The following is a 62,186-nucleotide window of genomic DNA, read 5'->3' as shown; positions in this document are numbered from 1 at the left end:
AAAAGAAAGGTTATAATACATAGTGATCTTTGAACACATTCCTGCGCGCTTTATATGGTACTCTATGCAGTCTGTGATCTCTGCATTAAGGAATTGCATTGATTCTCAACTTTGTTTGATGTTCTACATGTATGATTTACGATTTTTATTGCAAAATGTGCTGTGTGCAATAGCCCCAGCGCATGCGCATATGCTATAAGGTCGGACGGGCGATGTACTCTTTGATCTAATAAATATGTACAATGGGGTAGTAATGCATAACTCAGAGTTGAAGTGTATACGAGGATTTCCATGGAGAACCTTATATGCATATCTTAATACTGTATAAACAGGGGTTATATGGGTAATGCACGGTTGTACATTGCACAGCTACATGACCCTCCCTCCCACCCTCTGCAGTGACTGAGTGGTATAAGAAGATTATATCATTTAATCGTTTAAATAAAGAGGTTGTTAACATGTAACTCACGTGTTAACAGCTGTGTTATGCTTCGATCTAATGCAGCATATGCAGCTCCTTATATATGTGGTGCACTGTGATAGTGATATCCTGATTTATTTCTTACTGTATTATTGATTTATAACAGCAATTGCTGTCTAAAATTTGTGCTAAGGATGCTTGAACAAGCTTTAAATATGTGTATATATAAATATATTTTTGTCTTAGTCAAAATTATGAGAGTTTAAACTATATATATACTAGATGAATTTGTAGGTTATGTGTGCCTTACTCTATATTGAGACTATCATTCTTTAACAATATATACAATAATTTTATATATATCTCCATATAAAAGTAAGCCTAGGGCAGCCTAGTGACCTTCGGTATGGTCACCATAGTGACCAATCTAGATTATTTCTATGGTGCCTATAGAGGCATATGAGATACGAGTCTTGGGTCTCGTGACAATGCCGTAGATATGACATTTATTATTGTTGGTGATTCTGATTTAACTGAATAAGTGTTAGAGTGTGGTTATAATAATACAAACGGTGGTAATACGGATGAATTAATTAATTATCTGACGGATTAGATATTTCAATTATGAGGATCATAATATGCTTATTGCAGTTATAGATATATATAGGGCTATGAATTGTTAATATGTTAGAACTGAATGACAGTCTAAGGATGATTATGTTAATTAATTATCGTGATTTACCCAGATAACAATTGGTGAGGGTTCATATTGCCCTCACGCATGATTATCACGCCGTACGTGCAAAGACACCATCATATCGCCCGCACGATGTGATGGGGGCACATGTGCAAGCGTAAAAGATGGCACTATACAATCACATGTGACGGGGGTATATGTGTGAGTATAAAAGACCATAATGTACTGTCATATATGATTATAATAAATAAATATGTAATTTGCGGGAGGGTTTACATTGCCCTCACGCGTGATCGTTATGTTGTGTGTGTAAGATCGCCATCACATTGATCTCACGACGTGATGGGAGCACGCGTGATAGAGGGCATGATATACTTTCCAAGTTATTTTATATTTTAATCTGACATATTTTGTTATAAAATCTAAAATATCTCTTAAAATATTAAGTTTTCGATAATCTTAACGAAATACTTTTATATACAGAGAAACGAAACAAACAGTACGTATATAAAAGAGATAAAATTCTACGTTTGAATTTTTCTTTCTTACACCATTGCTTGCTTGCTCGCTTGCTCTCTCTCTCTCCCCCCCCTCCTATCGCGCTTGCCAGTCGCTTCCCCCGCCTGCGCTATGCGACGCGACAAAGGCACAATTCGCACAGATAAAGGTTGCGTTCCGTTTCGCACATTATGCGCACGAATTACATAAAAAACGTTCCGTTTCACTCAATGCGCGCATGAACAGCGCTTAGAATTCCCTAGATCCCCACCACCTGCAGCGCATAATACACGCATCAGCTACCTCAAGTTTGAGTTGCAGCAGCTTATGCGTTCCATGCGATTGCATAATTGCATATGGCGATTGATAGCGATATTGTAAAAAGTGTCAAAATAGGAAAAGTCATAATGGAAGAGTCATTAATGATTCACTACTATTACTGTCACTCATTTCATCAATTAAAAACATTGTCACATTGATAGCGCAATTTATTGTGGAATCCATTTTGATTTTCCGCTTCTAATGCGTTCAATATCGTTCCGTTTCAAAGAATGTATCATGCGTATAATGAAACGAAACGCAGCCAATGTGCTAAGCATTAGCGATGCGAACGATACGTGCTATGCGCAAAACGGAACGCAACCAAAGTTCGACGTGCTACGCATTTCACCGTTCATTTTCCTTCGGGTGGTTCATAAGAGGTTAATATTGTGACTAATGTGATCAAGTATTTTTTTTGAAATTTATATACACGCATTTGTGAAAACAATTATAACCGGAGGTGAGTACACAGTCCTTATTATATGTATGAAAAATAACACGGTTACGGTTTAATTGTAACAGTGATTTCTTGATCGAAAAAGCTGATAATGACTAACCTTAAAAAGTTGTCATGGCGAATTAAAAGCACGTGATCATTTTTCCGTAGAAAACTTTCATCTCAAATTATTTTGTTAATTCCACCGTCGTACGCTATTTAATTTTTATTAAAAATTGAAAGAAAGTTAATGCAGAAAAATATATATGTAAACATAACATTTATTGTACTGCGTGTTGCATGAATAACAATCGTTATGCCATACAGCCATGATAATGTTATTATTAAAAAACTTCATAGTCAAGTATTTATTTCATAGGAAATTTATCAATAGACATAAAACGATATAATAGTTATTATTTCTTAATTTTACAGGCAAAATTGATTGCATTTTCTCCTGAATTTTGTTCAAAAGATTCGCGAAAACTTAAGAGATTCTGACGAACCGGATAACAATTGGAGGTAAATAATTCTTAATGGTTGAATCAAATCTTAATGAGAATTTGTGATATTTTAACAATTTATACAAGATAACAAATCTTCGTAAATTTTTCAATAGTTATATAAATATTTCAATTACTGTCATTTTATTTTACAATTTATTTTACGATAAATAATTTATTGTAATACATTTCATGTATTATAGCTAATGATTTAAATATTGCATCAGTTAATAAATGTTAAAAATTATTATTATTATTATTTATATAAATTAATATAGAAAAAATTCTCATTATTAATCATAATGTTGATAATGCAATAATTTTTTAAAATCAAATTTATAGATTCATAGATCTGCTCTAATCCCAGATAAAAATATTGTAATTAATCTACTAATAATTAAATGACTTAAGAAAACTGAATTTTTTAATGAAAAATTAAATCTAATTAATAAAAGCATGCATTGTTTATTTTATCATTTTTATTTATAAATTTTTTGAAGTTTGTCCATTTCAATGGACATTGGATCTAAAAGGGTTAAAAAATTGCTATACAGATGTTTACTCGAATTAATACATTTACATGCGACAATGAAAAGGTCGTGTGCCAGTTGCTGTGAATTTAAATTTGTTTTTTTTTGTAATACTGCGAGTTTGTACTTTGTACCTTATATTTAGTTATCTTATATTTAGAATGATTAAATAAATGTATTATGGCAGTTAAAGAAAAAATTTTCTGAGATCTATAAAATGTAAAACCTAATTTAAATGTCTAGCATAGTAATACTAAAATCTACAAGTGTCTTGCAATAGTACCTAAATATAATTGTCTTGCACATGCATGCTTCTGAGTGAAAAGAGTTGTACACCGCAAAAACTGACTTTTTGACTTCGAGTGACTGCATGCCTCTCGCTTGCCTATGCGCTTGATTGATTCATTTGTTAAAGATCTTATAATAAACTACATACCACTACTAAATCTCAATATTACTTTCATGACCATACTTGTCAACAATAGACGAAACAGACGAGAATGTCTACAAAATTTAAGACCTTTCTCACCCTGAGTGTAAGGCACAAGAGAAGGCGATTATTAGAAATGACAAGTCGCCCAACAAATTCCGAAGCGCGGAATTCGCGTGGTTCGAGCTCAACGTCTTTCGATGATTCAGAGAATGAATCTGTAGAAATTCCGACACTACATCCTACGCCTGTCTCTGATGATTTTCTAAATAATGAGGAACAAAACCACCGAAACACCGAAGCACAAGTGGACAATGAAAACATTGAAGAAGAAGATGACGAAGAGGAAGAAGAAGGTATCAGTGAGAATAGTGAAGTAGACAACGATCATATGGATGAAGACAATAATGCATCGAACTCCTCGGAAGATGACAATGACAATGTTTCAGAAGACATTGACGAATTGAAAAAGAGGGCATTAAAACATGCATTCTTAAGTGCAAATCTAAAACATAATCAGGGAAATATACTGCTGAAAACATTATGTACGTTCCCGTTTAACCTTGCATATCTACCCAAGGACACGAGAACATTGTTACAAACTCCAACCATTGTTGCTACTAGGCACGTTCAACAACTAGCAGGAGAATACCTTTATTTGGGGTTAAAATATACGCTTATAAGAAAATTGGAAAGTTTTCTTGTCCATAGATTGCCAAAAACGGTTGAAATCGATTTCAGCACTGACGGTGCTCAAATCCATAACAGCGGAACAACACAATTTTGGCCTATTCAATATCGTATTTTTAATTCAATCGACAAAAAGCCTGTGATAGCGGGTGTATTCAAGGGAAAAGAAAAACCTTCCAATGCATTTGCTTTCTTTGAGCACTTTGTACAAGAGATTCTGGATATAAGGAAAGAAGGTGGAATCCTAGTCCGTAATCGACGGCTTGCATTGAATATTCGGTGTTTCATTGCTGATGCACCCGCAAGGGCGTTTGCATTACAGCATTATGGACATACATCATCAAATGCATGCTCAAAATGCAAAATTGAAAGCCATCGTAGCAAAGAAACGTCAGTCTTTGGAGGAACAATGGTTTTCTCAGGAATTCGTCATCCGCCAAGAACGGATGAAGAGTACCACAACATGATTGATGAAGATCACCATAAGGGCCCAAGTCCACTAGATCCAATATTAGAACTCGTCAAGCAAGTTCCATTCGATCCCATGCATCTTGTGTACATAGGAAATGTTAAAAAGGTGTTACACACACACATTCATGGAAAGTACGGACGTCTGAAATTAAATAAAAGGAAACTGGATATTCTTGATTCCAGAATGATAACACTTCAATTGCACTGTCCTACAGAATTTAATCGCCGTCCAAATAAACTATCCATGTTGCATCATTTTAAAGCGACTGAATATAGGCAATTTTTGCTTTATACTGCTCCGGCTGTGCTGCAAGGTGTTTTCGATGAAGAATTTTATGAACATTTCATTTTGTTACATTGTGTAATGCGCCTCCTTAGCTCCGAAAATATCAATGACGATACTTACGTGTATTGCCAAGAAGCTGTGGAAACGTACGTTAAGATGTGCGAACCTTTGTACGGAGAACACTATCTTTCGTATAACGTGCACGGCCTTCTGCACATAGTAGAAGACGTGAAACAATTGGGCAGTCTGGAATCTTTTAGTGCCTTCAGTTACGAAAATAATATGCGTCAGTTTCGTAAATATATTCGCAAACCGCATCTTGCATTGCAACAATTCTATAAAAGAATATGTGAACTCAACGACCACATTCTTGAACCGGTCGATGACGCTGTTCGAATTCGTGGTTTGAAAAGTCACACAGAGGGTCCTCTCGTGCAACATATTCCTGCCCGACTTTGCCGGCAATTTCATAAACTTCAAGTCGGAAAAATTACATTTTCCTCTGCCGAGCGGGACAACTGCTGCCTGCTAGAAAACGCAGAGATCTGCATAATAGAGAATATTGTACAGACTGAAGAAAATACTATTCTGATTGTAAAAAAATTTCGCACAAAGGTTATAGCCTATGATGTTGGTATGACATCAAATTTTGCAGGTGTATATCACTGCTCGAATTTATCAACTGCAATCGAAGCAATTAATATAATAGATGTTAAAGGCAAAATGTATAAAATGCCAAAGTGGAGCACTCAAGAAGGCCAGGAAGAGCACGTCCTTCAAAACGAATGGATATGCGTATCCCTTATTACACCATTCGTATTACCGCAACAGTGACGTACCATAACATACATGTAATAAATTAATATTTACTTCTTCTAATGATTTAAAAGTAAAGCAACTATAATTCAAATAAAATTTGTGTTTTATTATCATTTAATTAATATATAACATACAAATTTTTTATATTAAATGTTTTAATAAAAAAATAAACGATTTTTAATATGCAAATAAGAATTAAATGTAATCTCTGTTTTTTAATAAAAGTTACAAATATTTATTTTGTAGATAAAAATGGAAAGTATGAATAAGGAAGAAAATAAAAAAGATAAGAACAAATATGCAAAAATGTCAAGCAGCGGCAGGTTGGTGAAGCCACCAAAACGAATACTGACATCATCGTCGGACGAAGCTCCAAAACGCAAGAAAAAATGTCTGGGTAGCAAATCTACCATGCAAACAGAAATAGATCGACTTCGACGACTGGTGAAAGAAATGAACGACGTGGAAGGAAAAGAAAAATCGACTGATACATCCTCGAACAAAAATAGTATTTTCATCCCGTCGGAAAATACTAATATTCGAAAGACATCGGAAAAAACGAATATGCAAAACACATCGGAAGAAACTAATACTCTGGGCACGACGGAGGAAATTAATATTTGGAACACGATGGAAGAAACTAATACTTGGAACACGACGGAGGAAAGTAATACTTGGAACACGACGGAGGAAAGTAATACTTAAAACACGACGGAGGAAACTAATACTCGGAACACGACAGAGGAAGCTAATACTCGGAACACGACAGAGGAAGGTAATACTCAGGACATATCGGAAAAAAACAATATTTTGAACACCTTGAAGAATACCCAGCACGATAATATTACAAATATTCCTAGTCTGTCGGAAAAAACGATAACTAATTCAGCATCTATTAGCGATCGTGTGTAAGTATAGATGTATATGGTAATTAATTTTTCCCTAATTAAATAACAAATTTAATAGCATTCTATTTAATAACATGTAATGTATACATAATTTAGAAGAAATAAATATAACGAATATATAGAATACGTACATATGTAATACGTATTGTTATTTATGATTTTTATATTTTTTTCTTCAGGAAGGAATTTTCAAGTTATCCTGCTAAGCCTGTTAGGACAAAATCCATATATTGTCCTCCAACAAAAAATGTGACAGCTTCATCTGTTTCTTGGACAGGTTGGCAACAACATGCTGGGAATGAAAATAACGAGAGTTGCACGTCCAAGTGCACACAAATTCTTGACCTATTACAGTGAGTATTATTTTAAAATATTTGGTTTAATGTCAGCCTTTCGAGTGGAAAGCAATTAAAAAAACTTGTTTCCAACTATCAGTCGTTCGGTTTACTTTGTGACAAATCTCAAGTTTTGCGAAACAAAATATTTGCTAAAAAATATAAAATTTTATAACGATTTATATATGTTCATTTTATTTTATATCTACTTGTATCTCATTGTAAAAATCCCATATTAGAAAAACAAAAGCATACGTGCCAAATATCTAAAAGAAAACGTTAATAAAAAAAAGTAATAGTTCAAAATCACCTAAACTGTGGAAGCTGATAATTTTTTGAGAAATTATATTTTAATATACTTGTGTATATTTCGCAGGATATTAGAAGCCAAAAATAATTTATTAATCGAAGGTCAGGAAAAAATGATGAAGAAAATGGAAGAAATACTCGAAAAGTGTTCCAGTATAGATGACGTACATGTCAATAACACTGTACGAACCGCTTCAAGAATTTCCACTGAAGACTGTGGAAGAATTTAAAGAAATGGAAAGCGATGCCAACAGAAGCGAGCGCAAGAAGCTGGTCAGTATTTTTTGAATCCGTTACATGTACAATGCAACAGTTGTGAATATGTATAATTTAAATGTATAAATAACTTTACAATAACTAACAATCTTAACATGGATTGGCAACACAATTTTTTCCGCAATGAGAGTTATTCTACGATTTCTCGAAATATGTTTAATTCTTTGTGAATGGACTAAATTAATAATTTGTAAATTATCAACATATTTTCAAAATCTGTTTTAATTATATATGTATTTATCAAATACGGAAATAAGTGAGGACTATAAAAGAAATATTTATTTGTAACGAATATATTTATAAAAGCTTATTAGATTTTTTTATCAGTTAATTTAATATTACGTATATAGTTCCGAAAAATAATATAATATGTTTGGATTTCATTTTAGTATCATCACTTGCGGGGAATAGGCGGCACAAAACTGCGGGAGTTCCTATACACTTGTATGACAGAAATCATGCAGGATGAATTGATAAACAAGTTTACATGGCCGGGTGGTGCGGGCGCAGAAAAGTTTGGCGACACAAAAATCGTCAATATCATACATGGTAAGAGCTTTATATATATATATATATATATATATATATATATATATATATATATATATATATGAAATATCCTGTATTTATATTTCAACAGGCTGAATTTAGGAGCTAAGCATAAGTGTAGCTATACATTATTTTCTTTTTTTAGCTGCAGCTAAAAAATGTCCGCTGTTCCCAGGACCGGTGAACAAAGCAGAACTTAAAACAGAACTGCAAGAAGTTTTAAGATCCGTAAAACAAAGATATCGGAATAAAATTAAAAAAAATGCAGTTCAAAATGTTCAAGAATCTGATGAAGATATAGGTGAATCCGTTAATTCATCCGAAGCTGACGTAGATTCTGAATATGAGACTGACGGTCAAAAAACATTTTAAATTTAACAAAGTTCTATAATAATACAATAAACAGAAAATTGAAATAAACATATTGTTTCCTTTTATTTGATATTTTTCATAGTCTGGGTGAAAGAAATATCTACAAGAAAATTCATATAAAATTTAATGAGACTTGGAATACCATTTTCTACATATATATCTGTATATGATATTTTAAGGCTATTATCTCACTATATTAAATAGCAATACTACATTATAAGGCTTAAGCGCTCGAAATTATTTAGAATTAAACATGATTATAAATCATCATTATATATGTATAATGGATTTACTTATCTGAAATTATGTATAATTACATATAATTCTAAATAATTTGAGGCTTTTTAGGCTTTTTAATATACATATTTGTACACATATTTGTACAGTTTTATTACAATTACAATTTTTTACGTATAAATAAACACTCAAAAAACTGGAATTACACACAGTACAAACTTAATATTACTACAAAATGTTTCAAATCTCGCTTATTTATGAATATTTTTTGGTAGGACATGTCTCATTAATATTAAAATAAAAAATTACATTATATATATTGTGGCGGCTCACCGCCACACCGCTGCACTGACGCGGTATAATACACCGCGGCGCCGCTACGCGCCGCAGGCCTTCTACCAGTTACAAGCTTGCGGACCCACCGCCAGGTTGCGCAGGCGGTGAAGAGCCTTCTCGCGATCAAGCTTCGATCGACGAGATATAAAAGAGCTGCTCCGCAGATCTTTCCTCACTCACTCGCTTCAAGGCGAGCTCTCTCCAGGGCCCTTGAACTGAGTCGTACTCTGCCTCGGCAGAAGCTAACCAGAGACACATAGTCTCGCCGTTTTCCTCACGCTGCCTCGCAAGGCGCGTAAAAAGAAAACAGAGTCCCAGCATCGGCCGCACATTTCAACCAAGCGGCCCGCGGATACTCCACTTTCGCCGTCACCTCCTCAGTCTCTAGTGTGGAAATTAATTCCACTAGAGTTCTGCGTCCGGTTGACTCGACCACCAAGGGACACGCTCACTCAAGGCGACATCCGAATTCGGAGACCTCTCTCTCCTCGGTACACGGAGCAATCCGCAATTCCGAGAGCCGAGACGGTTGCTACCACCAGCACATCAGAGACTCGATCCATCGCAGTACAGACTTCACCGCTCAGAGCCTGCTCAGAGAGCAGTTGTCAGACGGAAGACCACTTCCCGAACGGAGTTCCACCGACGCCGGGAAAGGAGCTGCAACGAGCTAACTCAATTGAACCGTCCTTTTTAGGACCCGTTCAACACACTAAGACGCGGCCGGTAATTTCTTACCGCGCCCGTCAATTTTTCTTTTGATTCTCGGCCTTACACTCTTGCCGAGAAAGCGCCTCTGGCGCACTTAATCAAATCAAACAAAAACTTGTACTTTTACTCTACTTCTCTGACGAGGAAAAATAAATTATATTTTTCTAAGAAATTGGTCTCAATATTTCAACCAAGTCGAACACAATCCTTTAGGCAATACGCCTATATATATATATATAATGTAAAAAATATAATGTGTGTGTTCACTCATTCATCACTTTATAGCGTTTTCGATTTGTTAACTCGACCCAAACCCTGACTCTAAAAGTTCTACACTTTACAGTCAGGGTTTGGGTCGAGTCAACAAATCGAAAACATTATTAATTGAAACTCATATTGGTCGCACGCATGCCACCTTCATGCGTACAGGCGATATAAGTCTCAAATGCGCATTATAGATGTCTCGCATTTGAGACTCATATCGTCCATACGCGTGAGGGTGTGCGAACGATATGAGTCTCAAATGAGGACGCATCTGTCTAGTGCCATGAACTCACGTCCGTGAGGATAATCCGCACACGTGCGCGCATCGTGAGATCATTATGCCTGCATTTTGTTATCTGGGTAGTGTGATTTGTTTAACGGATATACTGACTTTGTTGACTGTGACTTATTATATATATGTTTGCAGAATTCTTCAAAAGTTATGGATGTTGCGGATCATAGAGAGTAATCTCTATGCAACGTTTATAGAAGGCACCCTTTAATCATAGGTGAAGGGATATTGGTTATGTTACTCCTTGCAGCCAGGATTAAATGGGAAAACTGAAATTTGGCTATGTAATCATAAGGAGTTCTTCCTATGCAACGTACGGAGGTTTTCAGGTTTACGTAAATGGATATATAAATCCTGGATGGTATATAGAACATGTAAAGTAAGTGTTTGTGTTATGTGATTGCTGTGAAGGGAAACCTAAACTTAAAATCCGAAATAACTAAGTATTAGAACCTAATGATAGTAATAATATATTGACAGGACTTAAACCTTAATCTTAGAATCTTTGAGTTATATGTAAACGATAGAATAGTAACTAAGTGAATCGAAACACTGATACTAATAAAAATTTAAAATAGATCTAAAATAAAGTAGTAGTTAAATTTACAATAAGTTATTAAATAAGTAAGTGATTAAGTAGTGAATATTTTGTTTATTTAAGCAAGTAAATGAGTACTTAATTATTATTAAGGTTACTATTAGTTACTGATAGAATAAAATTACAATAAGGGCTTATTATATTCGAATGACTATTCTGATCTGGATATTGGTTATTTGGGATTGTAAGAATACTGAATAAATAATAAGTGAGTCATCTATACCGGTATGTGTATTTTGATATTTGATATTGTGCGTGGAGGTTCACTGGCTGATTATTAAGTGTTCTTTAATGGTTTTCTGATATGAACATGACAAAGTAAGTAAAATGAAACAATTGAACAATGATGGAGCAATTGAATAATGAATTAATAACAATGGTGCTTTACCCATATTGACTTGATATATCTTGTGCTAGCTTATGGATACAACAATACATAGATCTTGACTAATGATATAAACTACTGGATTAACGCTTTTGTGGTTTCTGGTTAATCTGAAAAGTAGAAACAATTACTGAATTATTGAAATTACTGAATTGACTTGTATACTTTGCATAATATGTACATAGTGCATTTTACATAGGAATAGTACCAAGAGGTGCTTTCTATTAGTATTACAATTTTTAATGAGAAGATTGTTTATGGTGGGATTGTAATTACCGCTTTCTTGTGAGGATGGGCTGATCTGAAATATAGAATCTGTTTTATTTTATAAAATGGCCTTTGATTTGTATAACGTGTATAAGTGCATTATGGAGAAATAGTATTACATAGACATGAACAGTTAAATGAATTGGAACAATTATAAAATGAAACTAATAATAACTGCTAAATTTGTGAATCTGATATATTGATATTTGATTTTGATAGTTCTGATGCAATAATACATATATTTTAATTGACTATTATATAACTTACCTTATTACTGCTTGTGGTTATCTGGCTAATCTGAAACAAAGAAATTATTAATGAAATAACTCTTATATTTGTACGCGCATACAGTGTATATATATAGAAATAATGTTGTACACAAATAAGTTAGTTTGAACAATTAATGAACTCAATAACAACAGTGTTTCATCTGTGGTTGGACATAGTCTATTATGATTATTTTGATTATAACCTGAACTTAGATCTTGTGGATTCCATTTAGATCAATGGATTGGGGCACCCACGGATCTATTAGCACTAATTAATTGATTAATTAATTAATTATACAGTGTGTCTCACAAGAGAAGGTCACTCTTGTAAACAAACCAAGCAAATTTTCATGGACATGAGTTTGATAAGAAAAGATAACGTCCCGGAATCGGATGCCGGGAACCGGCACGTGGGTGATATCGTCCCTGTCACCCACGGGTCGTCAGCATGCAAAGGGCTAGCCTCGGGATCTACGGCGAGTTCCGAGGTCAAAGCTGTTATCGCCTCAATAGAAAAACTAGATTCAGAGGTTACGATTTGTAGAGCACCATCGCGAACAGATGGACGGGACTCTCCCATCTCGATCTCGGATGAGGTGGAGATGATTGGTGCATCTTCCTATTGTCGAACGGAATTTTCGGACTCGGAGGGACCGGGACCGTCTTGCTCATATGAAAGATGTAATGTGAGTAGTAGACCGGGACTTATTAAAGGAAAAAAGAGGAAGAAAAGAAATTCCCCTCCTGATGAGGAGATTGAGGAGGAAAAGTATGGTGTCAGATTCTCTATTAACAACAAAAAGCGAGTGGAGGACGAACTGGCCGGTCTGGAAATTGAGCATGCATCCCAAATAAACTTAAAGATCAGAGATATGGCCGATCAAATAGAAAATATAAGAAGGAAGTCCACAAACATCAAAGGCTCATTCAGTGGGCAAATGAAAGTCTTCTTGGAGGTAATCAGAAGGGCTAGCTCTCTCTTGTCAATCAAAGCGACCTCTAATGAGGATCCTGAGTTTTGGAAGGCGAAATATTATAAACTAGAGAAGGAATCCAATAAAAATAGATGTAGGATGGATGCTCTGGAAGAAAGATTGCGCGAATACGAAAAGAAAGAATTTATTAAAAATGCGTATGATAATGATACAAGTGAAAAGGAGTACGTTGACAGAGCAACTTCAGCACCTTCTGCCAGTGACTCGGAGGACAGAACTGTGAAAGAAAAAAGAAAAAATTGGTACACTAAAAAAGTGACTGGGAATACAGACAAAGGTTCAGTGACTAGTGAAAGTAATGTGCCTGGCTTGATGGATAGAATCGATCTGGATAGGGCCATTGTTCATTCTCTGGATAAACTAGGGGAGGGAATGAATCAATTAATCAAGGAAACAAAACGGACGAGGGAAGCTTTGAATGACCAAGGTATTATCCTTAAGGAACAACAGGATACTGAAAGAGGTAAGCACAAAAGAAAGGTGAGTGACCCTTACGATGATTCTCAAAGGGAAAACTTAATTAGATTCAGCGCTGATAACTCTGTGGTTTCTAAAAGTGTGGAGGCAAATAATATGAACAAAAAGAAGAAGAATAAGAAAACTAAAGATAGAATACCTGAATATTCGGATCATAATAATGATTCGTCTGTGTTGTTGGGCAAACCTGAAACAAAAAAGAAGAACATTAGTTTTATACATACAGTTGAAAGGGATCTTGCTTCTGTAGACTCTCAATTAGATTGTGGTAATAATGAAGGGCTTTCTCATTCTCCTATTGATAAGGATGATAATAGACTTGATTGGGCTACTGTGTGTAAGAGAACAAAAAGGAGGAAAACAAATGGGGGAAATATGGGGGGGAATCTACTCCACATAAAAAATTTATTATTAATAATAATCCATCTTTAACACCTGTGAGTATAACCAAAGGTAAGAACGTTAAGAATGTCAATACAAATAAGGAACTGCTCTTTAACCTGAAGAAGATTTCCAATACTGCGATATCGATTCTATTGGACGAATGCGAGTACTCTTATGCTGACATTCTGAGCATGGCGAGAGAGAAGATATCTCTCTCAGATTTGGGGATCACCGATACCCAAATTAAACGCGCGGCAAACGGGGGTGTGCTCATTGAAATTCCCGGAATAGAATCTGAAACAAAAGCTGATAAACTTGGTAACAAATTAAGAGAGTTGTTCTTTAATGTAAAAAGAGTTAGTATACGTAGGCCTTTGAAGAGAGTCTAGCTTAGACTATCGGGTCTAGATGACTCTATTTCTTCACAAGAAATTAAAAACATTTTAGCAAAAGAAGGTACCTGTGATGTGCTTAATGTCACGTGTGGTGTAATTCGGCATGTCCGTGGAGGTATGGGGGTGGTTTTCGCCCAATGCCCAATTATTGCGGCAATCAGGATCCTCGAAAAGGAAAAGCTGACAATCGGATGGTCGACGATTGGAGTGGAGACCCTAAAAGCGCGTCCACTGCAATGTTTTAGATGTTTGGCTGTGGGCCACACAGTCCAGAGATGCCCAAGTACAGAAGTTCGACGCTTTAGTTGCTACAGATGCGGTCAGGTGGATCATAAGGCAATAGAATGCCAAAATAAGATTACCTGTCCTGTCTGCGCTGAGAGAGGGCTGAACGCGGAACACCTGGTTGGAAGCGCTTCTTGCAAGCCGGTACCGCCAGTCAGGATTCTATCTGTAAATAACAATAAAAATGTTAATGTTAAGGAAAATGTTAAAAAAGACAATGTTGAAAATACTCACGTATATGTTGAAAACACTGAGATTCGGAGATCTCAGTGCACAGCGGGTTCGTCCGCTGCAATGGATTGCAATACTTTGATCTAAATTATGTTTATATTACAATGTAACGTAAATTTATCCAAACAGGCGCAGGATAACCTGATTCACCTGTTGGATGAAAAAAACGCTGCTCTAGCGGTGATAAGTGAGCCGCATTCGGTGCCGGAGGATGACAGATGGGTGACAGAATTTAACATTCCCCCTAAGGCTGCCATCCTGTGGCGAAAGATCAATTATGGATTCTCCCCTATGTTAAAATTACACCAGGGCAGAGGTTTTTGCGCGGTAAAATAGAATGGGGCAGTTATACTCAGCTGTTATTTCTCTCCGAATGCGTCACTTCCGTTATTTAATGACTTTTTGGACGACTTATAGCGTTTTCGATTATACAGGATTTGAACGACCCAGGGTTGATCAATCACTATTTTACTATAAATGCAAGTCTTTCATTGGTGGAGAGGTTGCAATGACGTCATTAACCAACCCTGGGTCGTTCAAATCCTGTATAATCGAAAACGCTATTATACGCGTTCATAGCGGAATATAAAAATTTTCCTATACTAATTCTAGGGGACTTTAACTCTAGACACCCGGATTGGGACAAGATAAGAGGAAATAGTAAGGGTAACCTACTGAAGCACTGGCTTGATAATTTAGATCTTATTATATTGAACAAATACGTTTCTACATGTATAAGACCACGGGGTGAATCTGTCATTGATCTGGTGATTTGCAATAAAAAAGCGGAAAAAATGGTCACTAGTTGCTTAGTCGACATAGAAGCGGTTACAATTTCCGACCATAGATTAGTTGTAATACAGTTGGATTCTAAACTAGCTAGGGAAAAAGCTAGAGTTATCGGTCGCAATTTCCCTAAGTGGAACGCTAGAAAGGTCGACATAGATGCGTTCAAGGGTGTGTTTCCTTTTTACTGCCGGTGCTACCAACATGACGTCATGATAGTCCACTGCCGCGGCCGTTCCGAAATTACTTTGGTACTGCCAGTAACAGTATGCCGTAACATTTCGGAACAGTATGCAGTGGACTGTGAATAAAAACAAGTGTCATTATCTAAGGTAAGGTTAACGCGCAATTATTAACGAATAATGATAATTATTTAGAGTTAACGTTTGACATGATCAAAACGTGTATTGTTTATCATGTTAGTATATATTCACTTAGTATATATAAGAAATGGAAAAAAGTTAGTATTTTATAAGTGATTTCATGAAGGTCATATGATAACCCTAATAATTAATATAATAAATATAATTGTTATAGACATGATGGACAAACAACGTAAGTTGTCAATATGCTTAATAGCATTAGAGATTTTGAATGAAAGCAGCAGCGATAGTTTTTCCGAAGAAGAAGAAGAAAAATTGCCATCATTGCCAATTCAAATTCGACCTCGTGTAAAAAATTACATGAATACAGTGAATGAATATTCAGATATGGAATTTAAGAGTCACTTTCGGTAAGATAAGTGAAAATAAAATATATCGTGTAGCTTTATGTATAATACATTAAAAGTAAAAATATTTATTATACAAAGTATGAGAGCAATCTTACTATCTTGAATTTTTAAAGAATTTGAATACTTAAAGAAAATTTTATTTTATTTAAAATTAATTAACCTTTAATTACAGGATGTCGCGTGCAGTATTCACATATGTATTAAATTTAAAAAAACCCAATTTAGAAAAACAGTCTAATAGATACGGACGGTGCACAATATCTCCGGACGTACAATTATTAGTAGCACTGTGGACAATGGCAACACCTGACTCATATAGGTAATTTCGATTTATGTAGCTTTCTGCATATTTCTTTAATTTATATATATATATATATATATATATATACAGGGTGTCTGGCAATAATTGCCCCACCGGTCATATACAGGTAGAGGAGGTCAAATCGAGTAGAAAAGTCCTTTACCATTTTTTGATTTTTGTAATAAGTACTAAGTAATTATCGAAAAAAGATTGGTGAATCCGTGCAAGTAAAGCGCGCGCAGCGAGAAGGACATCCCACTGCTATGCGATCACTAGGCGCGCGATGAAGCGTTGGGAGGAGCGCTCTACAAATGACAATGGCAACATACGAGCGGCGCGTAACGCTAGAGCCTTGTGTCCTAGTGATCGCGTAGCAGTGGGACGTCCTTCTCACCGCGCGCGCTTTACTCGCGCGGATTCGCCGATCTTTTTTCGTTAATTACTCAGTACTTATTATGAAAATTAAAAAATGGTAAAGGACTTTTCTACTCGATTTGACCTCCTCTACCTGTATATGACCGGTGGGGCGATTATTGCCAGACACCCTGTATATATATATATATATATATATATATATATTTATTTATTTATATATATATGTATAAGGGCAGTTTCAGCGACATTTTCAAGTATAACTGGGCAGTTTTGACGACATTTGGCAGTTTTCACGACCGTCGTGGATAATATCGCGGTATAAAGGCAGTTTTCACGACTGTAGTCATATCCACCTTTATACGGCTGTGTAGAATCGTGCCGGGTTTTGGTAAATGTTATTTAATTCCATATAATAAATACTGAATAAATTTTTTGTAAATTATTTATCAATACAATTAATAGTTTATAATTAATATAAATATTGCCAAAAAAAAGTATTCTTGTAGATAAAAAATTATTTTAACAAATTACAGGAAAAGATAAGACGTAAACGGCCAAGGCTAGTTGATCTTGCTACATTTATTGTAAACAATTCATCGGCCTTAAACTTCTAATTGTATTTTATTTATATTTTAAAAATTATTTTATTAAACGTAAATTGAAAATTTTAATTCCAAAAAAAACATTAATTTATTTATATATTATTTTAAATTTTAACAAAAAAAATCATTTTAGATATAATAAAATATTAAAAAATTGAAGCTATATTTTTTAATTAATTATTTTAAGTATTTATTAAGGATATATTTTTTAATTATAATTTATGTTACATTAAATAAATACATGCTTGTAAATATATAAGGAAACTGTAAATCGAAAAAAATTTAACGCTGCATTATATCAAAAAACAAGTACGTCGCTTTGTTGTATCCTACTCGATTGTTGACTCAATAACAAGAGAGAATGCTTTCTCTTCTATTATCTAAACGGCCGAGCGCGACAAAGCAACATGGTTTGTTCTTTACAGCTGCACTAGAAGTATACTAAACAGGAGGATAGTGCAGGCTAGACTATCTATCTATTCTGTACTATCCTGTTTTAATGCAGCAATAAAGAAGTGCGTTTGGTTCTGTATTCCTCCTAAAGAACTCTAGAATACCCCGTATCTAAGGCCCATTATACAATGAAAACATAAGAAATAAGGAATAAGCGATATCCAATAAGAGCACTATTTTTATGGAGACATCCAAAAAATAGAGCTCTCATTGAATATCGCTTATTCCTTATTTTTTTCATTGTATAATGGGCTTAATGACGGACAGGGGCGCGTTCAGAAACTACACTCTGGGGAAAAGTCTTTGTTTATTATTTATAGTATATATAATATAATATATGTATACTATAGATAATAGACAAAGATTTTTACTTTGGGTGTAGTTTCTGAACGACCCCAGCATTTAAGCCCATTACACAATAGAAAAAAATAAGAAAAAAGGAATAAGCGATATCGAATAAGAGCTTTATTCTCGTCAAGACATCCGAAAAATAGAGCTGTTATTGGATATTACTTATTCCTTATTCCTTATTTTTTCCTTCGTGTAATAGGATTTATGCCGGTATATGTACACCTGGTCACAGGAATACCTTATATTTATAGTATATTTTTATAGTATAGTAATATTTTTATAGTATAGTAATATTTTTATAGTATATGTTACGTATACTATATAAAAATGTTAAGGCATTCCTGTGACCAGGTATATTATGGAACCCGAAATGCACGTCTGGCATCACTATCTTAGATTTTAACAGTCATGATCAAAAAGTGATGCGTTTATAACTTTTAAAAACAAAAGAAGAATTGATAACTATTGCGTCATTTTTTGCTGTGCGTCAATGTATCCTATAAATGTACGAAATTGAGCTTTGTTTGAGTTATATAAATTTAGCACATGCGTATAAAAACATTAGTAATTGTTAAATCAGTCTCGTTAATATTTTTCTATGCTTCATTAAAGCTAACGTAGCAGCTTAATTATTATTTATTATTTCTAAACTGCATATTTGCATTTGTTTATCCAAAATGTTTGTATTAATATTTGCTAACGGATGCTATACTGTGTGTAAAAAAAAAACAAATAAAAAGATTGTGTTAAAAAAATCTCACACTGTCGCAGCTCACAGTAAGTATAAATATAAATATAACATTATACAATGTCATTGTATAGATATTTTGTAATATTATTGTGTAAGAATAATATTGGAAAAAAATATATAATAATTTTTTGGTTTAGACTTGCACAATGCAAAATATTGCATTAATAACGTATATGAATATACAATGTGTTTTTATTAATAATGTGTTTTTATAAAATTTTAGAAAATAAATTTGTTTTACAAAAGATTGCAGACAACTTAAACAAAGAAATTCCAGCTGTAAAATTATTGAATCTATCAATATCAGGTAATGTAATATTAACTATGTATATCAAAAACTATATTAAACAATTATATTTATATAATGTGATATATGTACAATAAAAATTATTTTATTTTAATCTTATAAATCTCATTTGTTAGATGTATCATTAACTACTAGTGATGTGTTTAATGACACATTAAACACATCAAACTCAAATGTGAATAAAAATGATAACGCATCATCGAATAAAAACTGCAATGATATTGAGCAATGCAATAAAAATGATCAAATTGATTATAGTTTACCACTTTGTAACAATGCACATAGCAATGATAAAATTAAAAATTCCGCATCCTTCTCTATAAATGTTCTTACTAATGTTTCTACTAAGGATGACGATCTCAATAAAGTAATTAATAATAGTAAAGTAGCTACTGATAACAGCATAATAAATGGTAAGTCTTTGACATGTAAAATTTATTGGCATATAATATATATTTTTTAAATATATAGTGTTATGTTTGATATTTTAATTTTAGTTTTGTTTTATGTTAGAATTATGTGAGACATTTTATTTTTAAAATAATTATAATTATCTTTCCTAAAATATATTGCAATAAAAATTTTTTAATATTTTTTTATTTTTTACTTTTCAGATTTATTAACTGTAGATGCCACCTTATTAAATATTAATACATCAGATGTGAATTTGAATACAGAAAATATTAATGCATTAGTTGATAAAAACTTCTATGATATTCAACAATGCAACATGTGTGATAATAATGCAACACTTTGTGATAATGCAAATGCCAATAATGAAATTAAATCTCTTACGTATTTATCAAAAGATACTCTTATTATCGATAAAAATTTTAATAAATTAACTAGTAATAACAACGTAATGAATGGTAAGACTTTAACATGTATTTAATTTATATATGTATTTTCTATAAATTTTTATCAAAAATAAAGAATTCGACCATAGGGAATCAAAAATGTGAAAGAAAAGGATTTAAGTTATTAATACGTAACAATTTTGAACAATTTTGTTTATAAACGTATTGCCGTTTTGATTCAATCCTTCTTTTTCTATCAATAATAGTACAAAAAATTAACATACACAAATATCATGAAAGACATTGAATGCACATGTATTAAAACCAGTTGCAAATCAGTACAACCTGCAAATCAGGGACAAAAAAATTACAAAATCAAATCAGTATAATAATTTGTACAATTATAAATAGAAAATACTATAACTCTAGAAATATAAAAAAATAAAATTTTAAAACTAATAAAAAATACTATAGATAAAAGATACTATAGCTTTAAAAATATAAATAAAAACATTTAAAAAATTAACGCTATTTTAAAATTAATAGAGAGACAGCAAGTAAGACTAATATGAAACAATTCATATGAAACAAAAAGGAATATCAGTCCTAGTCGCTTTACTCACAAGTGAATCAGAGTTTGATGTTGCAACACTTTTTTATCTCTCTGATTTGCATATTATATTACTTATTACGTAATTATTGAATTATTACGTAATTGCTTTTGGTATGAATTCTTCATCATCTACTCCGTGTATTAATTTATATAGAACTGTCATTTATAAGAATTAGATTCGAATTAGAGAATTGAAACATTTAGCACTTTATTTATGAATAAATGTAAATTACTCACAATTAATATGTACTAATATCAGCATTGGCCTTTTTTATTAATTATAAATTTTTCTTTTCAGATTTATCATTAAGTGATAATGTTGCTATATTAGATACCAATGCAACATTAAATATTAATACATCAGATATAAATTCGAATGGAATGGAAGATATTTGTGCATTTTTTGATAAAAACTCCTTTATAAATTGTGATATTGAACAACTTAATACAGTGATAAAAATGATAATAATATAAACTCTTTTGATATTGAACAAAGTAATAGAAGTGATAAAAATGAGAATAATATAACGTTTTTTGATGCAAATGCCAATGATGAGATTGAGACTAAGAATATTACATCTAATTGTAATTACAAATGTGTTATTACATCCAATATAAAACTTAATAATACTTATAGCATTATTGATAAGAAAGTTTCTTTAAATAAGACTTTCGGAGATACTTCAAATTTAACATTGACAGATTTTGCTCCACTTGCAGAATCTACATTTACAAAAGAGAAGTTAACACGACAATGTATGATCAGTGCTAATAATATTAACATTGACAACTCTTTGATAACTTCTGATAACTCTTTTACATCTGAGCATAATAGTAGTTTCCATCTATCAGATTGTTCTATATCACAAAATGAAAATACAGATGAAGATGAACATACAGAGATTGCAAATCGTACAAGTATAAATAAAACTATAAAAAATACATTAAATTTAACAAATTCGCTACATTCATCCAAAATAAATATATGCGATGATAGAAATATGTATGTTGAAACATCTGATAATCCCAAATTAAAGAAGAGTATGTGTCCATATTGTCATAAATTACAATCACAATTTGCAAGGCACTTAGAGTTAGTACATAAAACTGAAGAAGATGTAAAAAAGTTTTGTTTCTTACCTAAAGGTAAATAATTATTATCACAGTCTTTAATAATTTAAATAATTTTATTATAATTTTATTTAATAATTTAAATAATGTTATTACAAATATCTATCATAATTTTTTTACAAATTTTAGGTAATCCAGAACGAAAAAAAATTATTAATATAATTAGACGATTAGGAAATTTTAAATATAACACAGATCCAAACATTAATAAAGGAGATTTAATTGTATGTCGTCGTCCGGCAAAAAAATTGAACAAGCAAGCTGTTGATTTTATTCCATGTGCAAAATGCAGAGGTTACTTTTCTAAGAATAATATTAGACATCATTTTAAATTATGTACACAACAGACTGAGCATAAAAATCAAAGAAATATAAAAGTATTAGGACGTACAATAGCTTGCCATATACATTATACTGCAAGTACATTATTAAGAAGATTAGTATTTCCAGTGATGAGAGAAGACAGTATAACTCAGCTTATTAGATATGATGAGTTATTGATTGCTTATGGCAATAAAATGTGTCTAAAGTATCGTCTTCAACATCAACACGACATGATTAGAGCACGATTAAGATTACTAGGACGATTTCTTGCTGCTATGAAGGAAATTGATAATACTATAGCAGATTTTACTTCAATATATAATCCAAAAAGATATGATTATTGTGTGCAAGCTGTCAATAATCTTGCACAATTTGATGAAACAACATGGACATATAAGATACCTTCTATAGCATCTTCTTTAGGAACACTTATAAAACAAGTTGGACAAATTTTGAGGAGCATATGCATTGCATTAAGAAACAAGAATTCGACAATCAAGTTACAGTAGAAAATTTTTTGAAATTATTTGAAGAAGATTATCCTATCAGCATAAACAAAGTTGTACACGAAACTCAAGGTTGTCGAATGAGACAAAGAAACATAGTTTTACCATCTATGAATGATATTAAAATGTTGAATTCTTATTTGAAAGATGAACGTACGAAAGCTTTAAAAATATTACAAAAAAATGGATTTTCAATTCAAGCTTGGCGTATTCTAGCTGAAACAACATTAGTATCTACCATGATATTTAATAGAAGACGCGCTGGTGAATTGGAGCGTATTTTAATAGAAGATTTAAAAAATCCCGCAGCAATTTCGAAAGAAGAGGTACCTGAATTACAAAAATCTTTATCAAAATATGTACGAATAACAATACGTGGAAAATTAGCAAGAACAGTTCCCGTCTTACTTCACGAGGATATACTAACATCTATGCAAATGATTATTAAATATCGTAAATATGCTAGTGTTCCCATGGAAAATCCTTATGTGTTTGGTATAAACTCGACTGATAAGAAAAGATACAAATATTTGAGAGCATGTGTATTAATGCGAAAATATTCTGTAGCCTCTGGGGCAAAAATTCCAACTTCGCTACGAGGTACAATATTGCGAAAACACATTGCTACAATATGCATTACATTAGATATATCTGATAACCAAATTAGTGATTTGGCAAATTTCATGGGCCATCACGAAAAGATACATAAATCGCACTACAGGCAATCTGTCATAACAAGAGATTTGGCTATATCACGATTGTTAAAATATGCTCAAGGAGAAGAGATATCTGATGAAAGCAATGAAAGTGAAGAGAATGAAAATATTGAACCGGATAATGAATATAATACAAATACAAATACTTCTAATATGTTATCAAAAAATATGAAGCAATTTAAACAGTTTAGAAATGAGGATGAAATAAATAATACATTAAGACAGAGAAAAGGTATGTTTAAGTAATACTAATATTTTTAAATATATAACTTAAAACTTTAAATATATAACTTTAAATATATAACTTAAATATATAACTTCTATATTATGTTTATAATGTTTTTATTAATTGTATCTATAATTAATATTTATATAAAAATGTTAAATATATATGATAATATTGTTGTTATTATTATAGTACATTCTTTCGATTCTACAAAGAAAGTAAAAGAAAATTCAAGAGAAAAAATAGTTTATAATGATAAAAATGTAATAGAATCAAATAATGAATATACAGATTCAAGTTTAAATAATTCGAATAATCAACCGACGTCAAGAATATTAAAACAATCTAAAATGATGCTTAGCAGAAAGGATGATGTAAATAGTAGAACAGAAAAAAAAAAGAAAAGTATGTTAAAGTTATATTTATATAAAACATTATCTTTTAATAATCGTATTTAAAATTTACCTATAAGTGTATTAGACTATACTTATTATATATTTAAAGTGAATATATAAATTTATTATTTCAGTATCTCCATTTGGTCTTAAAAGAAGAAAAAGCAATAAAATTCGATAGACTGACGATGAACGCACAGCAGTTTTATCCTCGTTTTCTATTAACATGAAAAATAATAAGTTACCATCTTTTCGTCAAATTAATGAAGTAAAAGTAAAGCATCCAATATTAAAAAATCGTACAAATGCTCAAATAAAAACTTGGATCAATAATCAAATGAAAACAAAACATAACTTTAAAGATTAATTAAAAATTTATTAAAAGCAAAACATGAAAAATATTAAATATATTTTTAACTAGCTTATATTAATCATTCAACTAGCTTATATTAATCATTATATATAAGTTATGTCTAAATATTTTTTTCAATAAATGATAACATTTTAATATTTTTAGTATAAAACTGTATTCAGTATTCTAACACATTATAATTTTTAAATTTTAATAATTTTTAATAAATAGATAAATTAATGTTAATAATTTAATGTTTTTCATGTTTTTAAAGTAATTAATATTTTACTTGATTAAGTATAAGTTCAAAATGTGTCACAAAAATTTGCAAAAAAATTGAAAAATTACTGATAAAATATAACGATACAAAACTAAACTTACATGATTGTAATAACAAAAAATATTTATATATATATATAAAATATTTATATATATATATATATATACACTCACCCGAAAAAAAAGCGGTACACTGAAAATGTGGGAAAAATTCATCAAATTTCAACTGACGATAACTTCGTAAATAATAAAGATAGAAAGTTCTATAAAATATGGAAATGAAGCTAAAAATCTCTACTTTAAGAATCAATTTATTTCAATGTTGCAAAATAAATTTATTGAAAATGGCGGATGACAAAGCGCGAGCATGCAAAATTGAAAAATAATGGTTCGAGTTTGCGACGGTGCACGATATAAACAAAAAATTGTAGCTTATTGGGATCAAAAGCGTACGAAAGTACAGAGTCTCCTCTTTAAAATGCTTTTTTATGCATCTCGATACGATGATTTTTCGCCGAGAGATTCGCATTTGAAGAAAAAGGCAGATTCTTACTTCAAATGCGAATCTCTCAGCGAAAAATCATCGTATCGAGATGCATAAAAAAGCATTTTAAAGAGGAGACTCTGTACTTTCGTACGCTTTTGATCCCAATAAGCTACAATTTTTTGTTTATACCGTGCACCGTCGCAAACTCGAACCATTATTTTTCAATTTCGCATGCTTTTGCTTTGTCATCCGCCATTTTGGAGAAAGTTATCACACATTATTGCGTTATGAATTTTCGAACACTAGACATCCAAACTTTTAAAATGGTTTTTAAAAAATCCTGCTAGCTGTATTACGTGCCGAGATGTTCAATTTTGAACCAGACCGAATTGCAAGAATAAGAATTCTGTGGTTATCAGCTCCGCGGTATTTTAAAACTCCAAACTCTCCTTACGGTTATAAGTGTCAATTCTGCTCTTGGCGTTACCCAGGATCAACGGCGTGGACGTGGCAGAAATCTGATCCCGTGTGCACATGTTGGCACGTGTGTATGTGTGTGTGTGTGTGTGCGTGCGTGCGTGTGTCCGTGCGTCCGTGTGTATGTGTGTGTGCGTGCGCGTGCGTGCGTGCGTGCGGTCGCGTGCATGCGTGTGTGTGCGCGTGCACCACTGGGATAAGGACCTCATGGCTCGTTAGATCCACGATATTTTACGACTCCAAACCCTCCCGGTGGTGCGTGTACAATTGTGTGTGCGCGCGCGTATATTAATAATGGGTATGACCTTCTCGTGCGCGTATTACCTCATTCATGCGACGAGGCATACTTCTTATTAGTGTTCTAATTTCAGTCTGCGTAATGTCATTCCACTCTATTTCAAGAACTCTTCGAAGTTCTGGCAATGACTGAGGAGCAGGTATATGATTTCGTACTTTTCTGTTAATATTGTCCCATAGGTGTTCAATGGGATTTAAATCTGGACTCATTGCTGGCCATTCGAGTCGATTTATGCCAACTTCATCGCAGAAATCAAGCACTTTTCTCGCAACGTGCGGTCGAGCATTGTCTTGCATAAACAAAAAGTCCTCTCCGATGAAGTGCGCATACGGAACAACGTACGGTATGAGTACGTCTTCCACGTATACATCTGCGTTCATGTTTGCGTCAAAAAAGTGGAGATCTGTGTGAGCATTCGCAGAAATTCCTGCCCAAACCATTACAGAGCCACCATTGTAGCTAGGCCTCTCACTTACAGTACAGTCTGCAAATCGTTCTCCAACGCGACGGTATACTCGTTCTCGTCCGTCTGAAGAATACAGACAAAAACGAGATTCGTCGCTAAAAAGAACGGTACTCCATTCTGCATATGTCCAGCTTGCATGCTCGACAGCAAAATTGAGTCGAGTTACGCGATGGCGACGCATAAGCGAAGGTACATTTGCTGGCCTGCGCGGAAAAAGACCGTGTTCCGCTAATCTGTTTCGAATAGTGTCAACGGATACATTACATTCGCGGACATCTCTTAAATTGTTTCGAATTTGAACAGCCGTTCGATGTCTGTCTCTTAATGAATTTAAAACAATAAATCGGTCATCGTTTTCATTCGTACAACGAGGACGTCCCGAACCAGGTCTTCTTTGGACAGAATTAGTCTCCAAGTACCTAGCATAAGCACGTTGCACGGTTGACACTGATAAATCAAGTGCCTCAGCAACGTACCTTCGACTTCTCCCATCTTCAATTAACGCTACAACTTGAGCAGCTTTTTCAGGACTTATCGTCGCCATAATTGACCAATAATTTCAATGCGAAAAGATTAATTATTGTTTACTTTGACGAAGTCGTACGAATAAGTAACGCGTCTCGAAAGAAAAAGATCAAGAGAAATCAAGCACTCTTCTCGCAATGTGCGGTCGAGCATAAACAAAAAGTCAGGGCGGAGAAATCACAAAAGATCTGCAGACATCTCCTTCGGATGCAAAACAATTGATTGAAAAATAATGGTTCGAGTTTGCGACGGTGCACGGTATAAACAAAAAATTGTAGCTTATTGGGATCAAAAGCGTACGAAAGTACAGAGTCTCCTCTTTAAAATGCTTTTTTATGCATCTCGATACGATGATTTTTCGCTGAGAGATTCGCATTTGAAGTAAGAATCTGCCTTTTTCTTCAAATGCGAATCTCTCGGCGAAAAATCATCGTATCGAGATGCATAAAAAAGCATTTTAAAGAGGAGACTCTGTACTTTCGTACGCTTTTGATCCCAATAAGCTACAATTTTTTGTTTATACCGTGCACCGTCGCAAACTCGAACCATTATTTTTCAATTTTGCATGCTCGCGCTTTGTCATCCGCCATTTTCAATAAATTTATTTTGCAACATTGAAATAAATTGATTCTTAAAGTAGAGATTTTTAGCTTCATTTCCATATTTTATAGAACTTTCTATTTTTATTATTTACGAAGTTATCGTCAGTTGAAATTTGATGAATTTTTCCCACATTTTCAGTGTACCGCTTTTTTTTCGGGTGAGTGTAGATGGATCAGTATGGTGTCCCATAGGCCTCCACTCAACACGCATTATATAAAACACCAATTTAATATGTGTAATAATAATTAAACCTAAAATTACTTATCGCCTGCTCACTTTCACCACTTATGCGCAAGCGCTGGGGCTACACATGCACATAGCTTTATTGCATTATATCTTAATAAATAAGAATATATGCAAGTAGCAAGGCATGCAAACGGGTAGAATCATATCCACAAAATTAAATTATCAATAAATTTCAATGCAAAGTACATATATATCTTGTCATAAAAGGCACTAGGTAACTTAACCTTATTTTCTTCACAGTATTACTTGATAATAAGATAACTAATTAAAAATTTTTGTAAAATACAAGAAAATTTCACCAAATTCAGTATAAGGCAACTCGCGGATCACAATAATGCCTTTTTCTATGCACAGGAACCACTCAGCAGTCCAGATAAGATATATAAGACCAGAGCTGTATAGAAACACGTCTTACTTGCTCGATGGTCACGAAAGACTTTTTTTTTTTTTTTTTTTTTTGTGCGGAGGGGGCAAGCCCCCCCGGGGGTGGAGAATCTTCAAAAGACACCCTCTGGCGTGCAATGGGAACATCCCTGCCAGAGGGTAGTGTGGGATTCACCTGGGGCTCTGGTTACGAAGCCGAGACTTCACCCAGGCGCCTACCCACTAAACTCCACCCCCGTTGCTGTACCTTCAGCTGCCGTTGTGGGGGGAGGCTGGGAACTGCAATCGCATATATCCAGCCATCCCCACCGGCGGGCCGGTTTTCCGACACAAAGGATCTGTTGTGGGGAGAGTATTTCTCTCCCCTCCCCTCAGTCGTTACTCCGCACTGGGCCCATGGCCCGGGGATCCTCACTGTGGGCGCGGATACAGCTAGACACCGCCGCACCAATAAATGCAGGAGTCGCCCGTAGCCGCGCCCACAGGGGATCTGATCCTCGGGTCGGTAAATCGACCCGGGGGTCTCGCTCCCATGCCCGTTTGTTACCCAACAGAAGTTGGGCCGGGCATGGAGGGGGACCACTAACCGTATTGTGGCTCACTCCTCCTCCGGACTTTAGGGGGGGCGGGAGCGCTAAAAACGCCAACCTCCCGCCGTCCGGAGGGGGTGGCCCCTCTATAGAAATGGGGATGGGGGCAGGGACATCCCTAGCCCTCTCTCCCCGCTAACCCCAGGATATTCTACCTGCGGACGACCGATAGCTAGACACACCCACCCTTAAGAGGTGTGGGTGCCGCCCTTCGGCCCGCCCACAGGGGACCCTTCCTCCCCCTTTCTGCTTCTCGGCCCCGATTTTCCCGGTGGTAGCCTTGAAGCAGAAAGGGCCCGCACCTTCGCAGGCATCTGTAGGGGAGGACTAACTTCCTCCCCTCCAGCCCCCCTTGGCCGCTTTTCCGCAGGGGTGCGGAAGGTCACACTTGACTCTTCCGCCCCCGAGTGCCCCTTCGGCCTGACACCGCTCAGTCCTGGTTCGGGGGACCCTCTCCCATGTGTCAACCCTTCCCCACCATGGGGCGCGGGGCCCACCCTGGCTGTCGTTTGGGTCCCTCCCCCTTCAGGAGGGGAGCCATTTCATTGCCTCTCTTATAAGGGGGGGCGCGAGGCGCAGGGGGGATCGGGGGGCATCCCCCCGACCCAGCCCTGTGATCCGCCTTCCTCCCGGCGGTTATACACACGGGTCAACAAGGGGGGCGTTTACACCCCGCCCCCTTGTGCCCCACCTCACCGCAGTGGAAACAGCAGAGAGCCCTATCCACACTGGACGGGCACCTCTGCTGCGTATGTCCCCGCGCTAGGCAGCGGAAGCAGCGGGCCGGTCTGCTCGGCAGCAGCTCGACCCGGACGTTGGACCACCCAACGCGGATCCTACCTGCCTCCGCCACCTTGATCATGGCCTTCGCTGGGCCTTGAGTCCAGACCGTGCGCTTGCCGGTGTTGGTGGCGCGCAACGGTCCCACTCAGATCTCAGACTCGGAGCATCCGCCGTGTCGGGAAATATTCCTGCGGATCTCCTCCTCTGAGATCGTTTCATCCACCCCTTTCAGGCGGAGGTCCAGCCTAATTGTGGGCCTGGAGACCCTTACTTCCTCCATCCCGTGCTTCCGGAGGGCTATTTGTATTGCGGAGGTTAGGCGGCAGGCCTTCGCCTCCGCATCCCGTCCTCCCCCCGGGACCTCCACGAGAAAGTCCTCTCCGCGGGTTCTCTTGGCATCGAGCCTATCGATGCCAAGATCCCCCAGGTCTATTTCCCGCCTCGCCACGACCAGTGCCTCGGACAGGTTGCCCTGTCCGGCAAACAGCACCGTTGCCGAGCGCGGGAGCCGTTTTTTCACGGCCTTCACCGGGTTCCCCTTGGGCAGAGCTCCGCCAGGGGTCGTCCTTGATGGACCCGGTCGGGCCCGGATTGCCGGGGTGGGGGGGCTAGGTCCCACCCCCTCCTTCGCAGCCCTTCCCTTCCTCTTATTGCGCCGGTCAACGGTGGTCCATTCACTAGGATCACCCGTTGCCGCCGCAGCATCCCCTTCCAATGGAGGATCCAGGGGATTGGCGGGAGACCCCGTCGCGGGTTGGGGAGATGTACCACCAATCCCCCGAGGGACCGCCCCCCCGGTTTTCCTTCCTCCCTTCTTTTTCTTCTTCCCCCTCCTTGTCCCGAGCAACTCCCCCAGTGGGAAGCGCTCGGGGGCGGGGAAAAGCAGAGACCGGAGGAGGAGTAGACCCAGCCGCTCTCTCCTCGAGGCCCCTCAGCCTTTCGCCAAACCCTGCCAGGGTTTTGGCGATTCCCGCCAGGCTTTCCGCTAAACTCGGATCACCTGGCGGGTGGGGAAGGGGAGGGATCCCCCCACTCCCTACCACCTCCATAACAGTCCCCCCCCATGGCCGCTAGGGCCTCTGAGAGCGGAGACCCCGGATATTGGAGGGAGAAGGTCCTGTCGTTGGAGAGGGACATGGAGGTCCTTAAGGCTGAGAATGGCCGTCTCCAACGCAGGACCAGGAAGCAACAGGCGGAGCTTGCCAACCTAAGGGCCGGCGAGTCGGGTCTCTCGCCGGCCCTTAGGTTGGCAAGCTCCGCCTGTTGCTTCCTGGTCCTGCGTTGGAGACGGCCATTCTCAGCCTTAAGGACCTCCATGTCCCTCTCCAACGACAGGACCTTCTCCCTCCAATATCCGGGGTCTCCGCCCTCAGAGGCCCTAGCGGCCATGGTCCGAACGACCTCTCTGAGGACGTAGACCCCTAGCTTAAGCTTACCGCTCAGCTCCCCTTTCAAATTGGCAGCGCGCTGCCTAACGTCCTCGATGGAGAGGAGCCCCTGGTCGATGTTTTTCAACATCACCTCCGTCGTGCCCCTCTCCATCCTCCTAATTTCCTCCTCCGCCCTTCTCTTTTGCGAGCCGGTGAAGTTGGGCGGCGCCACCTCTGCAAACGGGCTGATCTCCGCGGGGCCCCCAACGCCCCGAATTGCGGCCGCACCCTCCGACGCACTTCCCGCCGAAGTGTTCGTGCGGGTCTCCCTTTCTCCGTCGTCAGAGTCGGACTCTGATGCTGCCAGGGGAGGGGCGGGCTTGAACGGACCAGTTCCGTCCTTCCGCGGCCTCCCCTGGCCTCTCCTCAGTGCGTACAGCCGTCCACCGGCAGTCCTCGCCGCTGCACGCAGCCGGACTGCGTCCGTCCCCGGCGAGGATCCACGGTCCCTGTTGTCGCGGGATTCCCCGGGTTCCCCCTCCATCAGTTCTTGTAGGGGGAGACCCTCCACCGCCGGAGCAGTTCTCCTCTCCCCCTCCTCCTCCGATGACATAGGGTGGGGTTCGGGCGAATTGCCTCCACCCTCCTTGAGCGTGAGAGGGGGGATTAGCCCCCCGCACTCCTCCACATAGTCGACCAGACCACCATCGATAACTAATTCCACCGCGGGGCTCGACGACAACCCCGCGGCTAGCCCTACGTCGGATGACGACGCGGCGAAGGCAGGGACGATACCTCCATCCGCGCCGGCAGCTGAGCACCCGAAACTCTGCTGCGGTAAATTATTGCTCCTGTCCGACATCAATCCATGATTTGTCATTTTTTAACAGAGTTTCCCTCTCCGGGTTTTTTATCGTGATTTTCCTTTCACTAGGGCGGTTGTCGGCCAAGACTAACGAGCCCACCCTGCCCGGATCTTTTTGTAGAGGTTGAATCACCCTCGCGGCCCGCGCAAGTGTCATGCTTGCACCGGCCCCCGGCCCCACAAACTGGGGTTACGGTATGTGACGCTTTACGCCCCCCCTCGTGCAATGGGGGCACGACCGTTATGCCGGAGCACCGGCGTGCTAACGAGGTTGGTCAGGCCCCGGCTTTTTTATCGAGGTAATGCTCCTCTATCCCGGGGATGTGTTTTCCAAAAACACACCTATCGAGTCCGGGCACCCGGGGGTTTGGAATCAGAGTCCCCGTCTCCTACCAGCGATTGAGATAGTACCCTAACGAAGTCGCTGGACTCCGCGCGGCTCCTCCAGACGAGGGAACCGTGAACCTACCGGGGGGGTAGAGGAATGAGAGATCGCCGACTCTCCCACCCGCCCCCCAGCCCTACTCTGCCGCATCCATAGCGCCCGGGCGCGGGGGACGTGGTCCGACTCGACCGCCCCCCCCGGCCCCTCCTCCTCGACAGGGCGGAGGTTGAACCCCCCTCGCCCCGCCTCTCCCTCTCGGCCTCCTCCTTCCGAGACATGACTGCCTCACAGAAGGAGGAGATCGCCTCCCAGACCCCCTCCCCCTCCAACATTCCCTTAATTAGGGAAGGGAGGGAGAGGTCTTCGCCAACCACCGCAACCAAGACTCGACGCTCCTCAGCCCACGCTGAGCAAACCTCAAGCGTGTGCTGCGCCGAGTCCCGGCTGGCCGCACAGTGGTGGCACCGCGTGGTGTGCTCCTTGCCGATTCGACACAGGTAGTCATCGAAGCAACCATGCCCGGTGAAAACCTGCGCCATTCGGAAGGAAATACCTCCTCCCCTCCTGTCTACCCACTCCAATAGACAGGGCTGGATGGCCCCGACGGTCCATAATCCCGACGAGCCCGGAGTGTTGTGTTCGCCCAGTCTGTGTTTCCACTTCTTGAGCGCCCACATCCGGGCTCTGACCTTCTCTTTCGCCACTTCCCTGGGGATGTTCTCGGGGGAAATGCCGCTCCGCTCGACCTCTTTCGCGCACCGGTAGGATTCGGCACGCGATTCGGCGACGAGGTCGAACGGGAGCACCCCCGCCAGGGTCGTGGCCGCCACGTACGACACCGTCCGGTAGCACCGGGCGACTCTGATGGCCATGCGCCTGTCTGCCCTTTTGACAAGGGACAGGGCGCGTTTGTTGGCCATCAGGTCCTCTGCCCAAATCGGTGCCCCGTAAAGGGACACCGACCGGACGGTGTTCGTGTATAAGTGCCTGACTTTGGCACTTGGACCGCCAAGGTTGGGCAGGAGGCGACTCAACGCGTTCGCTATCCTGTCCACTCTGGGAGCGAGGGCATTAAAATGCTGCGTAAACTCCCAGAGTCCATCCAGGGTAAGGCCAAGGTACTTCATCTTGGACCCCACAGGGATACGGGACCCTCCGACCTTGATGACTGTCGGGGGTGGTCTCCCATCTGTCTTCCTATGGAAGAACAGTGCTTCCGTCTTCAAGGGAGCCACCTCTAATCCCAGGCCCCGTATTGCGCACACCACGCTGGCCACGGCTACGTTCGATGCAGCCGCGGCCTCCCACCAATCCTCCTCCCGTGCCATGACGTCACGAGAGACTCAACCTAACCTAACCTAACCTTTTTTTTTTTTTTTTTTTTTTTGGAAGATGAGAAAAATCTTCAAAAGACATTCTGGAGCCCGTACCCCAGGATAGTGCTGGATTCGACCGGGACTCGCATCGGAGCTACAGCAAAACCTGACTGGATGGGCATTCCCCCACCCTAACCTGGATCCGACATTCCATGCGGGTACAGGAATCGCCAGATACCCAGGGGAGAAAATGAAATACACATCCCCGCATTCACCGAACTTCGATGACCATCCCGACCGCCTACCAGCTAAACAACTCACCTCAACGCCCTCCTTAGGCCAAACAGGAGATGGATGGGATTACAATCGAGAGCATTACTCCACCCATCCCCTGACCGCGCTTGCAAAAGCTCATACTTAATATTCATATACGGGATCGTCTAGCCTACGGTTACAGAAACCGTATTTTTATAAACCTATTTTACATACTAACAATTAATTAACCTACTGTACAAACTTATATACCTATCCTACGTTAACTAATCTTGTGATCAAAACTCGAAAACCAGGAAGGAAGAGAGCCACCTATATTCCAATACACTTAAATAGAACTAAATCATAAATTTAAAATTGCAAATTATTATATGTTATTCTAGTCAGAGGCTTCAGAGTCCATATGACCGGCCTCTACCCTTCTTCTTCTTTTTTTTCCTCGTCTGTCTAAGACCTGACGAAAACGTTCGTCCGCCTCCTTCCTGGACATGATTGCGCTGCAGAATCCCGAGAAAGCCCTCCATTTTTCGGGATCTCTCAACACAACCTCAACAATCGAGGGTAGATCCAACTCTACTCCCAATATCTCTACTAGCGCTTCGCGCTCACTAGTCCACGCTTGACAAGTCCCCAGAGTATGCTGGGCGTTATCGTAACTCTCAAAGCACTGTTGACACAATGGCGAATCCGCTCTATTAATCCTATATAGGAATTCATTTAGACATCCATGATCCGTAAAAATCTGGGCCATGTGGAATGTAACCCACCCATGATTTCTATTCACCCATTCAGTGAGTAGCGGGACTATGGCCCTTCTCACTCTAAGCCCCGGTTGATCGTCGCCCAGCACCTCCAAGTCTCTTTTTCAGGCCAACATGGCCTCACTTTTCGCCGCAGAACACAAAAGCTCCCTAGACCTGGGGGATATTTCCTCCCCCAAAGATCTAGCTTCCCTCAACCTAAGGAACACCTCTGCCAGTCTCCTGGCAGAGTGTTCGATAGGCGGAGTACCCGATAAAACCATAGCGGCCATATACGAAACGGTGCGATACGTACAACACACCCTCTGTGCTATCCTTCTTAGTAATTTTTCTATCAGGGTCTTTGCAACCCTGTTAGAACAATACATTTCATGCCATAGCGGCGCTCCATATAGGATGATTGATGTAATTGTATTGAGGTAAAGCCTTCGCTTCCTCTCCCCCGGGCCCCTGCAATTGGGCATAATCCCCCATAAAGCCCCCACAATTTTCTCTACCTTTGTAGACACGTATCTAAAGTGCTGTGTATAGTGCCAATCTCCATCTACAATTATTCCAAGATATTTTATACACTTGGATATATTAATATCTCTATCCTTAATGAAGAGGCTTCTGGAAGGTACACGCCCAACCCCAGAAGCCGGGAAACCTATAACTTCAGTTTTGTGTGGGGAGATTTTAAGGCCTAACCTCTCAATCTCCCTCACTACTATTCCCGCCGAAAGCATCGCCCTGTCACTCGTTTCGTTAAAATCTACTCCCGAGACCAACAGGATGGTGTCATCCGCGTATCCCAGCGTCCAACAGCCTTCCGGCAGAGATAAGTCAAAGATACTGTTATATCCAATGTTCCACAGGGTGGGTCCGAGGACCGAACCCTGTGGAACTCCACATGACATCTGTGATACCCGGATGACACCATCACAGTCAATAAAGGAGAGACTCCTGTCCGATAGTTAGGCGCCTATAATTTTGCATACATACCCAGGAAATCCCATAGTAGCCATGGCTCCCCTGATAACCCCCCATGGAATAGAGTTGAAGGCGTTCTCTATGTCGAAGCTTACTCCCAAAACCAGCTTTCCCGTATCCAATTCCCTCCTGACTATTTCCCTTAGCTTAAATATCGCATCCAGGGTCGACCGCCCCCTCCTAAAACCGTATTGGTTATCAGAGAGAGAGGCCGTCAACTCTAGATGGTCATGTATTCTTGATATTATTATTCTTTCAAATAATTTGGCCGATTCATCGAGGAGGCAGATTGGTCTGTAGATTCGAGGGTCGGTCGATTGACCTTCCCTCTTCCTCAACAGAACCAACCTGGCCCTCTTCCATTCCCGAGGAAATGTACCCTCTCCAAGACATCTGTTGAAACAGGAAAGCCACGCCCCCATGAGATCCCCCAGGCTACCGCTTACTACTGCCCCCGGAATTCCATCCAGACCAGGAGCTTTTTTACCCCCGCTAATCTTCTTTGCTGCCTCTTTTAGTTCCTTTTCGGAAACTAGTAAATCCTCATTCCAATCCGAGGACCTCGGATGGTTATCTGTTATTGTGTCCTCTCTTCTCGGAAACAGTGTGTTTACAATATGCATTAAATCTTTGTACGGTAGTGTCTCACATACCGGTTGTGAGACAGGCCTCAGTCTTTTCAAGACAATTTTATACGGAAGACCCCAAGGATCTTCATCTAGTTCTTTAATTAGATTGTTCCATGCTCTAAGTTTTGCAATTTTAATACCCTTTCTGTATTTTAGAAGAGAGAATCGATACTCCCTATATCTTTTTATAGTAACTTCTTCGCACCGCTTCTTTCTGGCCCTCGAAAGCGCCCTTCTAGAATCGGTCACAATTCGCCTAAGGTCTGCAAGATCTTCGTTCCACCAGTAAGCTGAACTTTTATTTATGCCACTATTCCTGGGCATTGAATGATTGCAGATATTTTTAAGTGTCGCGTTAATCCATCCCACTAGTTCTTCTATCGAATCAAAGTCAGTCTCTGTATATCCCCATAAACTAACTATAGCTGCCGACTTGGGGTGTGTTCCGATATACACTGTCAGTACTGGTAGTACTGAAAAATTGTTTCATTGGGTGTTTACGATAATTCAAGTTCGAGTTAGTTTCACTAGGACCGAAAAATGAGATAGACATAACCATCTAGAATTTTTATGATTTATGACAACTCAACGCTGTCTTGCTTGAGTTAAATTAATTGAATTTGTTGAGTTTATAGAGCAAATTTTATTGTAATAAAAAAAGGTTAACTGCAAATCAGTCTATGAAAGAAACAAATAATGTTGGTATGTATGTTGGTATACCTCTTTAATAGATATAATTATATATATATGTATATAATTATATTTATTAAACTCAACAAATTCAATGAATTTAACTCAAGCAATACAAGACAGCGTTGAGTTGTCATGAATCATAAAGGTTCTAGATGGTTATGTATATCTCATTGTCGGTCCTAGTGAAACTAACTCGAACTTGAATTATCGTAAACACCCATTATTAGCATGCAGTGTGCCGCGACAGCATCTAGTTCCATTAATGACGTCATAGATAGTAGCCATATTGCCACTGCAACTGCTGCAGCTCATGAGGTGAGGCAGTTACAGTGCCAATATAGCTGCAATGGCGAACAATGTGCAAGTGCATCTATTTGACGCAGAAACTAAAAAATCATACTATTTACACTTAACTGAAGAAGACGCACATAAAGCGAAAAATGGTGAGTAAAATTTACATTACAAAATTATATTCTTAACATTATATTGTAAAATTGACTTACATAGTATGTTATAACCTCACTTGTAGTGTACATATTTTAATTACTTATAATTTCTTATAGCAAAAAAAATTAATAATATTGTAACATTATTCACGTACATATTTTAATATATTCTGTAATGTATAAGAAGATGGTATCTTATTTTTTTATAAAATTACGTGTTTTACAGATATAAACTTTGCATCAGTGTTATTGAAATATGCGAAAGAAAATGATAATTCTGGTATATAATATTCTATACTATATAACATAACTTATATTAATGTGAATTTTATATAAATCTTTTATTGTGTCAAAAATATAATTCTATTAACAGAAACACCGAGCACAAGCAGTATAGGAGGAACAAATAGTTCTACATCAGATATATCAGATTTTGGAGATACAAAATCTAATAATGAAGGTATTTAATAAGAATCTAATAATGAAGATATTTACATCTCATATAAATTATATATATATTATACATATATATATTATATATTATTTTGCTTATGTATTACAGATGTTTATTTATGGAATAAAAAAGAAACTTTATTATTAATAAGTTTATATAAAGAACATGAAGAAATGTTTACCTCGGGAAAAACAAAGCAAAATTTATGTTGGAAGCGAATAGCAACAGAAATGGCACAAAAAGGTTGCAATATCTCTGGAAAAAAATGTTGTACAAAGTTTCAAACTTTAAAACGAACCTACAAACAAATAAAGGATCACAATAATAAATCAGGGAATTCCAGGAAAACGTGGGAATATCTTGATGTATGTTGTATATTATAAAATCTTGTGTATGCACAATGCTAGAAATTGCTTTGAAAATGAATAAATAACAAATTAACAAATCACGTTTGAACAATTTAACCAATTTCTAGCATCATAGGCACAAGGCTTTAGATTGTGTGTGATACTTATATTTTTATATAAATATACATATAGATATATATACTTACAGGCTATGGATGAACTATGTGGAACAAAACCGTGGATTGAACCAATATCAACTGCTTCATCTGATCAAAATAATCAACCTGCAGAATTATTAGGTCCTATGAAGAAACATAAAGGTATGTATATTTTTAATTAGTACGTCTATATCATAATTACTTAGTTTATGTTAAAAAAAATATAACTTAATTTTAAATTAAATTAATAAAATAATTATTTAATTTGTGTATTGATATACTTACAGATAAAATACATGCCACATCAAAAAATGTATTGTTGGAGTACAAAAAACTTCGTGCAGAAAAAAGAGACGCGCAACATAAAGAAAAAATGGACTTGTTAAAGGATATTAAAAACTTAATCCAAGACACAATACAAAAGGAATAACATTGCTCTGAACGTTGCTTAAAAGACTGAAAGTTATTAAAAAAGTTCCTATATATAGTGCAATTTTTATAAGATATATGTATTCTAGTGTGCAAACGTTACGTTCTATTTCATTTTTTCTATACAAATTTTTATTTTTATTTATATTGAAATTGCATATACTTAGAAGACTTAGTGTATACAAAGCGTTTTTTCTTTTTAACTATCTGTGATTAGCCAAAGATCTGTTAAATGTTATTGTTTTATTAATTTAGTTTAAAAATAAGTTTTATTTAAGATTTTTCTCATGTAAGTTAAGTAACTAACTATAGCATAGCTATACCAATTTGAAGTATACATATGTTTACTTTTTTTGATCTGATAATCAATATTTAATATAAAATATTAATTTTGTTACTATTAAACGCACAGTGTGATAAAGATAACCGTTTTTAGTTAAGAAATACTTAAATATTATTAATAGCATAGGATTATAATAACTGTGAAAGTGTTCAACAATAATCAACACATTGTATTATTTTTTAATCAAAGTTTAATGCTAAAATAAAAAATGTCATACAATATAAGTGTTACACGTAATACATTTCTGAAACGTCTGTAACAAAATGTTTAACAAAAGTTCAACTTTTAATAAATAAAAGTAGTTGGAAAATGCAAATATTTATATTATCTCTCATTCAACATATATGTTAACGCATTTCTTTTTTCAACGCCTCTTTCTTTATCTAAAGCAGTAATTTCATTGTCATTTGCAATCTCTGGAATATTGTTTCTTTCAATAATTATGACATCATCTATAAGATCATTGTTTAAAATACAAATATTGTGCAGCACACAACAAGTAATGATATATTGTGGTATAAGATCTGTCCGTTTCATGTATAATTTATCTAAGAGACTACGAAAACGTCCTTTCAACAAACCAATGGCTCTTTCAATCATTACACGAGCCGAACTCAGGCGTGTATTATAATTTATTTGTGCTGCAGTCAAATGGCCATTGTTTCTGTACGGCACCAGTACATGTTTTTGCAGTGTATATGCAGCATCACCTATTAGATGACTATCGTGTGGAAAGTAGTTTTCTGTACACATAGATTGGATGCCACTTAGTCGAAATACGCGCATATCATGCACAGAACCAGGTTGTCCTGCGTAGCAATGAATAAACTTTAAGGTGGAATCACATATAATCTGCAATAAATATCTGTATTACAACACTTTTGAGCATTTATCAATCTTTCTCTTTCAAAGCTTAACCATAGAATTATAATTATTCATATTATTAATTACACTAATTATACGTTTTACTTACTTGTAATTGTATTGAATAGTAACCTTTCCGATTTATGTAGCTTTCTGCATGTTTCTTTGGTTTATGTATATGTATGTGTGTACCGTCTATGGCACCAATTACTTTAGGAAACTTGTGTTTATTTTGAACATCCATCCATGTATATTCTGCTTCTTCTACATTTGGCCATTTAATAAATTGAGGTGCTAGAGAATAAATTGCTGCGCAGACTCTTCTGTTAGCACGCCAAGCAGTTGCTCGTCCAATGTCGAATCGGTCACAAACTGATCTGTTAAATACAGAATATATATGTACAGTATATAAACATAGTATTAATAGTAGTATAAATATAATATTTATTTCACATAAATATTTTTTTAAGTTACATACAACTAAATATGTATTCACGTATATACAAATATAAATATAAACATATATATATGTGTCTAAGGGCAGTTTCGACGACTATATTTGTTTTTTGTATACATATATGCGTAATTACTCTAAAAATAGTTTGATAAAGTTTTTCTTTCATATTTTATCTAGTTTTCGAGTACAAAAAAAAAAAGTATGGAATGGCAGTTTCAACGACTTCTTTTGTAATATGGCAGTTTTAACGACAGTATATAATTGTAGCGATGTAATGGTCGTTTTGACGATAGTATATATAATTTTAACGATATAACGGTTATTTTAACGACAGTATATATAATTTTAGCGATATAACGGTTGTTTTAACGACAGTTTATACAGGGTATATAAAAAGTACAGGGACGGCAAAATATCTCGAAAACTAAGCATTTTAGCAAAAAGTGTTTCAGACAAGAGTTGTAGGGTTTAAACTGATCTATTTGCTAATTTTATCAATTTGACTTTGGGTGGCGTCACTAAGATCAGGTCAAGGTCACATTGATTTTTTTAAATAGAACACCCTATTTTTTATTCCAGAATCGAATAGCTGATGTCAAAAGCTTTTTAAAACACTATAATAAAGTTACTTTTTATTAAGAACTTTTCGAGTTATGAGGTTTGAATGTTATAGTATTTTACATAAAATGCAAAATAACTTATAAAACATTTAGTTTTCGGTAATCTTACCTTAATACTTTTAATGCAGAGAATAATGAGACGAATCAATTGGTTGTAAAAAAACACATAGTTGTTTTTAAAAAAAGTGTAGCTGCATATCACAAATTACATATTTTTTCTTAAAAGCAACTATGTGTTTTTTTACACCAATTGATTCGTCTTATTATTCTGTGCATAGAAGTATTAAGGTAAGATTACCGAAAACTGAATATTTTACAAGATATTTTGTATTTTATGTCAAAATATTATGACATTAAGTCTCATAACTCGGAAAGTTCTTAATGAAAAATAACTTCATTATAGCGTTTTGTAAAGCTCTTGACATCAGCTATTCGATTCTAGAATAAAAAGTAGGATGTTTCATTTAAAAAAATCAATGTGATCTTGACCTGATCCTAGTAACGATACCCAAGGTGAAATTGATAAAATCAGTAAATAGATCTTCTTAAACCCTACAATTCTTGTCTAAAACACTTTTTCCTAAAGTGCTTAGTTTTCGAGATATTTCGCCGTCCCTGTACTTTTTATTTACTTAATATAAACTGTCGTTAAACCAACCATTATATCGGTAAAATTATATTATATATACTGTCGTTAAAACAACCGATATGTCGCTACAATTATATATACTGCAATTGTAGCGATATAATAGTTGTTTTAAGGACTAGTCGTAACAGCTTTTATGCCGTTCATTATAGTTTAAAACTGTCTTTATATTACCACGCGGACTAAAAGAAAAATTATTTATAAAAAATAAATTTAAAGAATAATAAAATTTTTTCCTGGTGAGACCTTATTTTTAAAAAAGTTGCTAGTATAAATTGAAGAATACATAATTTTACGAGATACATTTTTAAATAAGTTTTAAAAGTTTAATAAGTTTCAAATTTTTTAATATGTTACATAATTTTAATAAATTTCAAAAGCTAGACAAATTTTATTGGGCAGTATTCATATTTCATTTTTATATTTAAGATCATCTTAAAATACTATAAACTAATTAGAAAGCCATATCTTAAGAAAATGACGACAATCTTAAATGTAAATATTGCTCCTTATATTTACAGTGAATTGGGTAAAAAGAGAGAGAAAACATTTTTATCTAAATCTTTTCTTCTTTTTTATCTAATTTAGAAAAAAATATTCTGAACTTCTATACTTAGTTTATTTTACTATGTCTATGGTCATAATATCTTACTATTCAATTGATATTTTGTAATACGTTCTAATATTATGTGTATATAATATACAAATACGTTTTTCAATTAGACTTCGATTTATTAACATGTCTTAAGTTTACAAATTTTGACTATTATACATATACATATTCGATTTATTAACATGTTTTAGATTTTTGAACCTGTGACCACATTAAATACTCTTAATTTAATTAGCCAACTAAATTTCATATTTTATTACTATCAAATATTTTATTTTTTAAACGGAAAAACAATTTTTAAACATAAAAATGTTGAAAAAAAATTTTAAATATTTTTTTATTATATAAATTTTTATTATATAAGTTTGTTACATAAAATTTCTTATAACTTTCTTAAACTTAATATTTTATTATAAGTTTATCACAATACAATAATTCAATATAATAAGAGAAATAAAATATGGTAAGAAGGCAAATTAAGACATAAAAGCATTTGCAATTTTATTTTCTCGCAAATTTCGAGCAGTAGTTGAGATATAAGGATTTAAAATTGGCCAATTATAAGCTACATTTATCTAATTTTAAATCCTTACATTTCTAAAAATACTGCTTAAAATAAAAAAAAATTATAATTACTATTAATTCTCAATTTCTCCAGAACATTTCTGTTATAATATTTTGAGTTGTAAATTTCGCAATAAGTCATCTAATCAGATAATGCATGAGATGTTTATAGTATTATAATGTTATATAAACATGCATTAATAATATACTAATCTTTATCTTTTTTGGGTTTTTTTGCTATGCTTCGGGTTATATTTACTCAAAGATATAACAAAACTTAATATAGCTTATTGTTAGCATAAAAATTTGAAACCTTCATATAAAATAATTTTTTTGAAAATAACAATAAAATTTTCTTTAAAAAAAAAACAAAAAACAAATCTTACTAACTTACAATTTAATCTTACTAACTTAATTAAAAAAAACTTATTCAATACTTTCATATTTTTCACATCTTAATTTTTAGTTTCTCTGTTTCAAATATATCTATAGATAAAAAAATGTTTATATATATATACACTCACCCGAAAAAAAAGCGGTACACTGAAAATGTGGGAAAAATTCATCAAATTTCAACTGACGATAACTTCGTAAATAATAAAGATAGAAAGTTCTATAAAATATGGAAATGAAGCTAAAAATCTCTACTTTAAGAATCAATTTATTTCAATGTTGCAAAATAAATTTATTTAAAATGGCGGATGACAAAGCGCGAGCATGCAAAATTGAAAAATAATGGTTCGAGTTTGCGACGGTGCACGGTATAAACAAAAAATTGTAGCTTATTGGGATCAAAAGCGTACGAAAGTACAGAGTCTCCTCTTTAAAATGCTTTTTTATGCATCTCGATACGATGATTTTTCGCCGAGAGATTCGCATTTGAAGAAAAAGGCAGATTCTTACTTCAAATGCGAATCTCTCAGCGAAAAATCATCGTATCGAGATACATAAAAAACACATTTTTAAGAGGAGACTTTCTACTTTCGTACGCTTTTGATCCCAATAAACTACAATTTTTTGTTTATGCCGTGCACCATCGCAAACTCGGACTCCATTATTTTTCAATTTCACATGCTTTTGCTTTGTCATCCGCCATTTTGGAGAAAGTTATCACACATTATTGCGTTATGAATTTTCGAACATTAGACATCCAAACTTTTAAAATGGTTTTTAAAAAATCCTGCTAGCTGTATTACGTGCCGAGATATTCAATTTTGAACCAGACCGAATTGCAAGAATAAGAATTTTGTGGTTATCAGCTCCGCGGTATTTTAAAACTTCAAACTCTCCTTACGGTTATAAGTGTCAATTCTGCTCTTGGCGTTACCCAGGATCAACGGCGTGGACGTGGCAGAAATCTGATCCCGTGTGCACATGTTGGCACGTGTGTATGTGTGTGTGTGTGTGTGTGCGTGCGTGTGTCCGTGCGTCCGTGTGTGTGTATGTGTGTGTGCGTGCGCGTGCGTGCGTGCGTGCGTGCGCGTGCATGCGTGTGTGTGCGCGTGCACCACTGGGATAAGGACCTCATGGCTCGTTAGATCCACGATATTTTACGACTCCAAACCCTCCCGGTGGTGCGTGTACAATTGTGTGTGCGCGCGCGTATATTAATAATGGGTATGACCTCCTCGTGCGCGTATTATCTCATTCATGCGACGAGGCATACTTCTTATTAGTGTTCTAATTTCAGTCTGCGTAATGTCATTCCACTCTATTTCAAGAACTCTTCGAAGTTCTGGCAATGACTGAGGAGCAGGTATATGATTTCGTACTTTTCTGTTAATATTGTCCCATAGGTGTTCAATGGGATTTAAATCTGGACTCATTGCTGGCCATTCGAGTCGATTTATGCCAACTTCATCGCAGAAATCAAGCACTTTTCTCGCAACGTGCGGTCGAGCATTGTCTTGCATAAACAAAAAGTCTTCTCCGATGAAGTGCGCATACGGAACAACGTACGGTACGAGTACGTCTTCCACGTATACATCTGCGTTCATGTTTGCGTCAAAAAAGTGGAGATCTGTGTGAGCATTCGCAGAAATTCCTGCCCAAACCATTACAGAGCCACCATTGTAGCTAGGCCTCTCACTTACAGTACAGTCTGCAAATCGTTCTCCAACGCGACGGTATACTCGTTTTCGTCCGTCTGAAGAATACAGACAAAAACGAGATTCGTCGCTAAAAAGAACGGTACTCCATTCTGCATATGTCCAGCCTGCATGCTCGACAGCAAAATTGAGTCGAGTTACGCGATGGCGACGCATAAGCGAAGGTACATTTGCTGGCCTGCGCGGAAAAAGACCGTGTTCCGCTAATCTGTTTCGAATAGTGTCAACGGATACATTACATTCGCGGACATCTCTTAAATTGTTTCGAATTTGAACAGCCGTTCGATGTCTGTTTCTTAATGAATTTAAAACAATAAATCGGTCATCGTTTTCATTCGTACAACGAGGACGTCCCGAACCAGGTCTTCTTTGGACAGAATTAGTCTCCAAGTACCTAGCATAAGCACGTTGCACGGTTGACACTGATAAATCAAGTGCCTCAGCAACGTACCTTCGACTTCTCCCATCTTCAATTAACGCTACAACTTGAGCAGCTTTTTCAGGACTTATCGTCGCCATAATTGACCAATAATTTCAATGCGAAAAGATTAATTATTGTTTACTTTGACGAAGTCGTACGAATAAGTAACGCGTCTCGAAAGAAAAAGATCAAGAGAAATCAAGCACTCTTCTCGCAATGTGCGGTCGAGCATAAACAAAAAGTCAGGGCGGAGAAATCACAAAAGATCTGCAGACATCTCCTTCGGATGCAAAACAATTGATTGAAAAATAATGGTTCGAGTTTGCGACGGTGCACGGTATAAACAAAAAATTGTAGCTTATTGGGATCAAAAGCGTACGAAAGTACAGAGTCTCCTCTTTAAAATGCTTTTTTATGCATCTCGATACGATGATTTTTCGCTGAGAGATTCGCATTTGAAGTAAGAATCTGCCTTTTTCTTCAAATGCGAATCTCTCGGCGAAAAATCATCGTATCGAGATGCATAAAAAAGCATTTTAAAGAGGAGACTCTGTACTTTCGTACGCTTTTGATCCCAATAAGCTACAATTTTTTGTTTATACCGTGCACCGTCGCAAACTCGAACCATTATTTTTCAATTTTGCATGCTCGCGCTTTGTCATCCGCCATTTTCAATAAATTTATTTTGCAACATTGAAATAAATTGATTCTTAAAGTAGAGATTTTTAGCTTCATTTCCATATTTTATAGAACTTTCTATCTTTATTATTTACGAAGTTATCGTCAGTTGAAATTTGATGAATTTTTCCCACATTTTCAGTGTACCGCTTTTTTTTCGGGTGAGTGTATATAATTATATAAATATGATGATGTGAAGATATTAGACTGTTTTGATTGAGAGATTGGCTTTATTATATACATATATAATTAAATGTAGTAGTTGATTATCCCTAGATATATGAATATTAGATAATTGAAAACAGATAGGTTTCTAAACTCTGCAATGTTATCTGATATTTAAATCGTTAAGTTAATTTGTTTATTGTATACTAGACTTTGTGTGTCAATTGTGAATATGAATACTTCAATGAAGATCTATAAATAATTATGTGGAATATTTGATTTATCATTATTGATTATGTCTTTTCACATATATATAATTGTGGTTTTGAAAGATACTCAAACTGAATGATCTTGATTTAATCATTTAATGTTTTATAAATGTGTACAATTTTGGGACATATTTGTTTTGGTTACTCTAATAAACGAACAATATTGGGTGAAGTGAGTTCTTCCTTCCTTCCTTATACTCTTTTGATGTGTACGAACCTGAAATAAGTGAATAGATGAAAAATAGAAATAAATAAAGAATATATAAATGAAACATTGAATGAACATATGGTTTACTTACTGTAATTTGTATAGAACTTCGGATATCAACATCATTTAGCATCACTACTGAATGGTACATCTGAAATAAAGAAATAATTAATCTGAGTTTTATACTAGGTGATCAATTGGTTATATAAGAACATTTATATTTATTTTGAATAATAGTAAAATTTATAATAGCTTAACTAACTATGCTATAAACATGTATAGAATTTATCATTATTGGACTATTTTGTTTTCAAAATAATGAAATACAATATAAAATACTACTATACGATTCTATTAACATAAATAGAGTTGTGAGATAATTTCGATAGTGGTATATAATATTATTATTAGTGTCTCACCAAGAGAGGTGATACTCTTGTAAATAAAACCAAGCTATACAAAATGGACATGGACAATATAATGGAACAAAACGTCTCGGATTCGGATTCTGAGAAACGGCACGTGGGGGATATCGTCCCTGTTCCCCACGGGTCGACATCATGCAAAGGGTTGGCCTTTGCGTCTGTGACGAGCGTAGAAAGCCGAGTTGCTATCGTCAGCGATGAGAGATTGAGAACACCTATTTCTGTGGTTCCATTGAGAAGACACAGGGCTTCGATTAGTGATAATGAAGCAGGTCCCTCCTTGCTGAATCGCGATCCTATCGTAATTGATTCTGACGATGAAGATGTTTATGCTCCTGCCACTTCTGGTGGAGCGGATCTTTCTGGCTCGGAGAGGATGAATGGTTCTGGTGGCTCTTCTGGATCTACAAAAAATAAAAGAGAGGGTAGTAAATCTAAAACTACAAGTAGAAAGAGGAAGAAGCGAGGCTCTCCCTCTAAAGAAGATGATGAATTAGAGGATGAGAGATTTGCTGTCCATTTTTCCCTTGATAATAGGAAAAGGATTGATGAAGAGATGGCCGGTTTAAATTTAGAACACGCCACTCAGCTAAATTTGAAACTAAAGGATATGGCGGATTAAATAGAATCCATTAGGACAAGATCTACTGGCCTTAAGTGTTCCTTCAGCGGCCAGATGAAGGTATTTCTGGAGGTTATACGTAGAACGGGTGACCTTCTTTCCATTAAAGCCTCCTCAAAAGAGGACCCGGAATACTGGAAGGCCCGTTTCTATGAAATGGAGAAGGATGCTATGAATAGTAAATGCAAAGCGGATGCACTGGAAGTTGAATTAAAAGAAATTAAAAGAAGAAATCTTATTAAAGACTCTTATGATTTGGAACCAAAGGATAATGACTTACCTTTATCGGTGGACCCTGAGGTGGAGGGGAATGATAATAGATCCGCATGTGTTCTCCCTACTTCATATGGGACGAGAAGTTCTCTAAAAGACACAAATGAAAAAGAATTACTTTTTGACAATAAAAAAGATATTTATAGTGAAAGTGCAAAACGTGGTGACCCCCAGTCTAGGTTGGAGCTAGATCTTGCGATCATCCGCTCTCTGGACAGATTGGGAGACGGCATGACACAACTTATTCGGGAAACGAGGCTCTTGAGAGAGGACATGAATACAGGTAGAGGTAATCCAGATGACCTTCACGTTCAGGGACTCTCATCCTTGGATAATACTGAAAAGAGAAAGAAAGGTAAGATTAGAAAGCTAAGCATTGACAAGACAAACATTAATGATAAAGTAGGGAAAAGTTATGCTAAATCACTTGGCTCCAGGATGCCGCCTAAAATTGATGTTGACACAAACTCTTTGAATAAAGGTCAAAAGCCTGTCAAAAAACGCAGTGAAATGACTTATATTGATTCTGAGTCTAATTATGGAAAGAATACTAATGAAATTTGCATGCGTAAAGATAAATATGTTATAAGTAATAAAGCTGATATTAACAGTGCAAGTGAAGAGGATTTAATAGTGGATTCTGCTGGAATTGATAATACTGAATTTGACTGGTCTATAGCGCGTAAAAGAAACAAACGTAAAAAGAATAGATCGGGTTTAAAATCCACCCCGATTAAGGATAGTGCTCAATCAGATACTTGTCCGGATTATGACTCTAATAACGATAAGAATAAAAACTCTGGGATGGGTGTCAAAAGAAATGTAAATAGTAATAATAATTCTAGTAATATTAATATTAAAAATAAATCTGTTAATAGCTTCAAAGAAAAACTTATAAACTTGAAGAAAAAAGTACCGCGTACTGCTGCAGTTTCAATTTTAATTGAAGGTTCAGAATTAACTTATGCAGAAATACTGAAAAGTGCCCGTGAAAAAATTTCTCTCTCGGATATTGGTATAAGAGATACCAAAATCAAAAGATCAATAACCGGCGGCATCCTGATAGAGATCCCTGGTGATGATTCAGATTCAAAAGCAGACACTTTGCTGTCCAGTCTACGGAAAGTATTTAAAGACACAGTTGGAGTTAAATTTAGAAAACCAGTTAAGACTTCACAGGTTAAACTAACTGGTTTGGATGATTCATTAACATTATTTGAAATGAGTAAAATACTTGCGGAGGTGGGTAAATGCTCGTTGGAAAATGTTTCCTGTAGTCCGATAAGGTTTATTCGTGGGGGCTTGGGTGTCGCCTATGCAAGATGTCCTGTTGCGGCCGCAGTAAATATACTTGAGACTGGAAAAATCAGCATGGGCTGGACTACTGTGAGGGTGGAACCAATAGATCCGAAGCCCCTCCAGTGTTTCAGATGTTTGGCTATCGGTCACACACTTCAACGATGTCCGGAGCCTAAGGATAGAAGACAATGCTGTTATAAATGCGGGGACACGAATCATAGAGCTTCTACGTGTATAAATAAAGTTAGATGTCCAGTCTGTTCGGACAAAAGCCTTAAGGATGACCATAGGGCTGGTACGGCAGCTTGCAGGCCTATACTTCCTGGCAAAATAATAGATAATAAGCTGAATGTAAATAAAGAAATTAGAAATGTTAATTTAATTTCCCCTACCATACCTGATATGATTGCTGAGGGACGGAGACCTCAGGATATATTGGAATCTGAAATGAATATAGAATTATAATGGCGAATTTACTTATATGCAATGTAAATCATTCCAAACCAGCGCAGGATAACCTAATTCATCTTATGTATGAATCCAACGCTGGTCTTGCTGTAGTGACAGAACCACATTCGGTTCCCACTGAAGATGACAGGTGGGTGTATTCTAGAGATAATCCTCCTACATCCGCTATTTGCTGGCGTAGAGTCCCGGGTTTATTTTTACCCATGCAATTATTGTATCGTGGTCCAGGTTTCTGTGTTGTCAACTGGTACTCTATAGTCATATTTAGTTGTTATTCTACACGCAATGTTCCAGATTAAGTTTTTAATGGTTTCCTAGATGAAATGTCACTTATTATTAACAAATATAAACATTGTTCTATTTTAATTCTTGGCGATTTTAATGCCAGACACAGAGATTGGGACCCGACAAAAACGGACAACCGTGGTGTCTTGCTTGTAGATTGGATGGAGGAATTTAATCTTAATGTTATAAATAAGGAATTTATATTTACTTGTGTGAGATGGCAGGGTAACTCTGTAATAGATCTTGTTTTGGCGAATGCATCGGCGAAAAATATAATTAAAAGCTGTTTGGTTGACATGGAAACGGTTACCCTGTCGGATCATAAATTGATACGATTGGTCGTTGGCCCGCGTCATGTTAGAGAGAAATTTAATATTATAAATAAAAGATTCCCTAGATGGAATTATCATAAATTAAATACGGATATCCTTCTGGCTGGATCTATTGGCATGGCGTGGTCTTTTGATTTATCGGAAACGATTCCTGCTAATACTGCTGTGCAATGGTTATGTCACTCGTTAAGAGATCTGTCAGATTTATCTATGCCGCGGAGTAGGGGACATTATAGAAAGTCCTCCTACTGGTGGTGTGAAAAAGTGGCGACCTCTCGTAGGGCCGTTATGAAGGCCTGGCGCGCTCTCTCTCGTATAAGGAGGAAAGGTAATCCTGCTTCGGTATTGGCTAAATATAAAGTTTATAGGGCACGTATTCATGATTACAGAGTGGGTATTATTAGAGCAAAAAATAAGGCTTGGAATGAGTTAATTAATAAGTTAAATGATAATCCTCGGAGTTTACCATATAAAATAGTATTAAAAAAAGTAAAACCTGTTTCTCATCCGATATGTGAGACGCTTTCTCACTCTGTGGTCATGAATATATTAAATGTTCTTTTTCCGGATGACTGTAACGAGCGTAATGGTGTTGCCTCTTACTCTAATTTTGTATGGAATAGAGAATTAGCGATTAGTCGGGTAGAATTGCGTAGGGCCTTCGGAAGGTTACATGGCAACAGGAGGGCTCCTGGTCCTGATGGAGTTCTCGGGGGGATTATTGCGGGTAGCGCTGGGGGCTTCATGGAGGTCTGGCGAATCTGTTTTGATTCTTGTCTCAGGGAGGGTGTTTTCCCGGCTGTTTGGAAGACGGCAAAGGTAGTTCTTATTAAGAAAAAAGAAGGAGATCTAAAAGATCCTGGAATCTATAGACCAATTTGTTTGCTGGATGAGTCTTCAAAACTTTTTGAAAGGGTTATAGTCTCGAGACTCAATGAGCATCTCGGGTCGTCCGCCTCTCTCTGTGATAATCAATTTGGTTTTAGGGAGGGGCGGTCGATCCTGGATGCCATTTTAAGGCTTAGAAGTATAGTTTCTAATGGCAGTGAAGCACGTAAGGTCTTTGTTATTGTGGCATTTGACATTAAGAATGCTTTTAACACTTTGCCCTGGGAGGTTATTCGCTTATCCATGGCTTCCATGGAGTTTCCGGGTTACCTGCGTAGGATTGTTTTGGATTATTTGTCAGATAGATCATTGGTCTATACGGACTCGGATGGTTTATTTCGTAAACGAAGAGTGTATCGTGGTGTTCCACAGGGTTCGGTCCTTGGACCAACCTTGTGGAACATTGGATACAATAGTGTGCTTGACCTGACCCTTCCGGAGGGCTGTAACCTTATAGGATACGCGGACGACACCATTTTGATTGCATCCGGGGAGAACATAGTTGCAGCGTCTCATCTTGCAATGATTGCAGCCGGTGTGGTTATACGGGAGATAGAGAGACTTGGCTTGGAGATTGCCCCACACAAGACGGAGGCAATGGTCTTTTCTGCCTCTGCAGTTGGACGTGATTCTCATAATTTAATTAAAAAAAAATAAGGAGATCCCAATAAATACGACCCTGAAATATTTGGGTATTTATTGGATGGTGATTGGAAGTTCTCACACCATTTTGAGAGATTATATACTAAGGTTAATAAAGTCATAGGATATCTTAGGGGAATTATGCCCAACTGTAGAGGACCCAGCGAGAGAAAAAGGAGATTATATCTCAATGTCATTCTTTCTATGATTTTATATGGTGCTCCGGTGTGGTCTCATTCTTATGAGAGGAATCAGAAGGCAAAATCCTTAATGACGAAACTCATGAGAAGGATCACCCAGAGGGTTTGCTGTGCATACCGTACTGTGTCTTTTATTACGGCATCAATTGTTATGGGGACTCCTCCGATAGAGTTTCAGGCGCGCAAATTAGCGGTTCTATACTTTAAAATAAGATCGGCTTTTGAAAATGGAGAAGAGGTTTCACCCAGTACTAGGCTTAAATGGCATCTTGAGGCAAAAGAGCGGGCTTTACTAGATTGGAGGGCTCGTCTTTTAGAGATGGATGAGAGTCAACCCAGTTTTAGACTTAGGTCAGCCATGGTTGATAAACTGGTTGCCTGGACGAATAGAAAACACGGCTGGATTACTTACCACATGACCCAAATTATAACGGGTCATGGCTGTTTTAACGACTTTTTGTATAGAATTAAAAAGGCGGATTCGGACTATTGTGATCATTGTCTCACTGAGATAGATACAGCTCAGCATACCCTCCAATCTTGTATCTCTTGGGATGCTGAAAGAAGGGAATTGATTAGGGTGATAGGGGAGGACCTTGACCTCTCATCTGTTATAAGTTCTATCTTGGATAGTTTGAAGAATTGGAAAGCCTTTTCTACCTTCTGCATAAAGGTACTAACATGCAAAGAAGCAGCAGAAAGAGAAAGACAGGCAGCGAGTAGAAGCCGTATAATTGGACACCTCGACTCTGATATGTCTGAATAGGGAATTTTTGAATTAACTATGTTTTAATTTTAAGGAACTGTATGTTGTATTTATATATTTATATATATAACTTTTTTGGATATAGCGTTTAAGGATTAGATAGGGCTTCATTGTTGTTATTGTGATTATTATTAGTAATTTGAAAAAAGCGAAGGGCAACCTGGATATATTATATATATAATCCCTGGTGTTGCGTCCTGTATAGATATAATTTAGAGGTTAAATATGAATATTATGGTTATTGACTTTAGCTTTAATTATAAGAAATAAGTTTAATTTACTATAATTTGTAATTCCCGGTATATAAATACTGTTTAGAGCTCTCTTGAGAGCAATCCTGAGTGAGGGACAGAGAGATGCTCTAGTAAGTCAGCTTGTCCCTCTCTCAAGTAGGGGCCTGTTGGCATGAGGTGAGTTTTTAGCTGGTAGGCGGTCGAGATGAGCATCGGATCTCTCATGTGGCGGATAGATATCCTTGTCCTCCCCTTGTTCCCACTATCGGACATTCTCCCGTTCGCATGGGATGTTGGATGTGGTCCAGGGTGTGAGGGTGATGTTCTCCAAATCGGTCAGGATGAGAATAGTTTCTGATGCAAGTTTCGGTTGAATCCAGCACTACCCTGGTCCGGGCCAGGGTGTCTTTAGAAGATTTTCTCATCTCTGAAAAAAAAAAAAGGTTAGGTTAGGTTAGGCTAGATTCCTCCTCGTCCCTCTCGTTGTGCGCCACCTTGTCGTGGTGAGAGGGCTCACCGTGGGGCGGCTTGCTGAAGTCGTTTCACGGTGCTAAGAGCGCACAGTTCCTCCTTAGGGGGGAACGGGGGTCCGGCTACCCCTCAAGGGACTTGTCCCAATTAGCCGGTAGGGGTTGGCGGCCTTGATTTCAATCGCCCGGATGCCTGGATCCGTTAGGAGTGTTATTCACTCCACCAGGATAGAGGAGCATTACCTCGATAAAAAAGCCAGGGCCTGACCAACCTCGTTAGCACGCCGGTGTTCCGGCATAACGGTCGAGCCCCCATTGCACGAGGGGGGGGGCAATAGCGTCACACACCGTAACCCCAGTTTGTGGGGCCGGGGGCCGGTACTAGCATAGCTAGGACGGGCTGCGAGGGTGGTAAAACCTCTATAAAAAGACCCGGGTAGGCCGAGCTCGTTAGCCCTGGGAGGGCAGTCGACCTAATGGAAGGAAAACCACGATAAAAAACCCGGAGAAGACAACTCTGTTAACAAATCACAACTGATGGAAACAAGATGACAGCAACAGGGGTAAACTTACCGCCTCAGGGGCTTCGGAACCCCAGAGGCCGGCGAGGGGGATATCCGGTCCCGGTGCCCCCCCTGTCGTCATCTTGCGACGGACCATCCAGGACGTGCCACGCGGGCGCCCTGGAGAATATGGCTACCGCGGAGGAAGGACAGGGCATTTCTGCCCTACTGTGCCTACAGGTTATCCTGCAGGTCACGCAGGAGATGGCCCTTTTAAGTGCCGAAAATGAGCGCCTGCAAAGGCTGCTCAGAGGGTCGGGCACTTGCCCAACATGTGGCCACCATTGGCCACTGCAGGAGGCGAGGGATTTATTCTCCCCTTCTCGGTCGGAAGCCCTTTTAAGGGCTACGACCGGAAAAGGGACGACAGAGAAGAGGGAGGTGGGAGGTAACTTCCCCTCTCCCCCGGATTCCGAGACCGGGAAGGAGGACAGCGGGGTGGGCCTCCCGAAAAGGAGAACCCCATCCCGCTCCAGCGATGGCGCACGTACTGCATCGGGGGGGGGGGGATAACACCCCTCCCCGATGCTTTAAGTGCTTGTGCCGAAGGCACAAAGCGTGGGAGTGCCCCGGACCCTTCGACCGAGGCAAAAATTGCTTCCGGTGCGGGGAGCTGGGGCACCAGGCGGAGCATTGCGCCGCTAAGGCAAACTGCCCCGCCTGCAGAAGTAGAGGGGTGGCATTTTGCCACCATATAGGTGGATCATCCTGCCCCCTAGTCCCTCCGCGTAAGCGCGGGGATGGGGGGACTAGGATGAGAGGGAAGGGGAGGATGGGAGGGGATTCCGGTGGGGGCTACACCTCATCGGCGTCCTCCTCCACGTCCTCCAAAAAAAGAGGAAAGGGCCGCCCTTCCTTAGTTAGGAAAGGGCAACCCATGGATGGCGGAGAGAGGAAGGGGGAGGGTACCACGCATGAGTGTGGTCTCCCGGTCCCCCCGGACTCCTTCTCTCCAAGGAAGGGGATGGCGGGCCCGAAGAATTCGGGCCCCCCGCCTCCTAAATCAAAAAAGAAGAAAGTCTGAAAGAACTCAAGGAAGGGGGGAAACACCCCTAAAAAAGGGAAGACCCCCCCCGAACTCCCAGTAGAAAGAAGTGGGAGCGCCCCCACCTTGTCCATTTTGGACGAGGGGGAGCCCTCCCAATTAGTGAGGGAGGGGGAGAAGAAGGGGGAGTTTCTCCCTGATTTTCCACCCAAAAAGGAAGGGGGAACTGATCCCCCCATCTTTAAAGAAGGAAAGGGTGGAGAGTGCTAGGTCCGGGTGCCTGTCGCTGCGAAGCGGCAGCACCTGGCGATGGTGGCGCTCCTCCACCTTTCAGGAGATGGAGGTGGACATCGCGTGCCCCCCCCACAGAAGGAGAATGGGTGCTGGAAGCCTGTGAGGGCATCTTAAATAAAAAATGCCCGAATTTGACGGAGAGGCCGGACCTCTGGGGTAGCTTCGAGGGGGGTGATTTGTTCCTCTTTCTTATCTTCCGTGACCCGAGAGAGAGCGTCACCAAGGTCGACCTAAGAGCGGGGAGGTTCAAGAAGGAATTCGAGAGCCTCCTTGCTCTGATGAAGAAAACCGACGAGATTGGGGTCCAACTCGTCCACTGGGGAAAGTCGGATCCCCAGACCTCATCGAAGGATAGGGTGGAGGGAAGTCGGTTGCTTTGCGCCTACTTCCCCACCCCGGATTGGTCCCCCTCTATGAGGAAAAGAGACATAATGGCCTTAGCCATTTAGAAGAGATCGGCCCTTCTCTCCCGACGGGGGTAGTACTCCTTGCTTGCGAGGAAGTTGTTGCTGCTGGCGGGAGGGGGGAGCTGCTGCTGTTTGCAGAAAAGAAGGAGGAGGCCCCGAAAACCTGACCCCGTTAGGGCCAGGTCGGGTGGACCCTTGGGGAGAGAGAGGAATAACTTCTCACCCAATGATGATAAGCCCCCCCCACGGAGCGGGGATCTATTAGGATTACCGTTTTGTGGGGTGGTGGTTAGGGGTAGGGGGGACGGGTGTTTTTCTCGTTCTCCCCCTCCCCCTAGAAGAAGACAAAAAGAAGGAGAAAGAGGTGTCAAAACACCTCCCACTTTCCCATTTAGGGGGAGATGACGTACCCCTTAACAGGGTGGTCAGGGAGAGGTCTGGATGACATGCCGTTGGCAATTCCCAGGCCTCTCCCACTTAATGACCAGGCTACGACCATCCAATGGGGTGGGGTTTTAGTGGGTAGGCGCCACTCCAGGAAAGTTCCGCTGGGGTGGTAAATCCCACACTCCCCTTCCGCAGTGTGGTCACTAGGACTGCACATTGCACGCGGAAGGGGTTCTTTAGAAGATTTCCCCATCCCTGGGGTCACCCGAGGGTGGCCCCTGCATCAAAAAAAAAAAAAAAAAAGGTTCCTCCTCGTTGTGCGCTATCTTGTCGTGGTGAGGAGGCTCACCCGGGAAGCCCGCAAGGGTCGAACGGGTGCCAAGGGCGCAAAGTTCTTTCTTAGGAGGGAACAGGGAGTCCGGCGACTCCCCAAGGGACTTTTCCCATCCGCCGGTAGGAGACGGGGACTCAGACTTCAAACCCCCGGTGGCACGGCACCGTTAGGGGGAGATTTTTATCTCCCCTCCGTGCACGGGCGGCCAGGTTCGTAGTCCAGTGGGGCGGCTGGTCAGGGGGGTGCTCCCTCCACGGTTGAGGCCTGTTCTTGTCGGGGCTGCTGCTCCGGCGGGACGGGTCTCTGGTGGGGTCACTTCGGTGGCCCCGTCTAAAGGGAAGGGATGTGGGTGCCGGTCCTCTCGTGTCTGGGGCCGATCCTTCCTCCTCCAATCATGGGGGTGGACAGGATGCGGCCTGGCACGGGAGGAAGCGGTGTCCCACAATAGGGGTGGCTCTCCCTCTCCGCTCAAACGGCACAGGGACGTGGTCCCTGTGTACGCGAGCGTGAGGGGGAGCGACGGGCCGTCGATGTCCCGTAATTTATTGGGCTCGTCGGGCCGTGCCGTTCCGGGCCGCTCGGAGGTAATCCGAGGCTGGGTCGGACGGTGGGGGAGGCTGGGGCGGATTCTGGGAGCATAGCTCGCAGTTTTCGGCCTGGCCTGGTGGCTGCTCGAGCCGCTCAGAAGTATTCTGAGGTCGGGGTCGAGTAGCGAGGTCCGCGCACTTTCGGAGTGCGTCCCGGTAATTTATTATCGGTCCCAGAGTGCATGGACGAGGAGTACGTTTGCTGGTCGCCACGGCGGGCAAGGTGGTTAGTTGAGTCGCCGCAACCTTCCGCCCCATCCGTCCGTGGGGCCCCCCGCGTGGCGGCGCCCATCACGATGCCCACAGGTCGGAGATGTGGGACTCCCGAAAACCCCTAGGTAGTCTAGGGGTGAGTAGGGGGCTAGAGGCCCGTGCACCGGATGATTTTCCCGGTGCCAGAGCCATATGCCGACTCCCCGGGGGTAACGGGGCACGCCCGGTCGGCGGAGCCGTGATGGGTTGTGGGGTTCAAACCAAAAATGTATTACTATTACTTTGACGTATGTAGGGAGGTACATCCCGTGCAAACGGGATGAGGTCTCTTTGTCGAGAGACAGGAGACACAAGAGGTGTCTTACGAGTCAGGCGCCCCACCTCAGGTCTCAGTCCTGAGACTGAGATGGGGCGAGGACTCAGACGACGAGATGGAGGGGAGGGAAACGGGAGGGAACTCATCCTTCTCTTTTCCCCTTTCCACCAACAAACCCTGTCCAAGGTCTCGCAAGGGCACCTCAATGGGTACCTCGGTATCCTCACGAGGATCATCTCGAGCGGGATCACCGAGAGGACAGAGTTGTCCTTCACGGGCGGGGTCGGAGGACAGCCACAGATTAGTGGCCTCCATTGACCTAAGTGACGAGGATGACGACGACATCCGGTCAAACATCTCGTCTGTCGGAACAAAGAGACGTAGGGTGGAGAATACCAGCCACCCCCCTGACCCTTCCTCGGAGGAAAAAAAGAGGAAGAAGCTGGGTCAGGCAAAAGACGAACTCTCGTCTGGAGAGAAGAAGGCCCTAAAAAACCGGGCCAGAAAAGAAGACCGGAGGGGACGACACGCCATTGATCCCAATCACACCGGGCAATTTACCGCCCGCAAAATAAGGGAGAGGGAGGCCGAGAGGGTGGAAAAGCAACATCAAGAGCTCTCCGATAGGATCAACAACCCTCACTTTGCGACGGACAAGACGACCGGTCGCTACTGGAAGCACCAGGTGAGGGTTAATAAAAAGGTCGCTGAATTCGAGACCAAACAAGTTCAGGATATCCTGAACGACCTAGAGAAGAGCTCAGAGGCAATTCTCGAGGTCGCGGGGGTCTCGAAAGGCCTCAGAGGAGATCTCGCAAAGTGCCTTTGTGAGGCGGCCTCCTCACTCAGTGCGGGAGCCGCAACACTGGCGGCAAGGACGGAAAAAGGGTACTTTGACCTTATGGCGGAAAGGGCCCCCTCCTCTGCCAACGCCAATATGGAGGAACTTCTTGCAACAAATCGCCGCATGAAGGAGGAGAATGACAACCTCCGCAGGCAGATCGAGGAGAGGAACAGAACCTCCCCTCCTCCCTCCCCCTACAATACTCAATTCAGGTCAAGGGTCGTGGGGGAAGAAAACCCAGAAGAAGAGAACCCCAAGGGTGAAACTATGGAGATTCAACCCTTGGTATTTCCTCCCGTCATCACGAAGGAGGATCTTGACGACCACCCGGCGAATAGACCCTCACTGTTGGGAAACATTAAGAAACTGGAGGATCCCCCCTCCCGATAATCACCAGCAACATTCTCCTGCGTGGTGATGAATCAACGGCCGCCATAGTGCAGGCAGCGATGGGGCAGATAAAAGAGATGAGGAGAGAAAGGAGAGAAATGAAGCAGATGAGGGAGCTCATAGAGGGAAAGCTTCCTTCCTCCTCCTCCTCATCCTCCTACTCCTCCTTGCCTAACCCCCTTCCCTTCAAATCCCCTGGCAGTATGGGTCCACCCTCCGTAAAGAGGGTGGCTCCCCCAGCCGGGGACTCAAAGAGAGAGAAGGGAAAGAAGGGGAAGGAGAAGGGACCGACGCAGTCTGTCGCTGTGCGACAGCCCACTGCCGACCCTTTCCCCCCCCCTAAGGGGGGAAAGAAAACCCCGACTAAAAAGCCGGGGCAATCAATCCCCCCCGGAGGAGAGACCACCACAACCGTCGCTGTCTGCGAGCAACAGCAGCGGCAACAGTAGGTATCACCACCCGAGATGTGGTCAACGGTAGCGGGAAAAAAGAAAAAGAAGGAGACCCCTCCTCCTCCCACCACAACGACGACGAAGGGAAAGGCCAAGAAGGCCTCTAAAACCACCCCTAAATCCTCTTCCTCCCCACCTAAACCGGGCGCGGAGGGAAAGAAGAGGAAAAAGAAAAAGAAAAAAAGGTGCCCAACACCGCCGCGATCTCTGTCACATGTCCAGAGGGACAGTACTCAGAGGTGATGAGAAAGATCACGAAAGAGATCTCCATAAAGGAGATGGGTATCCCCCCGTTGGAATATAAACCGGGCCAAACGGGTGCGTGTATCCTACAAATAAAGGGCCTAAACAAACAGGAGTGCGCGGACAAGCTGGCGCAAAGGATGCGCAGTTTGCTCGCGGATAACCCCGAGGTGCGGATCAATCGACCCCAAATAATGGGAGAGATCCGCATCCGGAGTCTGGTGCCGTCAACAACCGTAGAGGGCATCGCCAAGGCAGTGGCGGAGATGGGAGAATGTTCCCTCACCGAAATTATAAGGTGGAGGACATAAAAAACTCCCATATCCCAAGAGGCCCAATCACGGCCTGAGTGAAGTGTCCCCTCAAGACAGCTAATAAAATTGCTCAGGGGGGACACATAGTAATGGATGGGTTTTTAAAGCCCAAGTAGAGCTATTAGAGGCGCGCCCCCTCCAATGCTTTAAATGCTTGGAGAGGGGGCACGTGAGGGCAAAATGTCCCAGCATAGCCGTAGACCAAAGCGGTCTGTGCTACCGCTGCGGAATGCCGGGGCACGAAGCCCGGTCATGTACGGCGCCGGCAAATTGCGCCGTGTGCAGAGACGCGGGACTCCCGGCCTCCCACCGTATGGGGGGGCCAGCGTGCAAGCCCCCTAAAGGAGGTAAGAAGAAGAGAAGGAAGCAAAAAAGGCTTCCATCTCCCCCCCTTCAAAGGAGGGAAAAAAGGTGGCAGCGGCGGTGCCACCCATCGTGGGAGAAACCAACCCTCCCACCGAGAAGATGGAAGTGGACCCAACACCGGCTGCCACTGAAGAAAAGGGAAGAGTTGGCCTGGAGGATGGACAGGGTCTACAGAACCAATAATGTCTACAAAACTCCTCCAGGCCAACCTGAATCACGCTCGCCGGGCCCAGGAACTGTTCCTAGCGGACCTGGACAAGCGTGATGCAGGACTGGGAGTGGCAGCGGAGCCGTATCGGGTCCAAGACTTCGACCCTAATTGGGTATCGGCCTCGAACGGTTCTGTCGTCATCGTAAGGAGGCACTCCCCGCGCTCCCCCCCATTACCCTAGTGGAAAAGGGGAGGGGATTTGTTATGGCGCAGTGGGGTGCCTTCAGAGTGATGGGGGTTTATGCCCCCCCCAAAGAGGCCTCACCTCGAATTTTTGGAGCAACTGCGGGAGATGGGGGACGGCATTCGCCGATGCCTCTCCCACTCAGTGTTGGTGGCCGGAGATTTTAACGCCTGGCATCAGGAGTGGGGTTCCCGGTACACCAACATCAGAGGTGAGGCCGTTTGGGATTGGGCGGCGGGGCTGGGCCTCCTGCTACAAAACAGGGGGTCCGAAAGCACATGCGTCCATCCCCGAGGGGAGTCTATTGTCGATTTGACATGGGCTTCCCCCCGGGCGGCGCAATTGGTGAGGACCTGGGGGGTGGTGGACCGAGAGTCCCTATCGGACCATTCCATATAGAGATGGTTCTGACTGCCACCCCCCGGGAAGTGCTGATCCGCCGCCAACTACAAAGGGGCAATAAACCCCCTAGAAGATGGGCCCTGGCCCAATTAAACCAGGACAAGTTGATGGCGGCAGCCTTGGTGGAGGCGTGGTCGGACTTCTCCGACCTCGTCGACACCGAGACAGAAGCCGAGGAGATTGGGGCCATGGCCGAGCGCATGTGCGATATGGCCATGCCCCGATCTAGGTCCGCCCCTCGCCGGGCCAAATATTGGTGGACTGAGGAAATTGCAGATCTACGCAGGCGCGCAAACGCCAAAAGACGCGACCTCCTCAGGGCCCGACGAAAGGCGGGTGGGGATGAAGAAGAAACTGCCGATGCACGCGGAGAGTACTTGGCCGCAAAGTGCTCTTTACGGACAGCAATCGGCATATATAGTTGGCCCCCCCTCTAACGCAAATCGTAAAAACATTTATATATTCGGATTGTACATTGTTTGTACATGAATGTACTATGATTTTTATCGTTTGTACATTTTTCGTTAATTTTAAAAAAAATTACAAAGTTTTCGTAACTGTGCCAATGATAGTTAGCCCCCCCTATGTCGCAATTACATCACGTAAATTATAACTTATGAATTTATCGTGCTTAATCGTTTGTACGTCGTTTGTACGTCGTTTGTACATTATTAATAATCGGTTAAATTTATAATTCCAACATTTGTTTTTGTTTAAAACGCAAGATAAATAATTTTTATTTGAATATGGCGGGTACGGAGTACGGAGCGGGTGCGCATGCGTGTGCGTGCGTATGCGCGCCTGTGCGTGCATATGCGTGTATGTGCGTGCGTGTGTGTGCTGCATGTATCGTGTAGGTGTGTATGCGAGTGAGTGGTGGGTGTGTACGCGCGTGTGTATACA

General features: G+C 39.5%; 4 protein-coding genes, 2 long non-coding RNA genes and 1 pseudogene across 9 annotated transcripts; 5 read left to right on the top strand and 2 right to left on the bottom strand.

The window, feature by feature from the left end:
• The first annotated feature begins 2,314 nt into the window (after positions 1 to 2,314).
• On the top strand, positions 2,315 to 8,827 carry LOC137001529 (uncharacterized). 2 transcript variants are annotated; one of them, XR_010891515.1, is made up of 4 exons: positions 2,315 to 2,895; positions 7,190 to 7,363; positions 7,722 to 8,479; positions 8,625 to 8,827. It is a non-coding gene; the product is annotated as an uncharacterized lncRNA (long non-coding RNA). The 2 variants fall into 2 exon arrangements; XR_010891514.1 differs by lacking the exon at positions 2,315 to 2,895 and having other exon boundaries at positions 6,317 to 7,363.
• Positions 8,828 to 15,941: 7,114 nt separating this feature from the next.
• On the top strand, positions 15,942 to 17,611 carry LOC137001429 (uncharacterized). Of its 2 annotated transcripts, none has more exons than XR_010891442.1 (4): positions 15,942 to 16,095; positions 16,301 to 16,496; positions 16,669 to 16,815; positions 17,409 to 17,611. It is a non-coding gene; the product is annotated as an uncharacterized lncRNA (long non-coding RNA). The 2 variants fall into 2 exon arrangements; XR_010891443.1 differs by having other exon boundaries at positions 16,722 to 16,815; positions 17,409 to 17,609.
• A 2,399-nt stretch (positions 17,612 to 20,010) lies between these two features.
• Positions 20,011 to 24,517, top strand: LOC137001428 (uncharacterized; annotated as a pseudogene).
• A 5,462-nt stretch (positions 24,518 to 29,979) lies between these two features.
• LOC137001637 (uncharacterized) lies at positions 29,980 to 33,782 on the bottom strand. Its single transcript, XM_067360747.1, has 3 exons — positions 32,860 to 33,782; positions 30,875 to 32,055; positions 29,980 to 30,542 (listed from the first exon to the last, which is right to left on the bottom strand). The coding sequence occupies exons 1-3, from the start codon at positions 33,780 to 33,782 to the stop codon at positions 29,980 to 29,982; spliced, it is 2,667 nt and encodes an 888-aa protein (XP_067216848.1).
• Positions 33,783 to 37,395: 3,613 nt separating this feature from the next.
• Positions 37,396 to 39,591, top strand: LOC137001396 (uncharacterized). Of its 2 annotated transcripts, XM_067360143.1 has the most exons (6): positions 37,396 to 37,541; positions 37,771 to 37,824; positions 37,918 to 38,004; positions 38,107 to 38,363; positions 38,554 to 38,665; positions 38,791 to 39,591. In XM_067360143.1, the coding sequence occupies exons 1-6, from the start codon at positions 37,445 to 37,447 to the stop codon at positions 38,931 to 38,933; spliced, it is 750 nt and encodes a 249-aa protein (XP_067216244.1). In that variant the 5' UTR covers positions 37,396 to 37,444; the 3' UTR covers positions 38,934 to 39,591. The 2 variants fall into 2 exon arrangements, with proteins under 2 accessions (XP_067216244.1, XP_067216245.1); XM_067360144.1 differs by lacking the exon at positions 37,771 to 37,824 and having other exon boundaries at positions 37,401 to 37,541.
• On the bottom strand, positions 39,443 to 40,428 carry LOC137001397 (putative nuclease HARBI1). Its single transcript, XM_067360145.1, has 2 exons — positions 40,249 to 40,428; positions 39,443 to 40,127 (listed from the first exon to the last, which is right to left on the bottom strand). The coding sequence occupies exons 1-2, from the start codon at positions 40,381 to 40,383 to the stop codon at positions 39,600 to 39,602; spliced, it is 663 nt and encodes a 220-aa protein (XP_067216246.1). The 5' UTR covers positions 40,384 to 40,428; the 3' UTR covers positions 39,443 to 39,599.
• Positions 40,429 to 60,668: 20,240 nt separating this feature from the next.
• Positions 60,669 to 61,280, top strand: LOC137001636 (uncharacterized). The gene is made up of 2 exons (XM_067360746.1): positions 60,669 to 60,839; positions 60,954 to 61,280. Exons 1-2 carry the CDS (start codon positions 60,669 to 60,671, stop codon positions 61,278 to 61,280), a joined length of 498 nt encoding a protein of 165 aa, XP_067216847.1.
• Positions 61,281 to 62,186: the final 906 nt, after the last annotated feature.

The sequence above is a fragment of the Linepithema humile genome, chromosome 8 (genome assembly GCF_040581485.1).
Source record: "Linepithema humile isolate Giens D197 chromosome 8, Lhum_UNIL_v1.0, whole genome shotgun sequence".
Classification (NCBI taxonomy): domain Eukaryota; kingdom Metazoa; phylum Arthropoda; class Insecta; order Hymenoptera; family Formicidae; genus Linepithema; species Linepithema humile.
This window is presented reverse-complemented; position numbering and strand designations above follow the sequence as displayed.

What these genes read in the sequence shown, in the direction of transcription:
- LOC137001397 (XM_067360145.1), bottom strand. Translation starts at nt 40,383, where the DNA reads ATGGATGTTCAAAATAAACACAAGTTTCCTAAAGTAATTGGTGCCATA. An exon ending in ACTATTCAATACAATTACAA is followed by an intron (nt 40,128 to 40,248) that starts GTAAGTAAAACG and finishes TATTTATTGCAG; the next exon opens with ATTATATGTGATTCCACCTT.
- LOC137001636 (XM_067360746.1), top strand. Translation starts at nt 60,669, where the DNA reads ATGTCTACAAAACTCCTCCAGGCCAACCTGAATCACGCTCGCCGGGCC. An exon ending in CGAACGGTTCTGTCGTCATC is followed by an intron (nt 60,840 to 60,953) that starts GTAAGGAGGCAC and finishes CCCCCCCCAAAG; the next exon opens with AGGCCTCACCTCGAATTTTT.
- LOC137001396 (XM_067360143.1), top strand. Translation starts at nt 37,445, where the DNA reads ATGGCGAACAATGTGCAAGTGCATCTATTTGACGCAGAAACTAAAAAA. An exon ending in TACAAAATCTAATAATGAAG is followed by an intron (nt 38,005 to 38,106) that starts GTATTTAATAAG and finishes TATGTATTACAG; the next exon opens with ATGTTTATTTATGGAATAAA. An exon ending in TCCTATGAAGAAACATAAAG is followed by an intron (nt 38,666 to 38,790) that starts GTATGTATATTT and finishes ATATACTTACAG; the next exon opens with ATAAAATACATGCCACATCA.
- LOC137001637 (XM_067360747.1), bottom strand. Translation starts at nt 33,782, where the DNA reads ATGGCACGGGAGGAGGATTGGTGGGAGGCCGCGGCTGCATCGAACGTA. An exon ending in ACGCTTGAGGTTTGCTCAGC is followed by an intron (nt 32,056 to 32,859) that starts GTGGGCTGAGGA and finishes GATGTCGGACAG; the next exon opens with GAGCAATAATTTACCGCAGC. An exon ending in GGGGGACTGTTATGGAGGTG is followed by an intron (nt 30,543 to 30,874) that starts GTAGGGAGTGGG and finishes CTCCATTGGAAG; the next exon opens with GGGATGCTGCGGCGGCAACG.